This window comes from Cervus elaphus, chromosome 6 (genome assembly GCF_910594005.1).
Source record: "Cervus elaphus chromosome 6, mCerEla1.1, whole genome shotgun sequence".
Lineage (NCBI taxonomy): Eukaryota > Metazoa > Chordata > Mammalia > Artiodactyla > Cervidae > Cervus > Cervus elaphus.
In genome coordinates this window covers 11,655,932-11,726,760 of record NC_057820.1, presented here as the reverse complement: position 1 = coordinate 11,726,760, position 70,829 = coordinate 11,655,932, and the positions used below count along the sequence as shown (strand labels likewise).

Genomic DNA, 70,829 nt, shown 5'->3' with positions numbered 1-70,829 from the left:
ACACCAGGGGCTCAGAGGCCAGAAACAGCAGGGCTCCAGAGAGGTAGAAGGGCTGGAATGTGGTGGGAATGAAACCAGGCTCTGTACACCCAGGATCCCATAAAGCCAGAGGGGTGAGCTAGAATTCCCGCCCACTTCACCCACCCTAGGCTGGATCTTCTGTCCCTTGTTGAGACATTTACAGCACTCTGGGTATCTGAAGGAAAGCTACACAGCTCAAACTAACCTGGAGTTAAAACTCCCCTCCGGGTGTCTCCCACCATTCCATACAGAATGAGGAACTTTCCTTCTTGAAGAAAGAAATGAACATCAAGATTAATTACGTTCAGCTCCCAGTCGTTCCGAATCTCCAGCTGGTCTCAGGAATTTCTTGCCCCAGTTGTTGAAAGCTAACTAATCAAAATAATCCTGAGGAAAAACAGACCCCCTCAAAACAATGTATCTCCGCATATATATGTTTTCTATATATATCTACTCTTTTTTTGACTTAGCGCAGCAGCTCACTGGTCTGACGGCTGCCCCTTCTCACCTCATTAAAGGTGATCTGTTCCTCTAGAGTATGGGTCTCATTCTTTCTCCTAACCTTGCCATCTCTAGCTCCCTTAACTTACACTCTTGGTGCTGAAACCCGGAAGGTTGAGGTTCCTTCTCATTCTCCACAGCCAGCTCTTAGGAGCCTGGAAACCTGCCAAGCTTCCTTTCCCACCCGGGCTTTCAAGGCCTCCCCTAGAGGACGCCCTGTGCCTTTGTGAGTGGTACAAGCCCTGTGTAAGAGCTTTATGGGTTTTCCGTGTATCCCAAGAAATATTGGCCTCTCTCTCTCTCTCTCACTCTCTTTTTCGTGAGACTGACCAACTCCAGGACAGAGGCCTTTTGCCATTCAACCTTGCTCCATCCACCATGAATTCTCGCCTGACCCAGTAGCGCGGGTGAGCTCGGACGGTACTGTAGGATGCCATAGACTATCGTCCTTTCTGGGTTCCCGGGGAACCCTCCAGCCAAAAGGCCCTTTGGGGAGGTACTTGGAGGACACCCCTCCCTCCTTCAGAGTCTCTCTCTGACTTTGCCCAGTTGAAAGATTAGGTGATGACCTTTTCTCTCTACCAGACAGTTGTTAGCCGTTTGCTATGGGATCAAGCCAATCTGTCCCGTGGGACTCTCCCTTGGCCTGCGTAAAACGAAACCTCAAATCTCTACTCTTGACTGATCTCAAGGTTCATAAACTCAAGTCACTTTGTACTCAAATTTGGCCTCAATACAAATTGGACACCCAAAACTTCTGGCCTGAGTTCGGGACTTTCGATTTCAATGTTTTATCAGATCTCACTAACTTCCTCAAACGGAACGGCAAATGGTCGGAAGTCCCCTATATTCAAGCCTTCTGGGACCTTAGAAGCTGTACTTCTCTCTGCAAGGACTGTTCTACCTATCAAATTCTCCTCGGCTCTCTCTCCCCCTCCACTACAAAAGAATCCAAATCTAAAGCCCCTAAAAGGCCCCCTAAGCCTTCAGCTTCCGATTTCGACCCGGCAGACGAGCCTCCTCCCTACCGCCCTGGTGATGAGACATCCGGGGACAAAATCCCTCCCTCTAGTCCCTCCTCCTCCAAATCGGGAAGCGATGACCCTAGGACCCCAAAACCCCGAAAGAGATTTCCACCCCCTCTCCATTGACCAGGACCCAAAGCAAACACATGTTTCCTCACAGAGAGGTAGTGGGACCAGAGGGCCCTACACGGGTTCATGTGCCTTTCTTCATTTCTGATATGAGCCAAATTGAAGAAAAATTGGGATCCTTTTCAGAAAATCCTACTAGATATAGGAAGGAATTCCTCCACCTTACACAAGCATATCATTTAACCTGGAATGATCTTTATTACATCCTAAATGCCACTTTAACTCCCGATGAAAAAGATATGGATATGGCAGGCAGCCCGAGCTCGGGCTGATCAGCTCCATAACCAAGATAGGGCTAATCTGGTGGCTGATGGTGCCGTCCCTTTCACTGAGCCACAGTGGACATATCAAGCTGGCGATGCCGGCATCTGGTACCTACATCTGGTACCTGTTTACTAGAAGGAATGCTAAAAAGCTCTCACATTCATGTTAACTATGATAAGATTAGAGAAGGGACTCAAGAAAAGGATGAAAATCCTGCCCTTTTTCTTTCACGACTTACTGAGGCAGTCCAGAAATACACTAACCTAGATATTTCCACCCCCACTAGACTCGTATACTTACACGTCCAGTTCATAAGTCAGTCAGCCCCCGATACTCGCTGAAAACTACGCCAGTTCGAAAAGGGCCCCGAAACCGCTCAGCGAGATCTCCTAGAAATAGCCTTTAAAGTTTTCAATAATAGGGAGGAAGAGCAAAAAAGGAAAAAGAAAAGGAAAGAAAGGCCAAATATGCTTTATTCGCTGCAGCTATCCAAGGAAAAAATTCAACCCCTCTGGCCTGCCAACCTCGAGCCACCCATATGGGACCTAACCCTCCAGGCCCCTGCTTCAGATGTAACCAAACGGGACACTGGGCCAAATCCTGCCCAAACCCCCAGCCATCCACCAAACCCTGCCCCACCTGCAAACAATGGGAATGCTGGAAAATGGATTGTCTTTGGACACTACCCACCAAATCTCGGGGTCCACCCCAGGCCCAGCAACATTGGGTCGAGGGCCAGACTCTTGGGGGCCCTGGCACCCCAGACCATGGCTCCTCGGATGAGAGAGGAATTGACCCAACTGTACCTGAATTATTCCAGTGACGGAGCCTAAGCTCCAGACCCCAAGTCCATCCCATTCAAATGGACTCGGAGCTTTGGGTAATTAGCATAGTGGCCGGACACAAAGTCTCGTTCCTAATAGACACTGGAGCAGCCTTTTCACTTTTAACCTCCTTCAAAGGCCCTCTACAGTTCAGAAGTGGCCATGTAAGGGGTCTTAGGCGTCCCTTTTTATCCCGAGATAACCCCCACTGCCTTTGTTCTTTTGGCAAAACAACACTAACACAATTCTTTTCTAGTAGTTCCTCAATGCCCAATGGCATTGATGGGATGTGATCTTCTGCTTAAGCTACAAACTTCTATAAACCTCCCATTCTTAGATCCCATATCAATTCTTTGCATCCAAATGGCACCCAAACCCTTGGCCAGCCCTCACTCCCAAAACCTGCCCCCTGATCTTCTCCCGATAGATCCTCGGGTCTGGGACACTGAAGCCCCATCAGTAGCTTGACACCATTCCCCCATACAGATTTTTCTTAAGAATCCCTCTCAGATCATAGCCCAAACTCAATATATCCTGACCACAGAATCCTGACAAGGACTTAAGCCAATAGTCTCCTATTTGCAGCATTTTTTGCAGCCGGCCTTTTGCAGCCTATCTGTTCTCCTCATAATACTCCTATACTGGCAGTCAAAAAGGAACCCCACTCTTGGCGTCTAGTCCAAGATCTTCGCAAGACCAATGAAGCCACAATACCCGTACACCACGTGGTCACTAATCCCGCCCCGCTTCTCTCACATATTCCCCCTGAGACACTCTATTTCACAGTATTGAACCTCAAAGATGCTTTTGAAGGAGGAAACAGACAGAACAGGCTCTGTCTTGAAAGCAGGACTCCATCTTGGGCCAGAGTGTGGACTTTGAGCTATATGCCCAGTATCTATGGAAACAAAAAACTAACTGGAAAATCAGACCCCACCGACCCCTACCCCCCCACCCTCCCCCACCCTCCCCCCACCCCCCCCCTCCCCCACCCTCCCCCACCCTCCCCCAACCCTCCCATGCTCCCCCAACCCTCCCCCCATCCCCCCAACCCCTCACACTCCCCCCACTCCCGCCCCATGGAAGAGCCCCAGGGCTCGTACCTAGACTCTCCAACGCCTAAAAGAATACCCTAATTATCTGTGTAACCGAATAGAATTATAAATTCTGTTATGCTTATTGGGGTATGACCACAGGCCTATTGAGAATTGTTCACTGTTAACTACCTAGGCTTAAGGCATACAAATCACAGGTTTAAGGCATACAAATCACAGGTTAACTTTGATTGTATCTTTCTTTTCCTTTGTTCAGACTAGTTTCAGAGAATTTGGGGACGTGGGTTTGAGGATGTACACTTAGGGTATATAAGGTTTTCACAAAAACTGGTCGGGGCCCTTGGCTAAGAGGAGACTCTACCTTGGGCCCGGCAGTGTAGTAAACTGCACTCCACTATCTGCATTGTCCTTCTGAGTGAGTCTGTTTCCTGGAACGCCTGGCTACAGCACTTTCTTTGCTATACCTCTATAGCACTCTTCACAGCCGCTATTTGCCTTTACCTGGATGGACCCAGACACATATCAATCTCAACAATTAACTTGGACCGTTTTGCCACAAGGGTTTAGAAATAGCCCTCGTTTTTTTGGTCAAGCCCTTCAAAGAGACCGACAAACTTTAGACCTAGGCTCTACGACCTTACTTCAATATGTAGGCAATTTATTGCCGTGTAGTTCCTCTGCCATAACTGCCCAGTCCACACTGTGGCAGTATTAAATGCTCTAGGCAACTGGGGCTACAGAGTCTTGCTATCCAAGGCACAAATTCCTTCCACCACTGTCAATTACATGGGACTGCTTCTCACTCCCACATCCAAAATAATTCCAGCTCAGAGACGCCGAGCCTTGACATAGACCCTCCAGGCCCCAAACCAAGAAGGAACCTCATTCTCTATTAGGTCTATTAAATTTCTTCCGAACATGGATCCCAAATTTTGCCCTCCATGCAAAACCCCTCTACGAAGCTACTTGAGGAAACTTAGATAAACCCTTATTGACCCCCCCCCACCTCTCTCAACACCCCCATACAAACTCTTATCAAACATTTACTACAGACCCCTTCTCTTTACTTGCCTGATTACACCAAGCCTTTTTCCCTTTTTGTACATTCTCGACAAGGACATGCATTAGGAATTCTGTGCCAGAAACGGGGGGACATATGGGGCCCTCTAGCTTACTTATCCAAACAACTCGATCTCATCACGCTTGGATGGCCACCTTGTCTCCAGGCCTTAGCTGCCACTACCCTCTTAATACCTGATGCCCCAAAACTAACCCAAAACGCTCCCTTAAATGTATGTTCACCTCATTCCTTTAAGAATTTGCTCTCTCATGGGGCTCTCCTTTCTCTGCCCCCTGCTCGACTACAGATCTTCCACGCACATCACCTCGACCCATCCCTTTCTTTACACCCTGTAAACCTCTTAATTCTGCTAGTTTACTCCCTACAGCAGATCCAGAAGCAGAGTACCTGTCTCATGACTGTGTTCAGGCCATGGATTGTGTTCACATAATCCCTTCAAACATATAACCGATCAGCCCATGACTGACCCCACAGTCCCATCCTGGTTCATAGATGGCAGTACCCAGAAACATGCCCCATTTGGGGCTGGATACACTATAGTTCAGGGACAGCCCGACAAAGTTATCCCCCCTCGCCTCATCATATCAGCCACAATCCCAGCTCACACACCCTCACAGCACGCTGAACTGATAGCTCTTACACAAGCCTTGACCCTAGTCAAAGACCAAAAGGTAAACATTTACACTGACTCTAAGTATGTCTATAACATATTACATACATATTATAATATGTACATAATATTATAATCTGGAAGGAGAAGGGATTCCTGACTCAGAAGGGCACACAGATTCTCAATGCTTCTTGTATTTCTGAACTCCTCCATGAGGCTCAGTTCCCAAAACAAGCTGCTGTAATACATTGCCGGGGACACCAGCGACATGGCCCTATCTCCTTTTATAACAATACAGCAGATCACGAAGCAAAGTGTCAGGCCACCTCTGTTAGTCCTGTCTTTACTATAGCCCAAATTGATGAGCCTACCATCCGCATATTGCTTTCATATTTACATTCCCTTTTCCACCCCTCTGCAAGAGTACTTATGGCTTTCCTTCAGAACTTTATTGAGTTAACTAAAGACGATGTGACTTATTTAAATAATCTGACCCAAACTTGTACCATTTGTCAGCGGACAAACCCTAATTCTCACATTCGCCGCCCCCTCCTTTCCCCACCCACCAAATTCGCAGGCATCTTCCCGCACAAGACTGGCAGGTAGATTTCACCCACATGCCACCCATAAAGAGGATTAAATTTCTCCTAGTCTTTGTAGATACATTTTCTAGATAGAGTGAAGCTTTCCCAACTACTAACAAACGAGCCCCTACTGTGGCTCGCCTTATTCTCACTGATACCCTCCCCAGGTTTGGCATGCCTTCCTCCCAAAATATTGCTTGAACCCTTCAAATTCCTTGGAAGTTTCACATTCCTTATCACCCCCGGTCCTCCGGTCAGGTTGAGAGAGCCAACCGAGTCCTAAAAGAAACTCTGACCAAATTAACAATCAGACTACATCAAGATTGGACTAAACTCCTCCCTTTAGCCTTCTTAAAGGTCTGGGCCTTACCAAAAAAATCTCTAAATATCAGTCCATTCGAGGCCATGTACTGGAGGCCCATAATACCTTTAGGACTCACCCCCTCCCACGACGGTCCCAAACTGCCATCCCACCTTCCTTTTCCCTCATTTGCCCAGATACGAGATGCCCTTTGGCAACATATGGATAACCTACTCCCTCGACCACATCCCAATCTCCCATACCCATCCCTCCAAATAGGAGACAAAGTCTATATGACAGTTCAGTCCCACTCAGATCTAACCCCCAAATGGCAAGAACCCTACACGGTAATTCTGCTGACCCCTATTGCTGCAAAATTAAAAGAAGTCATCCCTTGGGTGCACATTACTCAACTAAAAAAGGTTATGCAGCCCAATGATGAGAATGTTTACCAGATTAATACTATCAAGTTTCTCACACAGGCCTTACAACTCTAAAGTTCTCACGGCTTCCACCAGCCCCAGCTGACGACTGATGAGCCTATAGGTTTCACGGCCACAATTATTTCTGGAACAACTCCTGGCAGATATCTGGGTCTCGAGTCCTCAAGGATCAATATTAGAACACGTTGAAGATTACATCTTCATCCTGTGGCTGCAGGGACCCTTTTATAACTTTTACCCTTTCGAAATCCAGTTCTTCTCCATAGTAGTCCATCTTATACTCACTTCCCCAAATGTTGCTTAACATCTTCTTATCTTCTCTCTTTCCTGTGACCCAAGAACTCTTTCAAAATCCTAACCTCAATTATCTATTCTGGACCCTTAATTCCACCCACACCTACAATTGGCTAAAGACTGCTGGGTATGTCTATCCATAACTCCTTGAGGAGATTCAGCCCTCCCTCCATCCATCCTTGACTGGACCACTGGTAACATGTCCCTACACCACTTATACCATGGGGAGGTTTTATTCATCTCATATCTTAAATATCTTCACACTAGTGATCAAATCCGGAATTTGGATGAACTCTTAGAATCTTTGCTCACTGACCTTCCCTCCTACAACAGAAAACCTCCAATAGGAGGCCCTATCACCCAGAAAGTAACACTATTACAACCAGCTCCTTTTTGCATATCTGCTGCTGCTGCTAAGTCGCTTCAGTCGTGTCCGACTCTGTGCTACCCCATAGACGGCAGCCCACCAGGCTCTGCCGTCCCTGGGATTCTCCAGGCAAGAACACTGGAGTGGGTTGCCATTTCCTTCTCCAATGCATGAAAGTGAAAAGTGAAAGTGAAGTTGCTCGTTGTGTCCGACTCTTCGCGACTCCATGGACCACAGCCTACCAGGCTCCTCCGTCCATGGAATTTTCCAGGCAAGAGTCCTGGAGTGGGGTGCCATTGCCTTCTCCGTTTGGCATATCTAGGAATTCCTGAAACAGTTCATATGACCAACCCATGGCCATAATCCCTAAACCCATATGTAACCATACCTCCACTTCACTCTTTGCCACCGGAAAGGCTATATATAGTATTTCTGGTCCTACAGGACACTCTTTAACCTTTACAGGATGATTTCCCTCAGCATACTCTTCCACTTCTCCCATTATTGGGGCCACATCAGCAGGGTCCCTGACCGTTCTTGAACGAACGATCAAACTCTGCCCCCACTCCCACCTGCCGACTCCTCTTTGCCATCAACTTAAGCTGTTGTATTGTGACACCTGGACTGTTTTTCCTGTGTGGGGCATCTACATACCTCTGTTTACCTACTAACTGGACTGGAACCTGCACCCTGGTATACTCCAGTCCAAACATTTTTATAGCCCCCAGTGATCAACCCCTACCTTTTCCTCTCATTCACAAGCAAATGAAACAAGTCATTCATTTCATTCCCCACTTAGTGGGACTAAGTGGCTGGAATTGAAACAGGAACTAACCACCTCCGTTCAAAACTACCAGGCACTATCTAAAGACTTACCAGACAGCCTCCAGGAAATAGGCCAAATTCTAATAACTATCCAAAATCAATCTGATTCCTTCGCAGCCTTAGTGTTACAAAATAGAAGGGGATTAGATCTACAAACTGCAGAAAAGGGAGGTTTGTGCCTTTTCCTGGACGAATCCTGCTGCTTCTATGCCAACCAGTCGGATGTCGTCCAGGAAGCTGCAAAAAACTTTATAGATAGAGCCTCTCAAATCCGCCAGAGATGAAGCAACTCCTGGCAGTCATGGTTGACGGATTGGAACTGAATGCCTTGGGTTTTGCCCCTTCTCGGACCATTCATATTCATTATCCTCCTATTCACATTTGGACCTTGTTTGTTTAATCTTTTCCAGGGATTCCTCCAGGACTGAATCTGAGCCATTTCTTGAGATCAAGTCAAGACTGTTCTTCTGCTTGAGACCCTGGCAGCTAGAATAGAAAATCAACCCTACGGGCCTTAGACTTCCTTCGTCCCAGAACACAAACCCCCGACCCTCATTTATCAGCACGAAGAAGCCCTGAACATTGACAAGGCCCATCTCTCTCTTTTTATATATTCTTTAGGGTCTGGAATGAAGGAAAGCTACGCGGCTCAAAATAGCCTGGAGTTAAAACTCCTCTCCGGGTCTCTCCCACCATTTTATACAGAACGACGAACTTTCTCCCCCCAAGAGAGGAATGAACATTAAGACTGATTACGTTCAGTTCCCAATCGGTCCCAATCTCTGGCTGGTCTCAGGCATTCCTTGCCCCAGTTGTTGAAAGCTAACTAATCAAAATAATCTGGAGGAAAAACAGACCCCCTCCCCCTGTGGAGATACATATCTCCACATATATATGTTTTCTATATATACCTACTCTCTTTTTGACTTAGCGCAGCAGCTCACTGGTCTCATGGCTGTCCCTTCTCGCCTCATTAAAGGTGATCTGTTCCTGTAGAGTATTGGTCTCGTTCTTTCTCCAAACCTTGCCTTCTCTAGTTCCCTTACCTTACAGTATCCTCTACCACAGTTCTCCTGCCCTGGACTCACTTGCCTAAACTCTCCCCCACACACTCTGTAAATGCAGAGAAACAAGACAAACGACCTCTGTCTTGTCTCAAGGCTGTTGACTGGTACATAACAGATGATCAATGAATAGTTAGTTACCTAAATAATTGAGTAGCCCCTGAATGAATGAATGAAAAAGACAAATACCTGATTCATGTCATTTTTAAGGGAATTCAGCTATTTGGATCATGGAGTTGTAAGCTCTCCTACATAATAACAAAACCTTAGCTCTTTCAAAATAAAAAGAGACTCTTTGGGGATTGGTTCACAATGGCGGAGTAAAAGGACGTGTTATCATGTCCTCCTGAGAGAACACCAAAATCACAACTAGCTGTTGAACAACCATCAACAGAAGGACTCTGGAACCCACTGAGAAACGATACTCCACATCCAAAGGAAAAGCTACAACGAGATGGTAAGAGGGGCACAGTTACAATAAAAATAAATTCCGTACCCACCGGATGGGCAATCCACAAACTGGAGAACAATAATACCAAAGAAGTTCTCCCACTGTTGTAAAGGTTCTGAGCACCCCCATCAGGCATCCCAGTCTGGGGATCTGGCAAAGGGACTAGGAATCCCCAGGGAATCTGACTTTGAGAGCTAGCAGGATTTGATTACAGGAATTCCACAGGGCTGGGGGAAACAGAGATCCACTCTTGGAGAGAGCACATAAAATCTTGTGTGCACCAGGACCCAGGGGAAAGGAGCAGAGACCCCACAGAAGACTGAACCTGACCTACCTACTAGTATTGGAGGGTCACCTGCAGAGGGGAGGGGCAGCAGCGGCTCATCTCAGGGACTAGGGCATTGGTGGCAGCAGCCCTAGGAAATACCCACTGGCTGTTATGAGCCCTCCTGGAGGTCACCACTCACCCTGTCGCAGAGCCTGTATACTCTAGCACTGGGTTATCTCAGGTCAAACAACTAACAGGGAGGGAGCACAGCCCCATCCATCAACAGATTAGTGGATTGAAGTTTGAATGAGCACAGGCCTGCCCACCCGAGCAAGGTCCACTATTTTCCACCCCAGTCCCTCTCATCAGCTTGCACAAACCTCTTAGATACCCTAGTGGCTCAGATGGTAAAGACTCCACCTGCAATGCAGGAGACCTGGGTTAGATCCCTGGGTTGGGAAAATCCTCTGCAGAAAGGAGTAGCAACCCACTCCAGGATTCTTGCCTGGAGAATTCCATGGATAGAGGACCCTGGTGGGCTACAGTCCATGGGGTTGCAGAGTCGTACACGACTGAACAGCTAACACTGCTCCACTCCAGCAGAGGGCAGACCGAAGGAGCAAGAAGAACTACAATCCTGCAGCCTCCAGAGCAGAAACAACCCCAGAAAGTTAAACAAAATGAAAAGAGGACTTCCTTCTCAAACAAAGGAACAAGAAAAAACCTCAGGAAAACAACTAAACGACTGAAGTATAAATAGGCAATCTTCCAGAAAAAGAACTCAGAATGCTTGAAACAGGAGGGAAGTGGGCAGGGCAGAACTTTTAAAAGAAGGACATAGCCTGAGAACACAACATAAACTAATTAGAACCAAATAGGTTCAAGATGGTGGCTGAGTTGACTTCCGCTAGGCCTTTAAACACTCTCTTGTTTCATCAGCAAGCTAAATGGCACACCCACAGGCGCCAAGACAGTTCCAAGGCTGACCATCAAAGACTGAAACGTGAGTGATGGCTCAACTCCTGGAAATCTTTGCCCTTTCCCCAAAACAGTTGGAATAATCTTCCTACTCATTAGGCTATGAAATTACCTAGTCCATAAAAGCTAACCACACCACATTTCAAGGCCACTCTTGATGGACCACACTCTTTCTGTGGAATGTTTCTCTCTAAATAAATCCACTTCTTACCTACCACTTTTTTCTCTCATCGAATTCTTTCTGTGACAAGACATTGAGAACCTGAGCTTCATTAGTTCCTAAAATCAGGTGTGTGATCTTAGTGGAAGGTCATGAATTTTGGCTGGCTTTGAGTCCTAGTCACATAGGTTAGCATCCCAAACTGGGTTTTGGCTGGGTTCAAGTCCCAGCACAGGGGTTCACGTCCCAATCTAAAGTGAATGCTTGCATAATGATAGTGAAGATGATCCAGAATCTTGGAAAAAGGGTGGAGAAAATGGAAGAAATATTTAACAAATACCTGAAAGAACTAAAGAACAAACAATGATGAATAATACACTAGAAGGAATCAATCACATAAAAGAGGTGGAAGAACAGATAAGTGACCTGGAAGACAGAATGGTGGAAATCACTGTCATGGAACATAATATAGAAAGAACAGTGAAAAGAAATAAAGACAGCCTAAATAGACCTCTGGGACAACATTAAATGCACCAACATTCATATTAAAGGGGTTCCAGAAGGAGAAGAGAGAGAGAAAGGACCAGAGAAAATATTTGAAGAGATAATTGCTGAAAAATTCCCTAATATGGGAAAGGAAATAGTAAACCAAGTTTAGGAAGCACAGAGAGTCCCAGGAAGGATAAATTCAAGGAGGAACACAACGAGACACACAGTAATCAAATTGACAAAAAATCAAAGACAACGGTAAAAGATTAAAAGCAACAAGGGGAAAATGACAAATAATATACAAAGGAACTCACATAAGGCTATCAGCTGATTTCTCAATATAAACTTTGTAAGACAGGAGGGAGTGGCATGATATATTTAAAGTAATGTAGAACTATAGCCAAGAATACTTTTCCTAGCAAGGCTCTCATTCAGATTTGACAGAAAAATCAAAAGCTTTACAGACAAGCAAATGTTAAGAGAATTCACCACCACCAAACCAGCTTTACAACAAAAGTTTAAGGAGCTTCTCTAGGCAGGAAACACAGGAAAAGGAAAAGAACTACAAAAGCAAATACAAAACAATTAAGAAAATGATAATAGAATCATATATATTGATAATTACCTTAAATGTAAATGGATTCAGTGCACCAACCAAAAGACATAGACTGGCTTCTTGTTGTTGTTTAGTCGTTAAGTAGACTGTGTCCAATTCTTTTGCGACCCCATGGACCATGTCAGATTTCTCTGTCCATGGGATTTCCCAGGCAAGAATACTGGAGTGGGTTGCCACTTCCTTCTTCAGGGGATCTTCCCTGTCTCCTGCATTGGCAGGTGGATTCTTTACCACTGAGATACCAGGGAAACAGACTGGCTATGATTATATACAAAAACAAGACCCCCTATATATGCTGTCTAAAAAAGATACCTCAGATCAGGGACTCATATAGACTGAAAGTTAGGGGATGGGAGAATGAATTCCATGCAAATGAAAATTAAAAGAAAAATGGAGTAGTAATACTCATATCAGACAAAATAGACTTTAAAACGAAGACTGTTATAAGAGACAAAGACGGACACTACATAATGATCAAGAGACCAATCCAAGAAGAAGATATAACAATTGGAAATCTATATACACCCAAGATAGGAATACCTCAACGTGTAAGTCAAATACTAACAACCGTAAAGGGAGAAATTAACTATAAGACAATTATAGTGGGGGACGTTGACACTTTCATCAATGGATAGATCATCCAGACAGAAAATAAGAAAGGACAGACCTTAACTGACACAACAGATCAGATGGACTTAATTATTATGTATAGAGCATTCCATCCAAAAGCAATAAATTACACATTCTTCTCAAGTGCACATGGAACATTCTCCAGGACTGACCACATCCTGGGCCACAAGGTGAACCTTGGTAAATTTAAGAAAATTGAAATCATATCATGCATCTTTTCTGATCACAATGCTAAGAGATTAGAAATACACTACAAGAAAAAAAAAAAACAATAAAAATCACAACATGTAGTAGCTAAACAATATGCTACTAAACAATCAGTGGACCACTGAAGAAATCGAAGAGGAAATTTAAAAAAATACCTAGAAACAAATGAAAAAGAAAGCACAATGGTCCAAAACCTATGGGATGCAGCAAAAGCAGTTATATATATTTTTATTTATTTGGCTGGGCTGAGACTTAGTTGTGGCACCTGGGATCTTCAATATTCTTTGTGGTGTGTGAGATCTTTATTTTTTTAGTTGTGGCATGTGGGATTTAGTTTTTTGACCAGGGATTGAACTTGGGCTCCCTGCATTGGGAGTGTGGAGTCTTAGGCATTGAATCACGAGGGAAGTTCCTCAGTCTACTTTTAACTGGAACAAGAGAGCCTCTTGTCTGAATTGGCCATGTATGGAGATATTTTCAGTTGCCACAACTGGGGCAGGGGTGCTCCTGGGGGTGCTACACACTACCGTGGCGGGTAGAGGCAGAGACACTTCCAGGCCAACTGTGATGCACAGAACAGTTCATGGCAGTGAAGACTTTGCCTGTCCCCTGAGGGCTGGTGATGACATCGCTTGCTACAAATTTGTTCCAGTTAAAAGCAGACTGAGGGACTTGCCTGGTGATCCAGGGTGCCACGACTGAGATATGGTGCAGCCAAATAAATAAACATGTGATTTTTAGAAGGGAGATTGAAAAACTGAAATGGACAGGGACCATTTAGAGAAGATTTTACAACTTATGTCCAAAAAGCCAAAGAATTGATAAAGCTGTTTGTCAGAAAGTGAAGAAATGGGTGGTACTTTTCTATGCTGTGTCAACTAAAGTCAGAAATGTGTTTGTGGCTGAGATGGGCATAAAGGTGGTTTTCTCCCAGGCCAAAGAGTGGTTATGGCCATTTAATTTGGCCAAGACTGAGCACTGGCATCATTTTGATGAAGTACTTTGCATCTTTCTAACATTATCAATGTTGTTTCCATAGCCAGTGAACTAGATACTATAACAGAAAGGACAAAAGGGAGAGGGGGAAGGAGGAATTAAAGAAGGCATAATTGTCAAAAAGCTGAGTTATCTGGGGGCACATTTCTTGACCTTACTTCATGAACCACAAATGACATTGGGCTGAGCATCTCAACTCATATCCACTTGCTTCAAGCCTAATTTGTCCAACTGTGGTGTCCTCTGCTCCCCCAAGCTCCATAGGAACTGCAAGGAGCCTGGAAGCATTGGGCCCAACCCATATTTGGTGAAGCACAAACTGGCTCTGCCAATTTTGTTCAAGGTGGCCAAAGGGTCCCACTAAGATACATGTTTCCCAGGGCTTCTTACATGAGCAGTGGCCCAATTCCAGTTAATGAGATCCAATTGGAAGCCAGTAGTAATTTCAGGAAGAAGTCTTTATATAAGGATCCCTTCTTCCTCCTCCATCTTCCTTCTTTAGTCCTTCCTGGAATGCAGATATGATGTTGGTGGGAGAGCCACCAAGAAGAAGATGAGGCAGCAGCATGAGAATGAATGATACCATTTAAAGATGGTGGAGCCAATGGGCAGGAGCCGGGACAGTGATGATTTCATGGAGGCGTACACAGGACTGACTCCCAGTTAGCCCCCCGTTGCTCTGACCTGTCTGAAAGCAGTTGCCAAGGGGGACAGTCAGAGATCTGGTAAGGGGAGCAACCAGGCTCTCTGGCTTCTGTTGAGGTTGGCCTGTGAGAGGCACCAAGTCCTATTATTGACCACCACTCTCCTTGGGTGGTGAAGGCAGGAGGAGAAGGGGACGATAGGGGATGAGATGGCTGGATGGCATCACCGATTTGATGGACATGAGTTTGAGCAAGCCCTGGGAGTTGGTGATGGACAGGGAAGCCTGGCGTGCTGCAGTCCACGGGGTTGCAGAGTCAGACACGACTGAGCGACTGAACTGAACTGAACTGAACTCCTTGGGTGCCCTCAGGCCCAGAGTCCTGCTGAGTTCCCAGGTGCTTCACCATCACTGTCTCCTCCTGGTCTCCTTAACCTCACTCACATTTTTCCAAGTAGCCCTTCATTCAAGCATCTGCAATTAACCCTTCGAGCTGCCATCAACCTCAGGCATACAAATGTGGACGGGCAGCTCACTGCTTCGAAGACAGCACATCCCACTGTGGAACCACAATTTGCCTCTCTGTGTCTTCTACTCTTTGGTCTTTTGTTTTTGGCTGTACTGAGTCTTTGCTGCAGCTCAAGCGCTTCTCATTGTGGAGTATGAGGCTCAGAAGTTGCTACTTGTGAGCTTGGTTGCCTCTCAGCATGTGGGATCTTAGTTTCTCAACCAGGGATTGAACCTCCATCCCCTACAATGGAAGGCAGATACTTAAGCACTAGACCACCAGGGAAGTTCCTACCCTTTGGTGTTGATTCTGCACTCTGACATAACAAAGAACTTCCAGGTATAATCTGACTTCAAGTCTATATTCTCCTCTCTCAAGGAGTTTAAACATTGGCTCCAAATTACCCAGCTGATAATTCTCAGTTGCAACATTTATTATGTGGGGATAAGACCCCATACGCACATAGGACTATTGTGAGAATTATGCGAAACAACAATATATGTAGGATTGCCAGGTTTAGCAAAAAAAAAAAAAGAGAATAAATAATACAGGATGTCCAGGTACATTTAAATTTCAGATTGACAATGAATACTATTTTGTGTATGTTTGCACAATATTTGGGATATTTGTTGTTCAGTTGCTGTCATGTATGAGAGCCCATGGATTGCAGCATGCCAGGCTTCCCTATCCTTTACTATCTCCCAGAGTTTGCTCAAATTTATGTTCGGGTGGCACTAGTGGTAAAGAACCTGTCTGCCACTTGGGTTCGATCCCTGGGTCAGGAAGATCCCTTGGAGAAGGGAATAGCAACCCACTCTAGTATTTCTGCCTGGAGAATCCAGTGGACAGAGGAGCCTGGTGGGCTTTAGTCTATAGGGTCCCAAAGAGTTCGACACAACTGAAATGACTTAGCACACATGTCCATTGAGTCAGTGATGTCATCCAACTGTCCCATCCTCTGTCGACCCCTTCTCCTCCTGCCCTCAGTCTTTCCCAGCATCAGGGTCTTTTCCAATGAGTCAGCTCTTCTCATCAGTTGGACAAAGTATTGGAGTTTCTACTTTTGGATATACTTGTATTAAAAAATGTGTTGCTTATCTGAGGTTCAAATGTAACTGGGGCTTGTTTTATCTGGTGAAGAGCACATTGCCTGCCCTTTATGTGGTCCCCAGTGAAGAGTAGTAGCGGATATTCTTTTTAATCCTTTTTTCTCCCAGCACCTAATGCAGTACTAGACACAATGCTTGGGAAAACAACTGTCTGAATAAAGAAATGAATGAACACATGGAGAAACTGAGAACCAGGGAGGGGATCTGACTGAAGTGAAAGTTACCCAGCTGCTAAGTGACAGAGAAGAGCCTGAAACTTGGGCATCCTTACTTCTGGTCCAACTTTCCTCCCTCCACATCAGATAGTGGGACAAAGTGGAGGAAACTGCCCAACAGGACATGATCCAGGGATGGCACTGAGTGGATCCCCCAGTTCCCTGGAGACAGTCTGTATTTTTCACCTCACACAGTAATTATATTCTCACTTCAAAATGAAGGAATAACTAATATCAACTTTACTAAACTGCTTCTTCAGTGCTGTGTAGCATGTGCTGAAAATATGGATGCCATTTGCCATATTTTAACATTTTATGGTGTTTCCCACCCACCGCCCCCCCAACCCCCTTCAATGCAGTACCAGTATTTTCTCCTTGACCGTTGTCATTCTTAGGAATACTCAGGCTTGTGTGTACCATATGAAATTGCATCTTTCCTTCCAGCACTCTTAAAACTGTTGTTTAAAATTCAAAACTTGGATCTACTTTTAGACCGTGGGTCTCTATCTGGTAACAAGGCAACAAATTCTGCTTTTTCAGGCTGTTAGCCAGTTTTACCCAGTTTACTTAATAGTCACTTCCCCACTGATGTGAAGGTACCTGGCCCCAGTCCAAACTCACACAGGAACAAAGCAGTTCTGTATTTGTGTCCTCTGGTGACCCTCACTTCAGTTATTATAGACTAACATTTCTCTTCCACTTTTAGCTCCTTTTTGTACATGAACTGTAGAAGCAATGAGAACAGAAGGGGAAATTTTTTATTGGGCCTGCAAATTTATAGACGTCTTTACGATGCTGTCTTTCTAGCCAAGAATAAGATAGTCTTTCCATTATTAAACGCTTGGGAATTTAGTTTTTTTTAACATCGGAATGCATACTACTTTTTACTTCTCAAGGCAGTACCAGAAAGGTCATGAACTGCCACAGAACTTGAGCGTCAGGTAGGACTGAGCTCAACCTGTCCGATGCTTTCAGTTCACAGACAAATTCAGGCGCAGAGAAGTGAGGTGGTCCAGGACACACAGTATTGGGGAGTTGGGGCAGGAGGGGATCTTGAGGTTCCATGCCTTCCTGAGTCATCTCCCGAGCCTGCAGGCCATGGGGTCCCCTGTAGCTTTCCAGCCCCCCCTCCATGTGTCCCCACCACACAAAGTCAGCGACCCACAGTGAAGAGAAAAGATATTTAATTATTTCTCTGTCTAATCTCTTAAAGCGCTCACAAGTGCAAGGGGAGGGTCCGCTCTCAGCCAGCATTTTACCAGTGATTCCGACAAACGCAAAGAGACTCCAAATCACCGTGCTTTATATACTTATTTTAATTTCCGCACTGGAAAAGAAAAGGAAGGTGTAAATGAGGACGAGTTAGTTTACAGTGACTCCATCTTTGCCTTTTAAATTAATCTGTTCTCTCGAGGGCAGAGGAGGATCGAAAGACAGGAAAAAACATCAAAGCACAAGAGTGAACTGGTGAGCAGGGAGCCTCCCGTCCCGCTAACAGGGGATCCGAAGGCCTGGAGGCAGCGCAGTAAACACTGACAGGCATGGATTAAGATACACTGGAAAAAAAAAAAAAAGAAAACAAACCCACGATCCATTCTCAAATCAAGCACAAAAACTGACAGTGAAACGCGGAGTTCCGTGTGCGCCCGTCGGCCTGAAAGCAGCGCCACCTGCTCTACAGCATCGGCCCTGCCGGCCCCCCTTCCCGCAGGTACAGAAACCGGGAAGGACGCGCAGGCGGGGAGCGCGAGGGGCGGCAGACCCCCGGGAGCCTCGAGAGGGTCTGTGTGCTTTGGAGGCTTTGCCTCTGGAATGTTCTGGGCAGCAAGCGGTGGGTCTGAGTCAGGCACCACACGTGGTTGAACGTGCCCGCTTGATTTCCCATGTGCAAACGGCCAGGGTCTAAAGCTTTCAGAACTTGGGACAGACAGGATGGCCCAGCGAGCTGGCAGGTGAGCGGCGGGGCCCCCTCCCTCCCGGGGGGCGGGGCCGAGGGCGGGCACGAGGTGAGGCCCCTCCCCCGGGAGGCGGGGCAGGGGCGGGGCAGAGAGAGGAGTGACAGAGGCGGAGCTGCGTTCACCCCGCGTCCCTGATTCGGTCTCAGATCTGTGTGAGGAGGGCTCCTCAGTAGGCGATTGTCCACTCTTTGACAGAGGCGTCGTGTGAGGTCGTGACCAGCGTGTGCTCATCCAGCCAGGCCAGGCTGCTCACGTGGTGGAGCCGGTGCGCATCTGGGGAGAAGGAGGAGGCAGCTTTTGAGCTCTGCGGCCACGGGGACCGGGGACCCAGGATCTCCTGGGCCGAGATCACCCGCAGGGGTCGCAGGAGAAACCCAACACAATCCTCCTGCTCAACCAGACCCCCTTGCCCTCTTCTCGGCGGGGAAGAGTCTGGGTGATGGGAGGGGCAGTGGCCGGGCTCCTCAGCATCCCCACCCACCCCTGGGGGACCCCGACACTTGGTGATTTCCAGCCAGCCACCCCCAGCGGCAGCTTCCTGGTGCCAGCAGAGTCCAGACCACCAAGAACCGCCCATGGTGGGGGGGGGGGGGGGGGGCCGGGGAGGCGGAACTGCCCCTCCCCCCAGGGGTGCCCCTCCCCCCAGGGGTGCAAGTCTGTCTTTCTGTGCCTAAGGCAACAATATGCAGACAACACACAGACACTACAGTGTTAATTCTGGTAAGATCAAGGCCACAGTGAATAAAAAGGCAGAGAATACAAGGCTAGGGAACCCCTGCACACAATAGCCTGACCTCAGGCCAGTGCATATTCAGTGACCTACGACCTGCCCCCCTGCCACAGCCCAGAAAGGACTGGATTTCCCACCCTCTATTCTGAGCGCTCCTTGCTGCACCTTCAACTTGAGTCTTCCTAAAAAACCAGCGCTGCTTCCTGCGGAGACCAGGATGGCCCATCTAAGTCTGCTCTGCTCCCCACTCCCATCCTGAACCAAGGAGCGCGCCTGCCCACCCCCACCAGTGTGGGGGACAGCCCACCACTGTCCCTCCCCCACCACCACCTGAGAAAGAGCTCTAGAGGGGGGGTGGGCGGGGAGGCTGACATAGAACTTTTTTGAATAGTAGAGGATTCCATTTATATCCAACATAAAAGGCTCCCTGTGGGGAAAGGGACCAGAGCCCACAAGAGGTGGCGGGAGGTGGGGAGATGGGGACAGGAGGACTGAGATCCATCCTGGATGGACGCTGGACACACGGGTGTCCTCTGCATGTGCGCCTAGACCAGCAGAGGTGTTTCCTGGACGGCCAGGCCTCCCGAGGGGGCCACCTCCCCAAAAGCACAGAAGGGACCCTCGGGCCCTAGGGACGCTTCTCCAGAGCTGGTTGGGGAGCCGAGGTGGGCAGGAGCATCACCTTGGATCTTAACCCTGGTCTCAGGGTCACTCAGGGTCCACACGTACACCATCATGTCCATGCCGCCTGAGGCAAAGTGCTCGTTGTCTGGAGACCAGGCCAGGCAGACGATCTTTGCATGATGTCCATAGAAAACATTGTTCTCCTGGATGTGAATTGAAAATAGGTGGCAGGTTGGAGTCTGGGCCAGAGTGAGTGATCATCTCATCTAACCATCATGAGGGTCAGGCTTCTCACCAACCCCTCGTAACACCCCCAGGGTGCCCAGTGCTCAAAGGCCCAGAAAGGGGCAGTCCAAGATCAAGCAGCAGCCACCACGCCCCTCCCAAGACCCCAGGACCCTGGGGCTGTCCTCCTAGCATGTATCCATGGGCCACATGTGCCCACTCGCCTGCAGAGCTCTCTGCCCTAGGGAGCAGACAGTCAGAAAAGCAGGAATGGAAAGCGCGAGAAGGTCCTGCTTGGCATGGACCGGGCCCTGTGCATGTATGGACGGAGGAAGTGATTGCCCCCTAGACACGCGCCACTGCCCTGGAGTGTGGTCTGCAGGCAGATGTCTGTCCACAGTGTGTCCCAGCCTCGAGCCACTGTCTTACCAAACGGGTCAACGTGGACAGAAAGTCAACGCTCTCTAACTAAAGGAACGCTTTTACTTCGAGTAGTCCACCTTGTTCTTAATTCCTAGATTGGCTGTGATTTTCAAATGACCTCTTCCATTTTTTGTTGAGTCTACTCTGCTTATTACTCAGCACGCTGTGAACTTGGTATATGCAAACAAAATCACTTAAGACGCGATAAATGCAGGATTTGATAAATGTGCTACTCAGGTGGAAGGAACCTCCTGGGAGGTGAAATGTTCTTTATGTTGACGGAGGTGTGGGCCTCAGGAGTACACAAAGTATGAGTGTATACTTATGTTCTCATTCATCCTTCATTACATGTAAATTTTACAGCCAAAAATAAAACTAAGAAACCACTAAACTCTAGTTAATATGTGGGCTGATATACCTAATAGCAAAATGTACACTTAAATGCACTAAAAAATTAGATTACTAGATGGGTAACGTGACACAGTAAAATGGTAATGGTAGAATCTAGGTGGCAAATTCTTTGGACTCGGCTATAAATTTCAAAGCTATCCTAAGGGTTGGAGGTGGGGTTAGGGAGAGGTTGGCTTGGTGGGGGGGCCTGGAGGGACTCCCCGCCCCCCCATCTGCTCTGCAGTTCAATCACACCAGCTTCCTCACACCCAGAGGGTGACCGGAGCCCTCCGGAGTGCAGTCTCTTGTCAAACAGGTCTGAGGCTGTCTCACGCCTCCCAGGCCAGTGTGCCATCGGCTGTCCTACTCAGGGCCGGATGGGTTTCTGGGGTCCTCTTTCACCCATCTACTGCCCAGGGACCCCCACCCCGAGTGCAAGGCCACGTTGGGACGACCTGCACTCACACTTGGCAAAACTTTAAGCGGCAATGAGATCCAAGAAAAAAAACCTAGCTTAAGCTCTTTGACAGAGAAGGTCCCAGGAATCACTGAGCTATACCTCCGAGGTGAACCTACCAGCCCGATTTCACAGCAGCCTCGCTCCCACTCAGGCCCCTAACTTTTGGGTAACTTTGCTATGATCCCACAAACTGCCGCATGACAGGGGAAGTCTCCTTGGCCCACATCATTCACGCTCCCGGAGCAGCAAAACCGCGTGTCCTGTGCATCCACCCGTCAGTGATGACCAGAGAGAGGCTGTGGACCCTTCCTGCCGTCTGTGCTGCCTGGTGTGGGCCAGGGCGGGGGGGCCCAACCACTCACCGAGTAGCCGTCGGCAACGCTGAAGACCGTGACCACTTTGCTGGCGTCGCACACGGCGAGGAAGGCGCCATCGTGGGAAAACGCCAGGTCGGTCACAGGGCCCTTGGCCTCCAGGAGCTTGCCCTCGTCCTTCAGCGTGGTGCCCAGGATGGAGTACAGGCGGACATTCCCGTCCTGCGGGAGGACAGAGGGGTGGTGGGTCACTCCCCTGACCTGGGTGCACATGCCCACAGACAACACATGCACCCGCCCCGCCCCGCCCATCCCCCCAACACTCTCCCGATGCCCTTCCTCCTGGAGGGAGGGGCCCGAGTGTCCGTGAGAAGCAGTGCTCTTCCTCCCCGCCAACCGCTGCCCGGCTTGGCCACGTGCCAGCTCAGGTGCCAGGAGAGCTACCCCTTCGTCCCCAGGCGCCAGAGGACACGTGCTACAACCCAGCAGCATAGTGGGCAGAATTACATGAAGAGAGGTTAAAGATCTTACAATCACATTAAACTGTGGATCCCAGCCTCGCCCGCCCATTGTGATCTGGGTGTTTGGGCACTCATGAAACTGCCTTTTTTACAAAACTTCTAGTAGGTTCCGGTCAGGTGTCCGCAGGCCGAGCTCTGAGAAGCACCTACACAGGCGTCAGGTCTCCAGCGAAGGCCCCTCGTCCAACCTGACCGTGAGCCCAGCCTCACCATCTGCCCTGTGCCCCGTACCCCATGCCCCTCACCAGCCTGGCAGATCCCCTCGGGCACCAGGCCCCTCTCCTAGCAAACGCCCCATCCTTGCGGGGTCCAGGCACTTCCCTTCAGGGGCCAGGAGGTGAGGGGAAAGAGCGGATGATGACAGGAAGTCAAACTCGTGAAAACTGAAGCCCTCTGGCGGGCGCTGCACTGCACGGTGTGAGGGCTCCCCTGTCCCCTCCCTGCGCCCACAAGGCTCCCCCAACTGCCCCCAGGACCGACGGCCAGGCTGAGGGCTTCCCTGCCCTGTGCCCCCAGCACAGCCCGCTCACTGCTGGGACCCTGGTCTCCTGGGGGAGGCGGGCAGCCCAGGAGACTCTCACTTGGGCGGCAGGAGATAGCCTGGCACCCACACAGCCCTGACCGCCCTTCCCCAGATCACTCAAAGACCCTAAGGCAGAGGGTGTGGGGACAGGGCCTTACCGCGCCCCCGACGGCCACGGTCTCACCGCCCGGGTGCACGGCCACTACTTCGGGCTCGTAGTCGGGGTTGTCGATGCTGAAGCACTTCCTCTGGTCCTTCAGCAGGACGATCTGGGAAACACACAGACAGTGGTTAGAGCAGAGGCCAGGGACAGACGGCCCAGGCCCCGTCTGGGGGTCGGGGGGTGGGACACGCCCCGTGGCCCCCGGTGTTACTCCCTCATCAGAATCAATGGTGCTGTCCCCACCACCCACACGGACATCTGTGTAAGCCGTCCGCTGCTTCTGAACTCGACTTCCTCCAACTACACACCGTCGGGTGTGATGCCCGAGCTCTGCTGAGCAGAGTGGTCCCGGGTTCAAGAAGACACAGCGCGTGGCAGCCGTGAGCCTCTAATCCAACACCAGAATGAACAGGACCAGCCAGACTTCGAAGTTCTGGCCTTTCAGGTCTGTGCAAAGAAACATCCTTTGCAACCTCGACCATGGTGTGTAAAACAGCTAGCAACGTCACAGTGAGTCCCCAGAGCCCGGGGACAGTGCTGGAGGCCCCCCCACCCCCGACAGAAAGGAAACCCAGCCCTGACTCCAGTGGGTAGGCAGCAGCGCTGGGAATCTGGGTCCATGGAGGCTCTCTGTCTGTCCCCAGGCCCAGCAGCAAGGGGAGGACAGGACAGACGGCTCACGGCTAAGCAGCCTGGAGGCACCCACGACATACCCCACTCCCTCGTCCCGCCCCAGCCAGCTCCTGCCTCAGTTCCCTCCTGTTTGCCAGGGCAGGACAGAGTCAGCAGGCGGGGCTGAGCGCCCAGGGGTCCAGGCCCTACAGAAGGGCTCTGCCGACACAGACGGGACTTGATCCTGGCTCAGTCACCTGCTGCCCGGGATGGGGGTTGGCAGGGGTGGACGGGCAGGGGATGGACACACGTGGCTCATGAACCGTCCTGAGCCTTGGGTTCCCAGGGTTAAAAACCCAGCGGTGCCTAGACAGCCTGAGGATGGAATTCAGGGCTCAGAGTAAACGAAGTGCCTCATAAAAAGCAAACAAAACCAGCCGCTGGAGCCCGCCTAGTGTAAGCCACGCGCCCTGCAGGGTCACCTCCCGTCAATATAGGAGCAAACGAGGTGCAAGCCCTGTGGCTCTCAGAGCCGAGCGGGGACCCACACATGGGCCGCGAGACCTCAAAGCCTTGCCTTGGCCACCATGCTGCGTCTCCCACCCTCTGCACAGGGCCCAGGGCCCCCCGATACGGTAACCCTCCTCTGTCCCCACCCCCACCCACCCCTTGCTGCCTGTCCTGGTTCTAATTCACTGGACTGTCCCAACAGTGTGGCCTCCATCTGTGACAGCTCTGGCTTGACCCCGTCTGATCCCAGCTCAAGCCCACCAGCGGTCCCGGGGGCAGGCAGCCCCCCACTGTCACCCTCGGGGTGTGTTGTGGACTCTGCTGTGGGGTGGAGTAGGTGAAGAAGCCCAGTCAATGGGTGGCAGCACCCTCCCTAAAATCTGCTACTGAAAACGCACCTGGACAAACATTCACCCGCGCCATCAGCCCGACTCAGGAAGCGCCCTCACTGCCCTGCGCCTGACAGAGAGACGGAGGGCCTTTGTCCAGACTCTGGTTCTAGTCTCAGAGGCGAGCCCTGAATGTGACTGCTCCCTGACCGAGAACCGTGGGCCCCTCCAGCACAGTCTGCAGACCCTATGACCGGCCGCGGGGAGTTCTGGTCAGGATGCCCGAGAGAAGCAGGGGAACAACAGAATGCAACAGGGCAGTCATCACACCTGATCCCATGGGCCATGGACTCCTGGGAAACTGGGGACCCAGGACTAGACCCTGTACCCACAAGTCCCTTCTAAGCAGAGCCTCAGGCAGCTCTTCCCCGAACCCATGAGCTCTTCGCGGTGTGACCTTCTAGAAAGGCCACGTCCAGTCTTTCCCACACTTGCTACGGCGCTCCCAGCTCTCGATTCCTCATGCACCCCCACTGGCCACCCCGCTGTCTGCCGTAATTGCTTGGCAGGAGGGCTGTGTTATCTAGGACACACAGGAATCCACGTTCCCTGAAGCAATTAAGCTCCCAGGACGGAGGAGGGGTGGTGGATCCGAAAGACAGCTCTCTGGAGCGGGTTGGTCACTCGTGCCAACAGGGGCTCCGTTGCACCTGCCTCCTCCAACCTGCACGCTGGGACGCTCAGCCCTGCCGACAGACGGCGTCTGCTGCAGAGCGGCGTCCTGGATAAAGTGGGTCAGGCCTGGGTCTCAGTCAAGGGCGGTGTGTTCCGGAAATTTCAAGAAATGGCATGAAGAGACAGACCTACACCACCCTGAATGAGAACCCAGGCTGCCAGGGCTGGAAGAGCAGACCCCGCGAAGGTCCAGGTGCCAATCTCCACCATCACAGGGCCTCGGGGCGGGAGGCACAGTCACTCTCAGCCTCCTCACTCGCGGAGGTGGTACCAATAGCCTGCTGTGTACTTCCTTGCAACCCTCCCTGTGAGCCGCAAGGGACGAGAAAACTAAAGCTCAGAGGGTGAGGGAAACGCCCCAAGCCACACAGCGCCAAGTGCTGCAGGGCCGGGGTCTGCAATGCGTGGATACAGCCACAATGGCTGTGCCCCTTGGGGGCCGCAGGGCTGAGGGACCACCCCTGCAGGGCATCCGACCCTCGAGTGTGGGCTCTGACCAGGCTGCCCGGGTTCAAATCCCAGCTTTGCCCTTTGCCGGACGCAGCCCTGGGGCAGCTTAGCCTCTGTGCCTCGGTTTCCCCGCCTGTGAGGTGGGGATGACGCCGGCCTAACTGATGGCGCTGCTGAGGACTCAGTGAACACATGGGAGGCCCTCAGCACGTGCAGGATGTGAGGAGCAGGTACTGCGCAATGTCAGCCCGGACCTTCTGGTGAGACCCGGGTGGGAGCCGTACCTGGCCAATGCACACGACCACGGTGTAGCCCCCGGGGCCGACCGCCAAGCACTTCGGCTGGACGTCCAGTTTCACGACTCCCTGTCCGCTGTGGAGAGAAGGACGCGTTAAGTCTCCAGGGGTGCAGGGCAGGCACAGACACACACTCAGGAGACGCTTGGTGATGGGTGGGAATTCCGCCCGATCGCGGCCAAAGGAGCCTTTGCAGAACAGACACTGGAGGGAAGGAGGAAAGACTCCCCGACTCTAGGAGAGAGACAGAGTCGAGATGGGGGGCTGGGACGAGGGGTGCGGGTGGTGAGAGGAGGTGAAGGGAGCACTTCCCGCATCTGCACTGAGGGCCGCCCCCACTGATGCCCTGCCCTGGGTCAGGCCCCACGTGCACCGGCCAGACACCCTGGCTGGCACTCCCTGGGTTCAGACAGAATTCAGTTCTGGTCCTAACCTCCCAAAGAATCTGGCTCAGATGGTGAAGGATCCGCCTGCAATGCATGAGACCCAGGTTCAATCCCTGGGTCGGGAAGATTCCCCTGGAAGAGGACACGGCAACCCACTCCAGTATTCTTGCCTGCAGAACCCCCATGGACGGAGGAGCCTGGCGGGCTACAGTCTATAGCGTCTCAAAGAGTTGGATACAACTGAGTGACTAGCACTTTCACTTTCCCATTCTTCCACGGCCACAATCCGTCTCCTCCACAATGTACAGTCTCCTCCACAATGTAATTTAAAAAAGAAAAAAAAAATATATATGTATAAAACTGGTACTTTTAATGGGATGGGTGAAAATTGTCACCTTTACTTTTGGTTAATGGAGAAGGACATGGCAACCCACTCCAGTATTCTTGCCTGGAGAATTCCACAGACAGAGGAGCCTGGCAGGCTACTCCATGGGGTTGCAAAGAGTTGGACATGACTGAGGGACTTAGCACTTTTGGTTAAAACTACAAAGACACATCCCAGAAAAATCTGCACACACAAACCACTTCTTAACGAACGGTCAACGGAGGAAAACGCCACAGAACTGAGCCGAGCGTGGTGCCTCCCAGGCGGGGTGAAGGGGACCCTGCGGCACGGTCAGCAGCCCGTGGCTCTGCCCTGGGTGCGCTGGTCAGCCGGGCCTCGGGGCGGCGGCAGCAGCACGGGCCCCCTGAGGGCGACCCCACCACCAACGGGCTGGCGGCGGGGGTCGCATCCGGCCCCGGCAGCTCTCACCTGTAGTCCCGCAGGGTGAGGCTGGTGTACCGCACCGTGTCATCCATGCTGCAGCTCACCAGCTGCCCGTGCTCGTCCACGGTCATCCGGGACACCTGGTTCGTGTGGCCCTTCCCGGCAAACGAGTCATTCTCCCCCGTCTCGGAATCCCAGTAATGTGGGGCAGGGGGTTAAGGAAGAGCCTGGCTACAGGATGTGGTGTGTGCCCACCCTGGGGAGGCCACGGCCCGTGCCCCGTCCCGGGCAGCACGTTAGGGATGGGACGGTGGGCACCGGGCCGAGTGAACCTCTTCATGCACATTCAGCTCCCAATTTCAGGGAGCGGACGTTGTGATCAACCAGCAAGAGGGCGCCCAGTGGGAGAGTCCACCCGTCTCGAGAACGAGAACCGGGCAGGTGGCAGGATGGCACTGCCCTGCCACAATGCAGCGGTGCCTCTGTCCGAGGGGGCCCAGAAGGAAGCCCTGCAGGGACCCCGTGTACCTGGGCCGATGCCCTCCGACCCCCTCGCTCTCTCTTGCCTGCTGTCCAGTCCAGCACCTTCAGTGGGAGGCGGGCTGTGCCATGAGGACTGGCTGATGGGCGCCCAGGTGCCACCCGGCAACCGGTGCCAGGCTAACCCAGCTGGGCGCCAGGGTGTGGACCATCTGCTCGGGGTGCCCGGGCCGGGGACGAGCAGGGAGGAGGGCATGGTGCCTGGAGTTGGGGGACACGGGGCAGGACCCCAATCGTATCCTCTTCTGTTTTGATGGAGTGGAGGGGGACCTCTGCCCTCCTCCCTCGGGGACTGTTCCCAGGAGGGAACCCTGCAGACAAGGCAGGCCCACAGGGGTGGGGGGAAGCGCAGGGCCTGGGAAGCCCCTCCAGGGGCAAGGCAGCCACAGGCCAGGGGCCGGGCGGCCCAAGGGCAGGCCTCTCACGCGGCCACGATGCCTCGCCGAGCCAGGCCCTGCAGACCACCCCTCCAACACTGGCCATCCTAGAAGGAGGGGCTGGAAGGGCTGCCGGGAACGTCTCGGGGGCACCCCAAAACCCCACGCTGGGAGACAGGGCGTGGGCTCTGCCCAGCTCTGCTGTCGCCAAGTGGAAGCCACTCAAAGGTGTCTGAGCTTCACTTTTCCCGTTTTTAAGACAAGGGAACTACCCCCTAAAAGGCTCTAAGTCCTTCCAGATCGTAACGCACATGGATTCTGCTGCTCGTGAGGCGTGAGGCTGAGACCAGGTCACAAACAGGGAAGTTCAGCAACCAACCCCTTGAGGCCGCACAGCGGGTGAGCCATCGGGTCAAGGCCGTGACCCGGAGCTGGAGGGCCCGAGTGTGGACTGGGTCACCTCTCGGCGGCCAGGACTGGGCAGAGGAGCCCCGTGGCCGCCACCTGGCCCATGGCCCCGTGAGAACAGGAAGCTCCCATCTCTCCTGCCAGGGCCCGAGGAGCCAGCGCTGTGAGTCAAAGGATATTAATGTGTCCGTCGTGGCTCCCGGAGTAGATGTAAGACTTGCCGCCGTTTTTATGCACCGTCAGGCACTGGATGGATTTGCTGTGACCCTGTGGAGGAGACAGATGGGCGGGGTGAGCTGAGGACACGCCGGCGTCCAGCCGGTAACTGTCAAATGCTTGCTGCCGCCGGCTAAGCCCTAGGGAGAGGCCACTGCCCTTGTGGGCCTGAAACACCACCCCCGGCTGACCCATCCCCTTGACATCTGGGTCCCTCCCCACCCAGGCACTTAACCCTGACCTGTGTGGAGGACAGGGGTCTAGCAGGAGCCCCAGCAGAGCGCCCAGGTCTGTGCAGACTGACCCAGGCAGCCGCCCTCACCTCCCCAGCCACGGAGGACAAGCCCCCACCTGGGGCTGGGTCTCCAGGAAGGTGAAGGAACAGTACTGGGGGCCCAACCCTCGCAGAAGCAGAACCCCAAGGCCACTGGATGGCCCAGAGTCTCCACCCAGAGACACAGCTTATGGCTCCAGCTGCCGCCCCAGGCTCGGGAGGATTCTTCTCTCCTGAGCCCCCTCCCCCAATCAGGGCTGTGACCCCCACAACCAGGGCAGTCCCAGGGCAATGATCCCTCCCTGATCGGCAACTCATCTACAACCAGACGCCTGCTTTGAAAGGGGGCATTTAACCTCCCTTTCTAACTGCTTCTGGGATGGAAAGAACCTAAGAGGTGGGGTTTAATCACAGCTCTTTCCCTTCCTCAGATGTAGCTGGGGCCCTCTGAGCATCACTGTTGCCACACATCACATGTGTGTACTAAAAAGCAGAGACATTACTTTGCCAACAAAGGTCCATTTAGTCAAAACTTTGGTTTTTCCAGTAGTCATGAATGTGAGAGTCGGACTATAAAGAAAGCTGAGCACCAAAGAATTGATGCTTTTTAACTGTGGTGTTGGAGAAGACTCTTGAGAGTCCCTTGGACTGCAAGGAGATCCAACCAGTCAATCTTAAAGGAAATAAGTCCTGACTATTCATTGGAAGGACTGATGCTGAAACTGAAACTCCAATATTTGGCTACCTGATGTGAAGAACTGACTCATCTGAAAAGACCCTGATGCTGGGAAAGATTGAAGGTGGGAGGAGAAGGGGACAACAGAGGATGAGATGCCTGGATGGCATCACCGACTCAATGGACATGAGTTTGAGTAGACTCCGGGAGTTGGTGATGGACAGGGAGGCCTGGCATGCTGCAGTCCATGGGGTCACAAAGAGTTGGACACGACTAGTGATTGAACTGAACTGAACTAACTGCTCCTGGGATGGAAAGAACCTAAGAGATGGGGTTTAATCACAGCCCTTTTCCTCCTCAGATGCAGCCGGAGCCCTCTGAGCACTGCTGACTGTTGCCACGATGTGACGTGTATCATCAGAGATAAGGTACACGTAGTTCTCATGGACCCTGAATCCTTCCCACAGGGCAGCGACCCACCAGGCCTTCTACTTAAACGCATGGCCCTCAGACCACCCTTGACCTCACCGGGAGTCTCGCCCCACGCAGCCTGGGGACCCAGAGAGAACCTGTGAGCAGCAGGATGCCTGGGGACTTGGCCCGCCCCCTCTGGGGCAGCACGCAGCCTTGCCAGGAGCCTGTGAGCACTGGGGCTCTCCCGCGCCCCACAGATGAATGCTGTGAGCACTGGGAGCCGCCCAGCTGCCGTGTTCTAACAAGCGGGCCCGCTCAGGTGATTCGATTCTGATGTAGCTTCCAGCTCGAGCCACAGGATCACCTGGGTGCATCTTAAAAGTACCAGCCCCTAAGAGCCTCCTACGGTCTCTGACTACATCCCGATGGGGCTGGCCAGGCATCAAGCCCTTTATGGAAACTTCCAGATGACCTGAACGTGCTGAGAGGAGCTGATTTAACTCCAGCCTGTTCCTGGGCTCACCCGCAGCCCGACGTTGGCACCAAACAGCCCTCGGGATTCACGAACTAGCCACACGAGGCCTAAGGAGGCCGACGGCCTGGCCTGGCACCGCCTTGTGGGCATGGTCCTCAGGAGCCCAAGCCCAAGCCCACCTCACGGACTGTGGGGTGCACACACGCTGCAGGGCCAGGCAACCCACTGACTGCGGGAGGAACTGGGCCCCCGGGGAATAATCCCAGCCGGGCCTACACCCAGGCCGTGGGGCCCAGGCACCTCCTGGAGCCTGTCTGCACGGCCCTAAAGCAGCTGAGTGAGCAGGGTGTGAGGAGGTGCTGGGGTTAAGCCCCAGGATGGGGAGCCGCTTGAAGCCGCGCTATGGAGACCCCTCCCTTGAGAACACGGCTCACCCAAGGCCGCCAGGGCAGGTGAGGCCAACCCTGAGCACCCAGCCCGCAGCAGAAGCAAGCCCGCGGTGGGCAGGGGGCGGGGGGTGGGTCAGAGTGGGGCCCCAGGACACGGGAGTTCCCAGTCTGGCTGCGATTTCCTGAGACGCCACTATCCCCAGGGCTGAGAGAGGGAGAAGGCATGGCCCCACCCAGACGGGACACTTGGGGCAGATGCTGGTGGCCAGCTGGCCTGGGTGAGTGGTCCCGATGAGATGAAGACGGGAGGCAGGGAAGGGGGGGTCCTCCCCACTGCCCCGCACTAGCGCTCCCTGCTGCCCGCACCTCGGGCCTCTGCCCCTCAGGGTTCCACGGGCTTCTCCAAGTCCACATCCGCCTCCACGTCCCCACTCCCCACCACTCCCTGCCCTAACCACACGGGACAAGTGCCTCCCCACTCATTCTCACGTTCACACCCTGCACATCGTCCCGGTCAAGCTCCAAGGCCAGCTGGGCACCCCCAACTGCGGCCACACCCCGCCACATGCCTCGTCTCGGGGCTCAGCATCTTCCTGGTCCTGCCTGATGCAGGGGACACAGCCGGTGGGCTCCTAACCGAGGAAAGCTGAGCCCCTCGGGACAAACGAGTCACAAGAGCAGGCGCGAGGGCCACGGCCCTGAACGCCCAGCTTTCACAGCAGCTCAGGGGGGAACTTGGCACCTGGCCTCTCTTCTCTGCTAAACTCACATCCCCAAAGCAACCCAGGTCCTGCCGTTCCACTGGGCCTCCACCTCGCCTCAGCTGCCCCTTCTCTGGTCGGACGCCCACCTCCCCTCCAGCCAGCCCTTGCAGGCTGAGCTGCTCTGCGGCCCGGCCTTACCTTGATGACCCGCAAGGGTTTGCTGGGGTTGTTTTTGTCCAGGTAGTTGATGTAGCCGGACAGGGAGATGCTGAGGAGGTGGTCCTTCTGCCACAAGCAGCCTAGTTGCTGGTCCAGGACGTTGGAGCCCATGGTAAACGTGTTGACGACCGAGTTCACGTTGACGTCCCAGATTTTCGAGGTTTTGTCTCCGGAAGCAGAGAGCAAGTGGGTGCTATCAGGACTCCAGCTGATCTACTCAAACGAATGGTGGTCACGGGTCAGAGCATTCCACAGGGGGGAGGAGATTCAGACACCGGGGCTGTGTCCAAAACCCTGGTGTCTGAGCAGGGACGACAGCCCAGGAGGTGGTGGGACACGCAGGGTAAGGATGGGATGAGCATCCCGGCCACGTGCTTCTGCAGGCCACGGCACCCTGTCCCGCGTTGACCTTGAAGGTCTTTGCCAGCAACCCCACTTCTGACCCCTCATCTCAGGCCTCCAACATGCATACGGATGATGACAAAAGCAGACAGGCCTGACAACCACAGAGCAAGCCGTGAACACGGGCCCATACTCACAGCGTAAATGCCGCCGTCATGAGCCTTGCTTCCTCCCAGCGCACACACTTTCTCTCCCGTCTTCCCATCATAGATGAATATCTTTCAGGAAATACAAACATGTGGGTCATGTATATGTGTGTGCACACCCAGCTGTCAGCACACTGACTGAGCTCCTCCCACTCATCGCCGCTTCACCATGAAGAGGGTTGGCAACTGTGACTTTACAGGAATTCATCAAAACTGGAGGAATTTCGAGCTCCTTTAAAAGGAGACCGACAGAGAGATGGGGTTATCACACTTTGAGGACACAGCATCAGATGGAGTCACATCCTGGGAGGAGGGAGGGAGGGAGCTGCCCACTGAGACCAGCTTTACTGAGTCTGTCTGTTCCCAACAACCAGAGGCCCAAGAGATGATCGAACCACCCCCCCGCCATCCCACCTCACAGGTCCTAGACCTCACCTGGCCATCGGCACTGGCTGTGGCAAATCTGTTCCCGTCGGGAGAGAATCGCACGCAGTTGACGAAGCGGCCGTGGTCCTGCAGGAAACGGGATGGTTATCCAGGGACAGGTAGCTCGGGAAAGCTCTCCACGAGCTCTGAGGCCCACGACCACCATGCATGCGAATGCCAGTCCACGGGAGCCCTCCAAGCTCGGCAGGAGCCCTGAGCAGACACGCCGGGAGGTCTGGCTCAGCCCCCTGCCTCAGCCGGGCCCGTCTCTGCCTGCCAGGCCTCCCTCCTTTATGAGTACATGCTCCCTGACCTCTGCAGACAGAAATGCTACCCTCCCTCCGACTCTGAAGTCCACTCAAGCTCAGAACCCCTATGCTGAGTGAGGCTAAACTGTGAGGCCTTGTTTCTGAGTTCCCAGAGCCTGGCCTGGAGCCCAGCACACAGCAGGCGCTCATCTGAGCATTTGCTGAACGAACTGAGGTTTCAAAGAAATTAAACAGTGGTGATGACCTTCCCGGCGATAAGAGTCTGAGGAGATGTGACCTCCAGGGGTAATTCCATTACCTGACAGAGTAAATGAAGTCGTTCTTTCTTGGGTCAAGAAGGGCCTGCGTCAGACAGTGATCCTCTGAAAACCCCACAAGCCACCAATCCACAGCCCACGCCCTGCCCCCTGCAAGCACGCACGAAGCGACAGGTGTTGTCAGTTCTCCTAAAGGTGCACGGGGTCACCTGCACCCTTGGCCACAGATGCCCCACCTGCAGAAAAAGCCATTCGACTCAACGCAAATCACCGGCCCCTGCCGAGGGAAACCACCGACAGTTTTAAAGCCTGAGCTGCTGGGCTGGAAGGAGTTGCACGTTCTTGTGTATCAAGTTTATGGGTGGTTTGAAATCCCAGGACCTGTGAACGTGACCTCACTGGAAACAGGGTCTTTATGCGTGTAGTCAAGGTGAGATGACGCCCCGGAGGGTGGGCAGGCCCTGACCCAACACTACAGGGGTCCTCGTGGGGAGAGGGAAATCTGGACTCAGCGCAGACACTGGGACACCACGTTGAAAGGTTGTTGCTGAACCACAGAAGATGCCGGGATTCTTGGCCTCTGGAGGAGAAGAATTGAATCCAGGGCCAGAGACGAGGCTTGATTGCTCAAAAGCTTTTGTGTAATAGAGTTTTATCAAAATATAAAAGAGATAGAGAAAGCTTCTGACATAGACATCAAAAGGGGCAGAAAGAGTGCCCCCTCGCTAGTGTCAGCAACGGAGTTATATACTTTTAACCAGTCACTGCTGCTGCTGCTGCTAAGTCGCTTCAGCCGTGTCCGACTCTGTGTGACCCCACAGACGGCAGCCCACCAGGCTCCACCATCCCTGGGATTCTCCAGGCAAGAACACTGGAGTGGGTTGCCATTTCCTTCTCCAACTACAGTGAATCAAAACAATGTCTGGAGGCTATAAAGACCTTACTAGACCCACTCCCGTGATTTACATTTTAAGATAACAGGATTAGCCAGAAGGTTTTTTCCAGAAATGGTTCTCAAGCAGGATACATTATTGTTACATAATCCTAAGGAATGTAGAGGGAAAGAAGTTTGTCCTTTCCTCCTTGAGAATTCCAGACCCCTCTCTCCTTGGGGACCCCCGGACTTATCAACCTGCCTAGGAACTGGCTCTCTCAACGTGAAGATGGGGGCAGAGACTAGGTTACACCCACCCCCCCCCCCCGTCCCAGGGTAGCCTATGTTGCCTTTTTCCTTTATCATGTCCACTTATCCTGCTTCTCAGGCCAACTTTTCCAGCTCTCAGGCTCGTGTTCTGAGTTAGGTGTAGGACAGCTATCTCCCTGCAGGCTTGCGATCCATCAAGATGAATGAACTTTCCCAACTGGGCCCTCTGACTGCCCTTCCCCACGACCGTGGCTCACAGTCACCCTACCACCTTGAGACCCCCTGGGGAGCCTCAGGTACCCTTCTTTCCCTAGGGGACAACCAGGCCCCAAGCGGCCCAGGGTTCTGGGAACCCAGGTCTCCAGTTTCCCGTGTAAGCTCTGGCTCTCGGCCCTGGACAGGAGGCAGGCAGGCAGGCCAGCCGGGCAGGGAGCCCGGGGGTCAGATCCTTAACTCCTCAGGCCCACAGCCAGCGGCCTGCCATCCCCAGAGCTGCGAGGGAGCCTGCTGGGCCTCGACTGGCCTGTGTTCCTGGGGTGGTTCAGGACGAGTGGTGGGAGGGCGTCTCTCAGTCCTCCCAGAATCACCCAGTGGGGATGGGAGGACAGACAGGCAGACGCGGCTCCTCCTGCATGAGGTCAAAGGAAAAGCGACTCAACCACTGCTCTGCACGCCTGCCCACACGTCTGGTCCTCTTATCCACACCTCTACTGGCTGACCCCACCCTGCTGTTCTGGGTTCCTGGGTGGTGAGGTGGGTGAGGGAGGGGGCTGGGCCGGCCCCCCTGGGTCCCTGTGACTGATCCGGCATGCCAAGAGCGCCCCGCGGTGGAGCAGACCACGGGGCCAACGGGGGGGCTATACTGGGGGGCGTGAGGAACACGCTATGAACCAGGGGGACCCTGGGTCACCCTGCAATGCCGGCTTGTCCAACCCTGGGTACCGTGGTTCCTTGAAAAACAGGACTAGCCTCCCTACACACCCAGCTCAGAGGTCAGCACAGACACCGGGGCTTCCCCTGCCCACCTCCCGCTCTCAACACCCCCAACCCTACAGGGATGTCACACGTGTGGACCTGTCTGTTATCTGTCGTCCCATCCCTGAACCAAGCAGGCTACCGGGCAAGGGTCAGACGTCCCCCCACCCCCACCCCCGGGGACCAGGCGCTGTGGCTGTAGAAAGTCTCCCCGTCAGCTTTTCCTGCCACTGGAGCCAAGAGTCCAGATGAGCGGGAGACTGATGTCTGCTCCTGAAAATAGCCAATTTAAAGGGAGGAACAGTGAGCAGCGCATTAACCAAAAAAAAAAAAAAAAAAAAGGGGCTAAAAATAGCTGGTTCCACAGGGAGGGGAGGCCAGAGGACAAAGAAGGACCAGGCTGGGGGAAACATCACGGAGGGTTCAGAAGACAGAGCTGGGCTCTGAAGCCCCGGACCCCCTACAGTCCTGGAGGGGCGGCACCATCCCGCAGGCCCCTGGGGAGGGGGCTGTCCTGCCTGGCCCACGCCCACCCAGCCTCAGGCACAGCCAAGCCAGAGCTCTGCTTGGGGCAGTGTCAATGGACACTCCCAAGAACCTCCCCACTCTAATCACCCCCCACCCACCCTGTTATTACCTGTGCCCCATCATTACCTCCCCCACTGTCATTACACCCATCATTATCCCCCCCATCATTACTGCTCCTCCATCACCCCTCCCCCCACGACTGAGAAACCCGAGATGGGAGCCACCAGCAGTAATTAGGTAATGCACCGCGTCCAGTCACTGACGGGGTCACAGAGCCACCGGGCTCCACGGCTGACCAGCCTGTCAGCTCGGGTGTCCCAGAGCCCGCCCTGGCTTCCCCAGCCTCGGCGGGGTGCTGCAGCGGGACTCCTACCTGCACGCTGAAACCCTGGGTCACTTGCCCCTGCTCCCGCACCACAGACTTGCAGAGGGACCAAACAGCTTGGATGCCCAGGCCCACCGCCCCCACACTCCCCGAGGGCAGCAGGTGCCTCTGTGGTCAGCACCCCAGGAGTGGGTGTCCATCCTGACCTGGAAGGCTGCCTTGCCCCCTTCAGCCCACACCCCCTCCCAAACCCAGCTCCCTCTCCCTCTGCGAGGTCGGGTCCCTCTGCCAAGTGCCTGGGGGGCAGCACCACGTTCCTCCCCCGCCTCTCCTGTCGCCCTGCACAGACCTGCCAGAGTGACCACTGGACCTGATGGAGAATGAAAAGGCTTCTTCGAACCCTCCTTGGGCCACTGACCATCCACAGAGCTTGGCTGAGTCATCCCCTGCCCCACTGACCTTCCGGCATGATCCCCATGGACACGCACACAGCTTTCTGAAAAGCTGGCACGAGGCTGTGCTGGCTAAGGACCGCTCAGGTCAGCTGTGTGCCCAGGCCAGGGCCAGTGCAGGGCGGGCACCTGAGATGCACTTGAACGCAAAGCTGTTTCCTGCCCTGCCGTAAGGACACGGGAAACCACAACAGCCCGGAAACCTCACACATTCAAGCTCAAAGTTTATGTGTCTAGGAAGGTGATGCTCGCAATTACAGTGAAGACCAAGGTTCTAGAAGGAAGTGCAGCTCCTCCCATGGCGTGATGTGTGAAACACCCAGGGGCCAGACTGATTGTGCAGCCCACTTGGGTGACAGGGAGGCCAGGCATCCACCAGGGTGCGCTCTGCTCTCAGAGGCCTGGGGAGACGCAGCGGGCAGTTTCCAGTCCCAGACCACAGGGCCACAGTCTGACGAGCGGGCCTGGGGCAAAGAAGGCCCCAACGCTTCCTGCTCTGAGCCATCATTTCATCAGGCACACATACTATGGAACGGACTGTGGACACAGTCACAGAGGTGTCTGCTCCAGGAGTGCCAACCTGCCCACCTGCCCGAAGAGGAGGTAGAGGCTGGAGAAGCGTGGAAACTCACCAAGGCCACAGGTGGCCAGGTGCAGACAGGCGGGTGAGCTAGCGATGCCTAGCGGGCCTGTGACCACACATCCAGACGCACCTAGCCCAGGGATGCCCTCAGCAGGAAGAAGGCCCCATGGGAGAGGCAGGGATGGGCAAGGTCCACCTGCCCTCTTTTCAGGCCGCCCTGAGGGCCTTGAAGAGGAACCTAAAGCCCTGGGCACGGGGTACTGCTGCCCACGGCCTCTGTCTCACAGCTGGTCCCCGGACCCTGGCATCGCTTCCCGGGAGGGCTGGGGTCAATTCCAGGGGGAACTGGGAGTCTCAGCACCTCCACCGCGTGCTCCTGCAGCCTCTCAGCCCATTTCAGGTTCAGACAAACAAGGACGGACGCCGGGCCGGAACCTGGACCGTCTGGCTACAGGTGCGCACGACTCAGCTCTGTCTCCTCTCTCGCTCTGCCAACAGGAGAAGGTGTTTTAAACAAACTCTGAACAAGAAGGAGAAACAACAGGACCCCTGCGCTCAGGTCGGCAGGTGGGCGGGTGGCCAGCCCACGTGTTCCGTAACACTGCTTTCCTTCCACCCGGGGCCGAGCCTCCTGGGAGTTGATCCGGAACACCAGCTACTCCTTTTTGAGGCAGCAACTTGACCCCGCTGGGCTCCTCATGCCCACCCCTTACCCCACGGCCCTAAACGTGGTCAGGAGGAAGATGGTAGGAGCTGGAACGTGGACCAATGGGCGGCCCTCACGTTACAGATTTACTTTGGGGCCATGAGGGCTGAGGCCAGGTACACACAGAGCAGTCACAGGCTGATCTTGCCGTCAGCCCCTTAGGAGGCATTTAGGAGGGTGTTGGGGACCCCAAGCGTCCTCCTGTCCTTTCTGTTCGAGGCCAACTGGGCCTGTTAGAATCTTTTCCAGCAGAAGCCCAACAGCTCCTTATGGACATTCACACGTCCACCAGCACCTCTCCTTTCATCCCTACAGCTCTGGGGGCCGTGGAGGAGGGCTGTCCTCACCCTGTTTCCAGGGGGGCTCAGAGGCAGGGCCAGCCCGACAGCCGCAGAACTGGCCAGCTGCAGTGCTGGGCTGCCACCCAGGGACCCCATTCTTGGTCCGCAGCCCCTTCTGATCTCTGCTAGGTCCTACACAGGAAGACCCGGGGACAAGCTGCATGCCCACCCTGGAGACAGATGTCGGCCAGGGCCGCGGGGCGAGGGCAGTGCTCCTAGATGAGAAAGGAGTGTGGAAAGGGGAAGAACCTTCGGCCAGGTCCCCAGGTGAGCCATCATTTCATCAGGCACACGTACGATGGCATGGACACATACTACGGAGAGAAGACTGGCAGAGGCGAGGAGCACAGGCTCGGGTCAAGTCTGGAAAGAATCCTGGCTCCACTTACCCCCCCACTGAGCTGCTGGGTCTAACCCACATCTGCAAAGAGCAACTAAATCTTTGGGTGAGTTGAGGGGGGCGGCAGGGGGTGGATAGAAAGGAGCCGTGCCCACCCATAGCTCAGCTAAGTAAAAACAAACAGCGTGTGTACAGGGTGTGGGGAGCTGGGCGGGCTAGCTCCACTGGAATGAGCTGGGAAAGTCTCTGGTTGCCACGGAAACCTCCCCTCCTTCCTCCGCTGGGCACTGCACAGGGAGCCCAGCTACTTGACTCAGCATGACTCATCTGTGCTCCAGAGCACCTTATCCCGCTCAGGAAACATGACCTTGAACACTACCCCACCCTGACCAGCAGCCCCGGGGGCCAGCCTCTGGGAGGTGCTGGGGGGGGGGGGGTGTCGGGGGGACTCCAGGTTGTCCACCTTGAAAGGCAGAGGAGGCACGCCCACTGTGCCTCCCAGGCAGCCAGCCAGAGACCCTGCTCGGGGGGCCCTGGGATAAAACTGACCCCGCTTCACCACCAACAGGGAACCTGTAGAAGCCCCTCTGCAGCCGGGCTGAGACCCGTGTCCAGAAATGCTGCCCACGGCCCGGGTCCTGTCCCCGGGACACCCCAGGGGCCCGCCAAGAACCCTCACCACCGTCCAGCCACGCCCTGCCCGCTGTTCATGACTCACTACATCATCATCATAATTCATAGGACTCCTCAGCAAGCCACTAACATTCTGGACACGTCCCCGGACCTTGGCCAAGCCCAGCTCAGCCACCTCCATGGGACACAGCCGGCCGTAAAGGGCCGAGTGTCCTCCACTCTGCAGCTCAGCAAGGTCACGTCCACCTCCAGCACCAGGGCTGAGGGCCTTGCACTGTTTTCACAAGAGACACTGGGAGGGCAGGTTCGGAATCATGACCGCCCCGAGACTCACCGGTGGGCCGTCCCCAGGTGGTGCCCTTCCTTCCATATTCCAGCCTCAGACCCCCAGGCGGGAAATGAGCCTCGTGAGCTGCTCCGGACCCGGGGAGGGTGCTGTGCACAGCTCAACTCCATGGCTAAAATGCTCTCACGCCCATGTCCCACGTCCATCTTGCAGAAGGATAAAGTGAGGCTGAGAGGGTCGGGCCCACGTGCAAAGCTGTGGGGACCGAAGCCCTGCAGTCATTCATGCCAGCAGGCTGTGTGGTTCCACTCGACATCTAGAGCACGCCCCACAGGAGAGCACCCAACTCTGCTCCCCACGTGTCACCTTACTGGTGTGACCCTGCCCTCATCCATCTCCCAGGAGGCGCCGGAGGGAACAGACCCAGACATGCCTGGAGCTCAGCTCCTCTGCCATGCTGGTGGCTCAGTGGGCCTCACACTGGCACAACCAGAGGGCAGGCTGCCTTGGGCCTGGACTCCCCTAACAGGGTACCTCCAGGCCGGGACACTCGCCTGGTCAGAGATGTGCCCCCCGACCAGTACGCACACGGTCCCAGGGTGAACCCGCTCCCTGCCCACCCCCAAGTGCTGGAACCCATCACCCAGCCAACCTGGCACAAACGCTGTGCACGCGTGACCTTCTGCCACCAGCACCTAACAGGTCCAGGTTCCGCTGGCTTCACGCACAAGCCACAAAGCTCCCATAAAACCACCCTCCGGAGAAGCCCACTTACGCCGATGGTGAACTTGAACTTGAACGGCGGCCCCTCAAAGAAGGCGGCGCAGTTGTCGTCGCTGCCGGTCGCCAGGCGGTATGGCCGGCTCTGCTTGATGTCCACGCTGTTGATGACCTTGTTGTGGCCCGTGATCTCGCCCACGGAGGAGCCGCTGTCCCACAGGAAGACGGCGCCGAACCTTCAGCCAACGAGAGGAGGCACGGGAGGAGAAAGGTCAGGCCTGGCAGGTCCCTGGGACGGGCAGCTGTGTCGCTGGCGAACAGGGGCAGGGATGCTGGCTGGGGCAGCCCCGCTCACGGCCGTGTTTCACACGCGCTCCCGAAAGAACCAACACACCGGCACCCCGGGTCCGTCTGAAACGCAGGAGAGCTAGCAGGAGGGGCCCCGAGGGCCCTCGGGAAGGGACCGGGTGACCGTGTCTTACAGCCCCAGACCCAAGGAGCCTCCCATGTGAAGATGCCCCAGAAGCACCAGCCAGGCCAACGGCTCAGGGGTCATTGGTTTCACGGCCGTTTTAATGAGGGGGTGGGGGGAATGACGGGGGTGTGGTTGGAGACAGAGACCAGGAAACACACCAGCTACCAGCCCCTGCTAGAAACGAGACGCCGCCCTGCAGTCAGCGAGTCGTCGGCAGTCAATGAAAATGTGCTGTCTGCACTGCGAGCTGTGACTCAGTGACGAAGGAATTAAGACCAACAGGGATGATGTGAGAGACAATGGAAGGATGGACACCCATCAGGACACCCGGTAAGAGAAAGCCTGAGTGACGGAAACGGAGACAAGTTCAGAGTGCTGGACTGCAGCAGAGGGGCTGAGGACGGAACCCGGCCTGCGCCGGGAGCCAGACGCCTGGAGCGAGGTCCTGACCCTGCTGGTCACCGGCCCTGTGAGGGCAGGCAGCCGCCCAGGGCCACCTGCCCAGCGTCCCTCCCCGCTAGTGAGTCCGTGTGGGGTGTGCCCTCCTGGCGATCACATCCAGCCTCCCCGCGTGGCAGGTGTGGCGGTGGGGAAGCTTCGGGAGGAACCCCAGTGAACACTCTGAGGAGCCCCACGGTTTGACCTCCGTCTTCCTGTATCTAGAACATGTGCAGGACCGCACGGGTTCCAGGAGGCAAAGGGCCGAGGATGTCGGATCAGAGGAGGTGCCCGGGCCAAAGACAAACCCGGGGGTGGGGGTGCTCCCCGTGGTGACACGTGGTTTTCGGATGTGCACTGCTAAAGCCAGTGCTGTGTTGAAGGCCCAGCACCCACAGGACTCAACACACACCCCCATCTGAGCTGCACGGATGTCACCCCAGCCCTCCCACCGGGGCGCCCAGGAGAGAAAGCCAAGCAAGGGACACGGACGGGGGGAGCGGGGAGCGGCGCGGAGGCCAGACTCACTTCTCCCTGCCTTCCCCGACCACGGCGATCCTCTTACTGTCTTCCGTCCAAGCAATGTCCTTGATCTTCCCAGCGAACGGCTGGTACTCATACTTCAGCAGGTGCTCCTTCTGCGTGGTGTCCCAGATCCTCAGCTTCCCAGACACGTCTGCGGGAGCAACGGGCAGTGAGGGCCATGCTCACCTCGGGGCCAGGGTCGCGTGGGCTCCAGGCACGCCATGTGGCGCTGCCCGCGGCCCACAGGCTGGTGGGCTGGCTGGGGCGGGGCTGGCTGGAGGCGCAGGCATCCAGCAGGTAAGCAGCACTCAGACACCATCACTCAGAGCCCGCTGCCTCCGTAAGGACCAGCATGGGATCCCCGTGTTTCCCTGGGGATCATGGGCCCTGCACGAGCCATCAGGAAGCCCAGGGACGCATGGTGGCACCCCAGAACCCCGGAAGCAGTCTGATTTATGACTATATTCCTTTCCTTGAAGGGGGTCTAACTGGCACGCAGGCTTGGGGCAACTTCCTTTAACATTTAGGAGCTAAAGATCTTCATCTGCAAAACGGGACAATCCTAGTGATGCCGGCTCTCCTGTGTGGGCACTGGGGTGACCAGTGGAAACGAGGGGTGCCCCTGTGCCCTGCAGCCCCGCTCGTAGAGCCAGGCACCCCGCCAGCACCGGTGGCTGACAGCCTCCCAGGAGACACACAGGTCGGGGCTGGGAGGGATGACACTCCAGGCAGAACCTGACGCCAGGCCAGCTTCTCACTGCAGCACTTGCGGCCCCTCAGTGATAAAGCATCACCCCCTCCCTGCCCGCCACCACACTGACGCCAGGTTCCCAGCACCAACCCCGACACGCCCCTTCCCAAAAGAGCAGGAAAGGCGGAGTGTTTTACAGGAACTCTCGAGGCTGGGAGCTCAGCCGCACGTGGGTCAGAGGTGGGGGTGGGGGTGGGGAGGTGAGGGAAGTCCTGTTCCCCTAGCAGTTCTGTTTGCCCTGCTTCCAGCATCCCTGGCTGCTTCACTGAACATGAGGTCTGGGGGAACAGCTAGGGTTTCCTGTTAGCATCCACTGGAGGGCAGGTGTTGGCTGCAGACACGACCCCTGCCCCTTGCGGCTCTGGGGGGTCTAAAACACCCCCTACGACTGCACCCGAGGGGGGATAACCAGCCACCAGAGGGCTGTTGCGCCGACAAAGTGAGTCAACACGTGCGAAGTCTCAGACCAGCCCCCAGTCCACTGCAGTCTAGTTAGTCTTTAAATGGTCAGTGGCTTGCCTAGGACTCTGCAGAAGCCACTGAGGACCCCGCCTCTGTGGGCGCACACCAGGGGCTCCCGTCCGGCCGTGGGACAGCTGGAAGGGGACACGGGCCGCCCTGTGAATGGCACTGATGAGGGGCCCTGGTCTCTGGACCAGGTCCAGCCAGACGGCCTGGCACACTGCCCGAGGCGAACTTAGAAGCTGGCCTGAGCGAGTTTAGCCCCTCGGCTGAACCAGTGGGCCAGCAGGGAAAGGCAAGAAAGGGGCAGAGGCCAGAGACGGGAAACGTGTACTGCGTGTGCTGGAAGGACATGTGCACTAATGCCCGTGCTCACGTGCACGTGTGTGCTCATGTTCACGCGCACCAGGCCGTGCAGTCCCCGCGCTCAGGCCAGCCCAGGGCGCTGCAGTTATGGAAAACACAGCAGCGTCTGCAGCACGGGTCAGAACACAGCCCCACCCCCGGCCCCCGGGACAGCAGAGCCGCTCTCCCCCTCCCCGGGCGCGGGGGTGGGGGTGGGGGCGCCTGCCCTGCCCTCAGCTCACTCCCCCCTTAACAGGCCTGGCATCCCAGTTCTCCACCACCCGCCCCCCAATCCCAACCTGGACCATCAGCCTCCTCTGATGGGCCCTGCTGGTGCATTTAATTCTTTTCAGGAGCACTTGGGCTGGAAACAGACGGAGGGGTTAGAGAGCAGGCGTGGCCCCATCGGCCGAGGGCAGCCCTAACCGGGTACCCCTGGGGACCAGGCCCCTGTACTAGGCCACGGGGGTGCAGCACAGACCAGGCACCTGCTTGCAAACACACACACGTCACGTGCTGCACTCACAGGGCCACAGGGCAGAGCACCACAGTGCACGGTGGCAGACAGGGCCAGGGGAAGGGCCCCCTCCCTCCACAAGGCTTCCTTCCACCATCCGGAGAGGCGCTCTCCCCAGACAGTACGCTGCATCCAGGAACAAAACAGGATCTGTTCGTGGTGAGCCTATGTCCCCACTTTCGTGAGGGGTTCACACCAGCATCACTGGGGTGTCAGGGTGGAGACTCCTATCCAGGAAACCACCACCCTCCCCCAGCAGCCTGGGAAGATACCCTAGAAAGGTAAATCAGGCCCCGGAATGGCTCCACCCTGAGGCCCACCAGCCAGGAGCGAGGTTCCCCAAAGGCATACACTGCTGTCTGGTTTAGTTAGGGCTGGAGGCCTGGCCTCTGGCCTGGCCTCCTCACCCAGGCCTTCCGTAAGGTTGGATCCTTTATCTGAATGTGGACCAGCCAAACTTAGGGGATCTAAAGACTCGCAGATCTGAGGCTGGAACCCTGTCTGGGAGAGACTACAGGCTTCCTGAGGTCCCGGGACCCCCAACCCCACCCTGGACATGGCAGGTGCCGGGTAAGCCTCTTTAGCCAGAGAGTACAGCACCTTTCCAGCTCCATACTCTACACACAACACTATCTTTAGCCCAGAGCACTAATCTCTGCAGTAAATGTTTCCTGGTCTTTGCTCCATTCAAAGGACCAACTTGCTAGAATCATAAAACACACTGCCCACGCCGGCTCGCAGCCCCACCCCGCTCACTTCCCCACCAAACCCGGGAGCTTGCACAAGAAGGAAAACGTGAGACGGAGCCTTTACTTCTGTGGACCGTCCTTTGCAAAGGTTTCTGCGCCAGCAGGCGAGGCCCGTGCTTCCTGCTGGTTCAATGACCTGCCTGGGGACCAGAGAGCAGGCCTGGGCTTGCGAGTGATTCAGCAGCTGGGCCGTGGCTCCCAGCACCAGGCCGCTGAGCTGCGCCAACCATACTCCTCTCCCAAGAAGACACATTTTAAAAGGCACCAGGGCCAAATCCCGGGCTTTAAATGAAGAGGCATTTTGCTGGCAAGCAAAGCAGGGCCGGTGGGGGCAGGGCTGGGGAATCACAGGGCTAGAGTAAATCATAGGATATAAATTAGAGCAAGTTTTACAGATGGAATCCAGAGTAGGTCTAAACATAAAAATCATTAAGGGCCCATTTCATGCCAGCCCCTGGCCGAGCCCCATACACACAACCCTGGGCGGCTGGCATCAGCCATCAGCGGGCACGCCTCTCGCCCCGGAGTGTCTGGGGGTTTCAGGGACAGACACCTGGTCCCCTGTGGTGCCTGCCAGGGCAAGGCCACCCCAGGCATCGCACAGGCATTGCTGCACGGGGTCCTCCCCACACCAACCTGGTAGGAACTAAAGCTCCCGTTTACAGACAAGGCAGTTACATTAAGGCCCAGGAAGCGGAGTTATTTTAAGGAAGGCTTGCACAGGTAGGAGGACTTCCCTGGCGGCTCAGCGGTAAAGGAGACTCGGGTTTGATCCCTGGGTTGGGAAGATTCCCTGCAGAGGAAAATGACAACCCACTCCAGTATTCTTGCCTGGGAAACCCCATGGACAGAGAAGCCTGGCGGGTCCATGGGGTTGCAGAGATAAGACATAACAGAGCGACTAAACAACAAAACAACAACACAGCTATGAAGGGGCAACCCCTGCAGGGACAACTCTACGCTGCCTCCCAGGCATGGGCGGAGCGGTGTAGACGAACGGCCACTGGTATGTATGATCCCTGCCCCTCTCCACTGGCTACCAGTCCATTCAGCAATTTGCTCATTTCCATCCCTCTCCGGGGGGGGAGCTGACAAGGCCCACATCAGCTCAACCATTCAGCCCTTCCTGGGGCCTGGACGCAGGCAAGGCTGCCCGTCAACACCTGCTGAGTGTACGAACGGATGAATGAATGGGGCGGGGGGGGGGCGGGCAGTCTAACTTGTGTGCCCCCGCCTTTCTCAGCTGTAGACAAGAGAGCATCGGGGTGAACAGAGCCTCCTACAACATGGGCATCTCATGTCCCACCTCTTGCCCAGCCTCCCACCGAGCCACACAAAGTCCGGCTGCAGGGAGCCGAGACCCCAACTGCCAAACAGAATGAGTGCCTGCCAGAGGCCAGAGTTGTGCCCGATACAGGGAAAAGGGCGGCAGAGAAAGGCGACGCGAGGCAAAGATACAAGTCAGAAACACACACACACTCAATGGGCTTTGATACATCACAGCACAGTTGGCCTAACAGCACGTGAGCTTCCCCGCCGACCTCCGAGCTGGAACCAGCTGGAACACTGCCAGCTACAGTTCTGGAAAGGGGCTTCTTGGTGGCTTACACTTCCCATGTCAGCCCCACCTACCATCCCCACCCTCTTGGACCTTCTTCCTCCCTGCCTCCTTCACCCACCCCCCCAACCTTCCCAAGCCAGGTGCCCAGGACTCAGGGGAGCGGGGGGAGGTCGGGCCAAACCACATGCACCCAGAAGCCACGCGCGGATGGACAGGTACCTCCGGAGGCGATGTAGAAGCCGCTGGGAGCATACTTGGCCACTACCACCTGGTGGGCATGCTCCGTGTAGATGTCCGCGATGGCCGGGTTCTGCAGGGAGAAGACCAGAATGAACACAGGCAACCCAGCAGCAGGCAAACTCGCTTTCCACTCTCTGGATTAACGGAGTTGGGTGGGAAAATGACATGTGGACACACACACACAAATACGGATGTCAAAACCTCCGTAAGGAAAATCCCAGAAATACACATACCTGCCTGGGTGACAAGAATTCTAGGTAATTTAACTCTTTTATAAGAGGCGAGGTGATTTGTTTTCTTTCGGTACTTGTCAAACAAATATGTATTTTTGAAATACACATGGGACATAAAAGTCTCCTTAGGGGAAAAAAAAAAAATTCTATGACTCTGATTTTCTCCCACTTGTAGGGGGCTGCTGCCTTCCCTGAGTCCAGCTCCCCAGAGCGGGTCTTCCCCATTCAGAACCAGCTCTCCCCAGGCTGCCAGGCGGCGTCTGACCTAAACCAGAGCCTCTGGCCTGGAGGAGCAGGAACAGACAGCTGGGGGCCCCCTCCTCGTCCAAATCCCTCGATTTGGGAAACTCCCTTTCGTGGCTCAAATTCAAGACTGGCTGGACTCTGCATCGAGAACTGGGCCAGCGTTGGAGACCAGGAGCAGCTCTGGACTCAGTAACCAGGCTTAAATGTACAATTTATCAAAGTCGATCACGGCACTCCCCGACTCCCCGACACACACGGCCCAGAGGCCTCAGCAAACCTGCGGCCCTGTGCTGAGATGCTCTGTCATCAGAGCCCAGCGTCCTCCCAGGAGGGCAGAGAGAGCCAGGCATCTAATCCCCGACACCCGCCGACACATGCTCCAGAGCCAAGTGCCTTGTGAAAGGAGCAGCTACGGGCTGCGGACGCATCAGGTCCCAGGGCGGCTGCTGCGGGTGCATCTGACCTGCCCCCCAACAACCCCCACCTCTTCCAGCCACCTCGCAGTCTCCCCCTCCCCTGTCTCCTTAACGCCCATCAACAAGGACAGAGGCCGGGACTCTTCTCAGCTTCCTAGCCACAGGATCACCCGCCCCCTCACCCGACAGAGTCCAGAGAAGCGCCCCCCTAAGTCCCAGCTCTGACAACCACCCTCCTACCATTCCTGCAAGCCCCCCGGTCTCTGTAAATGCCGTGCCCTGGCCAGCAACACCTCTCCCTGCCTGCTAACACCCACTTATCAGGCCTGAAGAGCCATCTGCGTGAAGCCTGCCGTGACAGCCCCTCTCTCTCCTGTGCTTGCAAAGCATTTAACATGACACACACCATGGTCCCTGGCCCCTTTATCCCTCTCCTCCAACGACTCTTTGACCTGCTCCATGTGTAGTTATCTCCTTTAGCCACCACAGCAGTTAGCAAACAACAGGTGCTCAATTACTTTTTTTTGGGGGGGGGGGAACTTTACACAGTCCTTTTACCCCAAGGACTTAGCATCACATGATAGAGTAGGTACTTTAAACATAGATAGTTCATACATTAACCTGATGCAGAATAAACATTTGCAAAAAGTGCAATCAGAGACATTAAGCATTAGAAGATATTCTGAATAGCAAATAGCCCATGCAAAGGCACTCATGTCATTAGCCTTTTGGGAACTGCAAATCAGAACTACAGTGGGGAGAATTAAGACTGACGTCACCAAATGTTGGCAAGGATGGGTGGGGTACAGTCCGGAATGTTTATATACTGCCGGGGGGAATGTAAAATAACACAGCTGGAAGAGTTGGGCTGGTTATTTATAAAGCTAAACATAACATTTATGCAAAAACCCCACTCCCAGGTATTTATCCAAGAGAAATAAAAGTGCGGGCCCACAAAAAGACACATGTGAAAGTTCATGACAGCCCCTAAGTGGAAAACAACCAACCCAAAGGTCCATCCCCAGGTGCCTGGAGAAGCAAAGTGCGCTGTCCACCCAAGGGACATGACTCAGCACACACACTGCTGTGGACCCTCAACCACAGGAGCCTCGAAAGCCTGACGCTCAATGACAAAGCCCGACGCAAAGGAGAACGCGCTGCAGGGGTCCGTTCTGATCAAAGTCCAGGAAAGGCCAGCCCACGGGCCACAGAAAGCCGGGTGTCTGCTGGGGCTGCCAGGGCCTGGGGGGGAGGGTGGAGGCCCATGGATTGACTGGAATGCTGGTGGCGGGGGTGACGGGATGGTATTTAATTTGTCAAAACTCTAGTTATGTGTTTGAAATGGATGGGTTTTATTGTCCCTAAATTACCCTGCCATAAAAGGATGATGTGTGGGATCCAGTAAACGTCCGTTCCCAGCCCAACCTGCTCCTGCGCAGGTTACTCCTCTGGACTGGAACGTTCTAACGAGGACAACTTCCCTCATAGAGAAGCTGGCGAAAGCGGTCTGTGGCCGGGCGCCACTGAGGCCCTTGTTCCGAGGTTGACTGAGGGCTCTCAGCCCCGCACGTGGGCACGACAGGTGGGCGACCACCCCCCGGGGGACTCATGCCCAAGGCGATGCCCAGCCCAGCCCTGCCCTTAAAGAGGAGCGGGGCTGGGGTACGTGGAGAAGTGGAAAGTGAGTTAAGCAGCGGCCCTGGGAGGCAGTCCTGCCCCTACAGACCTTTCCCCTAAAGCGGCTGGGGCGAGTGAAACCTTGGGTCAGTCCGAGCGGGCTCTCCCGGCGCCCCCGTCCACATTCCCAACACAACTGGGGGCGAGCTCCCCCGGCTGAACACAACAAACAGAACACTCCCGAGTCAGCAGCAAAACCCCGCCCTCGGCTCCCCAGCCAAAGGGGACGCCTCCCTGTCCCCAGGCCTCCAGGACCGCCCAGGCTCTCGGCAGACCCGGCCCTGCAGGGCTGGGGCATCCCTCCCCGAGGACTTCCTTCCTGCCCTCCCCCCGCCCCCCCATCAGGGGACAGGGGCTTCAGGCAGAAACCAGAAGGAAGCCTTGGCATTTGAGGCCCGTGGGTGCCTAGCGGATGTGGGCAGAGCCTGCGAAAACCTCCTGTCGTCTCGCTGGGTCCCCAAGCGCATCCCAGCCCTGCCCCCCCCACCCTCCACCCTGGGCGTGTCCCTCCGCAACCCCCCACCTCTGACCCCAGGCCTGTCCTGGCCCTGGCCCTAGCCCTAGCCCGCTGTTCAGCCCTGCCCTGCCCTGCGATCCCAGGCCTGTCCCAAGTCCATCCACCTCATCTCCCCACCCCGGCCAGATTCCAGTTTTTCCTGCTCCTCCTGGGACCAGGACAACACCGTGACAACATGTGAAATGAACCCTCTGCCTTCCATCAACCCACACCAGGCTCTATGTCCCAATTCTGATTACACATTCAGAGGACCCTGGACCGTTCCCACCTCCCTCCTGTGCGTGGAGGCCCCTCTCCAGCCCAGCAAATGAAGCATTCTCCCCCAACACCTTTCCACAAGTGGAAGGAAAAATCCCTAAAGCACTCCCCCATCCCCCAAGCTTTCACATTCCTGTGTCCTCTGAGGCCAGAGGTCACCACGGCACTTTACAGGTAAGGTTAAGGGGTGGCCCCAGCTACAGGGCATGGCAGCTTTGCCATGACACGCCTGGCCCCCTGGGGAACCCCGTGGACGTGTCGCCACATCAGTGAAGCTATGGGACACAGCCCTGCCCCTCTGGAGTGGCTGATGGTCTCCGGCGGCCTCCTACAAACTCGACCAGGCAAAGTGACCTTTGGGAGGATTAAGTTTCCAGAGTGCTGGCTTTCTAGACACACCCAGTTCCTAAAAGCAGGCCCTGGAAGCCGACCTGTGCAGTGAATGTGACCTGCAGGGCCTTCTGCTTGCAGAGGACCCAACTCAATGACCGCCAAGCGGCTCCACAAACCTCTCCGCTTCCAGACCTGCAGAACTGAACCCAGAGGCTCAGCCCAGGGTCTGGCCAGCCCACTCTGCTCGACCTTGGAGGCTCCCTCTCTCACCCAGAGGAAGCAGCCCTAAGCCACAGTCCAAAGTCCATTTCCCATTACGCCCCTGCCCTCCTCCAGCAGGTCACTCGCTCTGATATTCTTCCCTTTATTCGATGCAGGCTGGAATACCTTCCCTACTTCCCAGATAACCTTCTCTGAATTATCTTCTAAGGCTCAGGCAAAGGCTCCCCGCCTCCTCCAGGAAGCCTTCCCTGATGCTCCAAGGTAGAAATGATCTCTCCCAGCCCAGAAAGCCCACACTACTCTCCCTACCCTCCCGCCCTTATTATTTGCTACCTTGGGCACATGTCATTCTTACACCTGCAAAGCTTCTAAGTGGACCCCCACAGAGGGCAGAGCCCAGGTCTGATTCACCACTGCAACTTCTGACCAACTCCCCCCAACCCCGGCCCTGAAAAGACTGGGGCATGCCAGTCCCCAGAAGCCATTTATGAAAACACAGCCATCATATGCTGATGACCACTCTGACAGCCGGGGTGACCCTTCAGTTGATTCTCTTTGAAACCTCACAGTACCCCTACGGGTAACCTCAGGACCCCATTTTACAGGCAAAGAGGTGGGGCAGAGAGACTTGGAGGGATGCACCCAAGTAAGTGGGGGGCTGGGACCTGAACTCAGCTGAGCACCCTTGCTCCTCTTGGTTCTACTCCATGACCTACACGTGGAGTCACTGTTAGCCTGACTCCTAACTCAGGGAACAGAGGTTTGCACCGATGGTGACAGCTACCCAGCTACCCGCCTGGAAGTGTAGAGCCTGGAGGCGGGCGAGAGTGGCCACGCCCGGAACCTTCCTTCTGGCTCCCTGCCCAGCCCCCACCCTGAAGCAAACCAAACCCTAGAACAGGGGCCCGAGGGGGTCCCCCCATGTGAGAGTGGGCACTCCACTCCCCGCTGGACCCAGCACGATGCCACCTCCCTTCCTGTCCCCCCTTTTCCTCTGCCTGCCCAGGGCCTTCGGAGGAGTCAGGAGGGGAGACTTTGGGGGTTAGGGTCAGCCCCCCCAGTGTAACAAGGGACAGGGCCGCCGCTCTGCTGCAGCCTTTTCTTTGCCTCCCCGCCAAGGGTAAGAAATGGTAGCTCAGATGGTGAAGAACCTGCCTGCCAATGCAGGAGACGCGGGTTTGATCCCAGGGTCGGGAAGATCCCCTGGAGGAGGAAATGGCAGCCCACTGCGGTATTCTTGCCTGGGAAATTCCATGGAGAGAGGAGCTTGGTGGGCTAGAGTCCATGAGGTTGCAAAGAGCCAGAGACGACTGAGCAAGTAAATGACAACAATAAAGGATAAGAAAGATACCCAAAGGCCCGAGTGTGTGAGTCCATAACAACGCTGACAGGACACAAGCTCAACTTCTTCCAACCTCCATGCACTTGTATTCACAGTCCAGACTCCCTCCATCTCTGCTGTCTCAAACCCCCTTCCTGGAAAACTCTTACTCACCCTCCAAAACCCAACTCAAAATTGCCCTTGCTCCAGAAACCTCCCCAGAGGCTCTGTGACACAGCTGGCCCTTCGCTCGTGTTCCCAAAGCACCGAGGACACACTTCTTTCAAAGCACTAACCTGGTGAGTTGGAATGTTACCTACTGGGGTTCTTTGCTCGCCCCTGCTGACATTTTGGGCTGGGCAACTCTTTGTTGCAAGACAGTCCTGCGCATTGTGGGATGTTTGGCAACACCCCTGGCCTCTGCCCACTAGACACCAGTAGCACAAAAATGTCTTCAGATATTGCCAAACACCCAACAGGGTGCGGGTGGGGGCAAAACTGCCTCTCACTGAGAACCACTGATTTAACCTTGGGCACCATGGCTACGGGCCTGGCTTGGCAAGATGGGGAATGTGTGTGGGAAACGTCCGGACTGAGGACTGGATGCAGCAGCTGACGATGCCTTCATCTTCGAGCAGCTTCCTAATTGGCCTCCCTCCTGCCTCACATGGATTTCCCAGGTGGCGAAGTGGTAAAGAATCTGCCTGCCAATGCAGGAGACAAGGGAGACATGGGTTCAATCCTTGGGTGGGGAAGATCCCACCGGGAAAGCAGAATGGCAACCTGCTCCAGTATTCTTGCCTGGAAAATTCCATGCACAGGGGAGCCTGGGGAGCTACAGTCGGTGGGGTCACAAACAGTCAGACACGACTGAGCTGCCGCACATGCATGCACCTGCCTCACACCTTAGCTACAGAACCGTCTCTCCACGGACTTGACCACACTGCTCATCTACTGAAACTTTTCGTGGTTCTGGTGGCCTCAGGCCAGGGCTGGGCTGTGGTGGGGCGGCCTGACCCCCAGCACCAGAGTCCAGCACCCTCTCCTGCCTGCCTGTAACTCCCCCTGCACCAGGGCTCTGGCCAAGGGTCCACAACCTGTGCGGGACTCTCTTCCCAGCCCTGCTCCACCTGACTGGTCCCTTCCTGGGCCCCCAGCTGCTCAAGATCCCCTGGGATGACACCTCCTGGCACCTCTCTTCCTCTCGGCATCAGTCCTGAGTGTCGGTTTCCCCTGGAGACGGTGAGCTCCGTGAGGACAGGCCTTTGCTGGGGAGTGTCCAGAGCCAGGCCTGGGCTCCGCTACAAAGCAGGTGCTTACATACACTTGTAACAGGATCAAGTCAGGCTCAAGTTCAGGAAGTGGAGAGGGCAAGGAGGGTGGGAGAGAAGTGGAAGTGACCCCGAGCCAGCTGACCCTGGGGTGGGGGAGGGGTTCCCAAGATGACTGGCAATGGGTGGACACTGACATCACAGCCCAAGCACCTGAAGGTCACTAGCCCAGAAGCCAGTGGGGCACGGCCCCACCCCTCGGGGGCTCCCCCAACAGCTCTGGAGCCTTCTCTGAGCCCAGCATCCTTGCTCGTTAAAAGGTCAGACCACAGGACCCCAGTGCTCTCCTGGCCCGACCCCAAGCCTGTGCTGCCCGCCGGCCTTCTGTCCAGGTGGCGATCAAACACGCCACCTCCTTTTGTCGCCGGGAGGCCAGTTTCAGTCCCACCCGAGGCAGTGGGCTCCACGCGGGCAGGGGCACTGTCCCCGCACTGCCCATAGAGCACGCAGCCGTCCTGGGCAGGGGCAGGGACTCGGGGCACGTGTCATGGGACAGAAGGGACGCGGTCTGTCCTCCTCTGGCCATCTGTCCCTTCACGTACACACCCCACCCCACCTGAAGGGGACGCCCAAGGTGGTCCTTCTGCACGCTGAATGGCAGCAGGTCACCCCGTGGGAAGCTCAGCGCTCGAGTTCAACATCCCCTAAGCTGGCCTCCAGGGCTTCTCAGGTGGCCCAGTGGTGAAGAAGCCACCTGTTGATGCAGGAGGCAAGGAGACGTGGGTTCGATCCCTGGGTCGGGAAGATCCCCTGGAGGAGGGCACGGCAACCCACGTATTCTTGCCTGGGAAATCCCATGGACAGAGGAGCCTGGCGGGCTGCAGTCCATGGGGTCACAAAGGACTTGGACACGACTGAGCACACAGCACGCACGCAAGCTGGCCCCTGCCCTGCTCAGGATGAGTCCACAGATCCTGTGCTTGGAAGCACAGCAACAAACTGATATAAACCACAACCCCTGGAATTTAATTTCACATACATCACTTTTTCCCATATTCGTGCGTGTGTGTGTCTATATAGTAGGAAGATTCCCTGGAGAAGGAAATGGCAACCTGCTCCAGTATTCTTGTCTGGAGAATCCCCATGGACAGAGGAGCCTGGCGGGCTGCAGTCCACGGGGTCACAGAGTCAGACGCGACTGAGTGACTACCACACACGCATATAGTTCATTCTAGATCTGGAATGTAGGGATTGCAGAGCTTCAAAAGCAAGCCCCAAGCCTGCCCGTGTAGCAGATCTGCTGGCTGCTACTGGCAGCGGGCACTCACTTGCCAGAGCCAGTTTACAGGGAAGTGATCCCAGGCGGTTTAGAACGTGAAGAAGCTCCTTCACAGCCACTGGGTGCAGGGGGGAACCTTCCGACTACACTGTGGGCAGGGGGCGATGGGGCCTCCAGGTACAAGTGTATCAGGTTCCCTCCTGGAATGTTCCTTTCTGGATGGCCACCTCACCGCCTGCTTTGAACCCAGCAGAGAATTTCTTTTGCTAGGTGTGGCAATCAAACGTGTTGAGAGAAAACAGGTGAGAAACACTCTTTGCCACCAGCTTGAGAAGTGCCGTGATGCTGGGTTCACCAAGCAACTCTGAAAAGGCAGCAAAGTGAATGATGGCTGTGGATCCAAGGGGAAGGTGAGCAAGGGGCCTGATGCCTGCTCAGTGGGAACAAAGGCGGGATCCGCCACTCAGTCGTGTCCAACTCTTTGTAGCCCTCGGGGCTCCTCTGTCCATGGGGTTCTCCTGGCAAGAGTCCTGGAGTGGGTTGCCATTTCCTTCTCCAGGGGATCTTCCTGACCCAGGGATCGAACCTGTTTCTCCTGCATGGCAGGCAGATTCTTCACCATCTGAGCCACCAGGGGGGCCTTTCTTACTTCCATACAGTAAAACCTTCTGTGTCTGCCTATCATCTCCGCCACACAGCCCGCCTTTCAATCAAGAGGAGACTTACTGAGCACCGACTACGTGCCGGGCACTGTGCTAGGCTGGGACACGGCAGGTGAGAGTGGCTGCCCGCTGTCTGGCTCCTGGAAGGCCAGGATGGGAGGGCCGCTTGGGAGGCGAAGCTGCCACAGCAAATGGGCAGCGAGTCATGCTGCTATTTGAGGAAAGAATGCGCAGACAAGGGACACAGCAAGGCCCAAGTCCGGAGACCCACACGCAGCCAGCTTAAGGGAGGGCGCGGAAGCCGGGGGCCTGGAGCCCCAGGGGCAGGTGGTGGTGGTGAGGAGAGGTCGGGGGTGAAAGGCTGGATGATGGGGCACCATCAGTCCTGGATGGGAGAGCAAAGAACAGTTCGACCCCGTATTTTAATAACTGGTCCAGCAGCAGTGCTGAGGGCAGGCTGGAGGAGGGCCAGGGAGGAAGGCCAATTTGGCCTTTTGTTTTTGCAGTCCAGGCAAGATAGCATGATAAGGGTGGAAGCAGTGAAAAATCCATCAGATTCGGAAGTCTTTGAATGCAGAGGCAATAGGACTCACTGCAGAACTAAATATGGTGTGGAAAGGGGAAGTCCAAGGCTGGGGCCAGAACAACTTGGCGGAGTGGCGGTCGCCATTCTGGGGATGGACGCGTGGGAAACCCAACTGTGGGGAGGGCGTGTTCAGTATGAGCCGCCCATCAGACGTTCTGTCGGACATTCCCCGATCTGGTCCCCTCCTCCCTTTCATGTCTCTTCTAGACTCTGAGCCTGTATTCCAACCAGACCGCATTCCTCTCTTATTTCCTCAACATTCATGAGAGTTGTGTCTATTTTTTCCCCAGGAATACTCTGCCCTAACAAAAACTATTCCCACCTTGACTTGAGCACCAGTGGTCCACTCCCATCAAACAAAAGCCTAAACGCCTCATAGGACTTCCAGAACAGGGTGGAAGAACACATCTGCACCCCGGGGCTGTCCTGGCCCTGCAGACACTTACAAACAGATGGGTAAGCAGACGCGCCCTCCAAAGAGAATGGTAAACTCAAGGGGGTAAGGATGAAAAGCTCAGAAGAGGGACTTCCCTGGTGGTCAAGTGGTTGGGAATCCACCTTGAAAAGCGGGGGATGTGGGTTCTATCCCTGGTTGGGGAGCTGGGATTCCCACCAGCCACAGGGCAACTAAGCCCTCATGTTGCAACGACTGAGCCAGGCTTCTCTCAACTAGAGAGAAGCTCGTGTGCTGCAACTAAGACCTGTCGCAGCCAAAAATAAATATTATTAAAAAAAAAAAAAAGAACTCAGAACAAGCAAGCAGAAAATAGAATAGGTTCCTTAAGTTAGGGAATGCCTCCTGCAAAGAGGGTGCTTGTCCGTGACTGTAAACAGCATCTCCATTGGAAGGGGCTCCACTTACTGGCTGCCTTCCTTTCGTTGAGCTGGACCCCTGTTCTGAGCAGTGGGTCCCCTTGGCGGGTGGAGCAGGGAGGTGAGGAAGATGTGGTTTAAAGGAGAAGCTGCAGGTTAAGAACCTTTCATGGCACCAGACACACAGTAGGTCTTCATGGGCGGGCTCCCATCTGGAAGTGATTATAGCCCGCTGTGACGTGTGTGTTCCTTGTTAGGGGCAAACACAAGCATTCATTCCGCTGCCCTGTATCCCCGAGAATGCCTTCACTCATTTTATTTGACAAACTATGGTATCTACCTACTTAGGGCCATCTCAACTTTTTTTCCCTCAATATCTCAGAAGCTCTCTGGAGACCTCCAGATCGTTATGATCTAAGTCCCTGGCCATGTTTTCCCCAGTTCTGAGTGAGTCGGGATCAGCTTTCGAGGAATCTGTGTCTAGCAGAGGAGCTGTTAGCACCTTCAAAGCACATTCACACCCACCCACCCCTTCAAGTGAGGGGCCAAGCCATCCTGGGCAGGGCAGAAACTGCCAAATGCTTTGTCTCCCAGCAGACTGCTTTGGGGAGCAGGGGGAGCGGGGTGGGGAGGCAGAGCCAGCAGCATCTCAGACCTCACAGACAAGGAAATCAAGACCACAGAGCCCCTGCACTGCTTCAGCCAGCTCTGAGGTTCAGAGAGCAACCCTGTCTTCAAAGGGACGGTTCCAGTGCCCCAAGGGCACGTACCCTGAATTTAAGCTGACACCCCTTGGGGGGCATCGCCAATCAAAAGCCATCCACCTACAGACTGGGTACAAGGCCCACCCAGGAAGCTCAGGAGAACCCTGCCCCGACACACAGACACTAGGGAATGGTCATGTTGGTACCTCCAGCTTCCACCCCCACCCCCCACTCAGGCCAGGCAGGCAGAAAAGATTTCACTATGTAATCTCAGCAGTGGGGAGACTGACAAGCACACTGGGTCATTTCGATAATTACAGAGAAGTAACGGAGTATTTTCGAGGACTTCCCAAGGAATGGGTTCTAAAAGCCTTCTCAGCCTGGGTACAGGAGGCCTCTGCAGATGATTCACGGGGATAAACTGGTTCCTTATTTTGCAGTGGGGCTCAGACGGCGCGAGGGGGAAGACCAGGCTGGAAGGGTAGAGACCTGGGTGTGAGCCCCATCTCTGCCACACTGGGGGACCCTGGGTGTGCCATGAGTACTGGGTGTCCGCCGGGCATGCAGGGTCTCCCTCAGGGGGACCCAGGCCAGCAGGACAAGTCGGGGAGCCTCAAGTCATCTCCATTTTACAGATGAGTAAACCAGGGCTCAGAGAGGCCGAGTCACCAAGCACCCCAAGGGTCAACGTCCGATCCCTCAAACCCAGAGCCCTTCACTTGAAGGGAACTAAATCTGAGCCTCGGCTTCCCCCACGGAGAAAGAGAATTGGGCCTGGATACATCTGCAGCTGTCTCCCTTGGCTTCCGAGGTGTGGTCCCCGAGGCTGAAGGGGGCGTGGCGTCCTCGCCCCAGGCCGCTGGGCCGGAGGGGAGGGGGGTGCAAGGGGAAGGCTTCACCCCAGAGCTGGGCGGGTGGTCAGGGAAAGAACCGGCATCCGGGCGGCGGCCGGTGGAGGCGGGGAGGCGAGGTACTCACGTCTATGTTCCTTAGGATGACGCACTTGCCATTGGTGTAAAGAAAATTGTTGCCCTTGGGGTCGCCGCCGACGATTTTGGAGACACCCCTCTCCACCTGGGGGAGGCTGGCGAACACCTTCTCTGCAGAGACACAAACGCAGCCAGGCACCTAAGGGCCAGCCCCGCGCCGGGATGAGGGCGGAGGGGAGGGAAAAGGGGAGAGAAAAAAGAAGGGGGGGGGGGCGGCCCTGGACCGGTCTCGGCCGGTCACCTGTTGCCTCCAACCCGGAGGGGCGGCCGCCACTTTGAAGGAGCGCAGGGGACCGGCGCGACTTCCTGGTCGGCGCGCTCCCTTAACCAGGCCCTGCAGGGAGATGCGGGGACTTCCACGGGGCCCCGACCGCATCGCCAACTTTGGGGCGCCCTCCTCTCCTTCCCCCGCCCGGCGAGGGATCGCTGCCCGGCGCCCCCGGAGGGCGGCGGGGCGCTCACCAGCCGGCTCCCGCACCCCTCCCCCGCGCCCCGCGGACCTCGCCGGACCACCCACGCCCGGCCGATGGCCGAGGGGCCTGGCAGGCAGGCAGGGCGGGCGCCCACCCCCGGGGGCGAGGGGCTCGCACCGGGCCGCGGCACTTACTGATCTCGTACGGCATCCTTGCCCACTTGTTACCGCGCCGCGCTCGCCAGAGAGCCTCTAGGGGCCGCGCGCGCCGCGAATCAGACCTGGCCGAGGCCGAGCCCAGGGACAGGGGCCGAAAGGCGGCGCCGGGCGTGCAGGGCGCGGAGTGGGGCGGGGGGGGCGGTCCGAGGCCGGGTCTCCGAGGCCGGCTCGCGCCCTGCCCTGCGCGCTGCCGCTGCGGACGCGCCGAACCCGGAAGCGCGGCCCCGCGCGCGCGGCTCGCCCCCCAGCTTTGACCATATATAGTCAAGCGCTCGGCTCGGCGGCTGCGGCTCTGGCGAGCCTGCGCGGACCTGGCCGCCGCCGCGCCCCTCCCCCTCCCCGCGCGGGCCCCGCCCAACGCGCCCCGCCTCCGGAAGTGACGTAGACCGCGACCGAGTGAAAAGGCCGCATGGTCAGCGCGGGGCCTCAGAACGCTGCTGGGAGCCGGCGGAGAAGGTTGCGCGGCTCCGGCAGTTGGGGGAAGGGTAGGCTAAGGAAGTTGGGGTTTTTTGTTTTTTTTGTTTTTTTTAACCTGAAGTTTTGCAGACGCTGAAATCACTGGAGCGTCAGGATAAGGCTTGTGTTTGCGTAGCGGGCGTTTACCTAGCTACCAGCCTTCCGGCCCAGTGGGCGTCCTCCTTGGGTTTTGTAAACACAGAGGAGTGCTTTTTCTTGCTTTCTTCTATAAAGCATGACTAACTGGCAGACGGCATTCCTCGCAAAAAGCAGCTGCAGGAGGAGTTTTACGGATGTGCTTTGCGGGGCCCGAGATCTCTTAAAAACTTTAGAAAACTAGGATCTCAAGAGCAGAGAGGGGAGGGATGTAGGTTCTAAAAAAAAAAAAAAAAACTAGTACTTATTTCCTAATGAAAGCAGAAGAAAGGGGGAACTTCCACTTGTAAGGCTGAAGCAGCGGCTCGTTGCTAGGGGAAAAGCAAGTTGAGATGTTATTTGGAAACTCATCTTTGAGTGTCGGGTACTGTCTCTCGGGATTTGCAGGGACGGGGGGAGGAGGAGGGTAACGTAAAGTCAGAAACCTCAGGGTGATCCTTGATTTTTCTTGAACCTACTGGGAATATTTTTAATGCTTAACTTTTATTCATTTGAAGCTTTAAAAGTTTTCAACATATAAAAATTGAAAAAACATTAGAACAAAGATCTTGGCGTCAGACATAGGAAGCGATGTACTGATCATAAGGAATTGCTCGCGGTGGAAGCTTCCAGAGTGAGGGTGGTCAGTGTGTCTTTCTCTGCCAGGCCAAGCCTGGGCGACCTCCTGGGGGCCATGCTATCCTGGCCTCTGGCGCTCTTGGGGAAATCTTCCGGAGTTGTAGGGGACATGGTACCTGGGTTGGCTCTATTTTTGAATTGCATCCAGGTTCATTCAATAGCACTGCAGAGCTCTGAAGGCGCACCTGCGTGAAACTAGGTGTGTCTTATCTGGTCTCTAGGCATTTGCTGCTCCTATCCTGCCCCACCTTCACCTGCACCTTCAGGCTGCAGCCTATTTTAAAATTGAAAATGTCTGTTCCTCACTGTCAAACCTGTAGGTGCTCGGTCTCAAAGTTGAAGCAAAAGTCGTGAAATGGCCTAACTGAGCTCTATGTGCTAGATCTCAGGTTTCCATGAGACTATCTTCCTCTCTGCTTTCTGCTCTGCTCCCCATTTTCTGCAGCACCCCAGCTTCCTGGGTGTTCCACGAATGCCCCTGCCTTGCTCTTGCCTCCAGGGCTTCTATAACCTCTGTCCACTACCTGGAATTACTCAAAACTACTTAAATGCGAGTGTCCTTTATTCAGGGAACCCCACCCCCGACCCTGACCACCTAACTGGCTCTAAACCTTCCAACCCCTACAAATACCTTCTTGATACTCTGGTCCCTGTTATCTGGAGTGTGTCCCTGACAGGGTAGATACTCAAATGGCTGACCCCAGACCCCATGTGCGGTCCTCAATTGAGAAACAGTGGCTGTGAAAGGTAGTTTTGTGAACTGAACCACCCTAGAGATGTTGCCAGAACAAAGGGAAAACAAGTGATCTACAGGTGGGGGCTGTAATCATCTGAGAATTGGGACTGGGATTAAGATCAGCTGTGCTAACTTTTTGCCCCTCAGGCATCTTTGTAACTGAAGGACTGACTCTAAAACTACTAAAGCATTAACCTCAAGCCCTTGAAAGCAGATAACCCTTGTGCATGGGGGTAAAACCTTGTTGGACTCACAAATGAGACTATGCAGCAAACTTAGAGCTAAATTCCGAGCCCCTGGCAGGAGGCTAGGCTCTATAGCTTAGAAGGAAGTTAAGTTGTTCAGGGGACTTGAGTTTGGATGCGTGTTACGGATGCTGGCCTTTGCTGTAAAAATCATGTCACAGAAAACATTAGTTGGCAGGGAGTTGCAGGGGTTGGAAGGAAGAGGGAGGGACATGGGGTGCTCTTTGCCTAGGGTGATCCCAGCTTGGTCCTTCTCCACTGTAAGGGCGCAGCAGTCCTTGAGTTGGTGTCAGCTGTGACTAGCTGTTACTAATCCCCCTTTTAATACAAGTGTTAATGCACACTCGGTCTCCGATGGGGACCCTGAAATGACTGTACCCCAATCTGTGATGGCTGTGTCGCCTGGCCACTCCTGAGACCCTCATTTCTGAAACTGCCTTCCTAGCACCTTGGGGGAGTGTCCTGGAGACACCTACTAGGACTAGACCTAATGCCAACTGAGACCAGACCACCTCGCCTTCTCCCACTGCACGAGACGGCTCCTCCGGGCTATCCCTTCCTGCAGAGATCAGCGGCCCCATCTCTGGCTATACTGGCCAGAAAACGCATCTACCCACCCACAACCACCACATTCAGTCCTTCACCTGGACTCTTTGGATGCCCGAATCTCTGGTTAATATCCTGCCACCTCCCACTCTGGTCTTTCTTCTCTCCATAGAGAGCAACAGCCTCTCTAGGCCCGAGGGCGCCCAGACCCAGCCTGGCTCCCAAACTGCTCTCATCCCAGTTCTCCCAGCTCTGGCCGCTGGCTCAGAGCTCTGCCTTGGGGTTTCTGTACCTGTTTCCAGGATTTTCCTGATACCTCAATTCTAAGGCCAGAGTTCATGCAACTTTTTTTTAACCACTTGGGAGCAAAGCCCTGTGATGTGGGAACAGTAGTTGGAAATGCTTTCTTAGGAACGCCCACACCTCTGCCTGGGGAGACTTCCAACTACAGATAATGGGTGAGATAACCCCTTCCTTAGCAAGTGGCAGTCAGCTCCGAAGAAGAGCCTTGCTCAGACTGGGCAACCCACCAGACCACGGCCCCTCACTCACTCTCGCCAGCCCAGCTCCTCTGTCTATGGGATTCTCCAGCAAGAGTACTAGAGTGGGTTGCCATTTCCCCCTCCAGGGGATCTTCCCGACCCAGGAATTGAACCTCCGTCTCCTGCATTAGCAGGCTGACTCTTAACCCCACTGAACCACCTGGGAAGCCCAAACTGTAGGTAAATAGCATTTAACATACGATGCTGTGCCTGCTGGGTTAATCCAATTTGCCTGCCCTGCCGACATTGTAAACATCACAACAGGGACCATGTTTTTGCAATACTTAGAGCCCACCAGATGAGCTAAGGGAAGCTGCTGATCTGCACTCTGGAGAGAATGAGTCATGAGAGCCTTCCCTGAATCCACAGCGAATTCCTAAGTGTGTAAAATGGCATCTCTTAAAGACACACCCTTTGGGGCAACTCCTTCAAACTTCCTCCAGGAAAAACCCCTAGGCTGGCTTTGGGGGAGACTGGTTGCAGTTACCTGAGTTGGGTAACTTGGAGGGAAACCGTTCATTTGGCTCCACGTGTGTGTATGAGGAGGCCTTACCTCTCTCCAATTCTGCCAGCTGCTTTGTTTTTTTTTAAAAAAAAAAGGGGGGGGGCGGGGGCTCAGAACGTGTGGCCCTGTTGTGGAATCCAGAGTCGTCAAACACACCTCGGAGGACACTCAAAACATGGGAGTAAGTTCATTATGCCAGCAGGTCCAGGGGGATTTGGTTCCCAACAAGGACCTGTATGTTTCTGAGACTTAGTCTGTGTGACTGGTTACATGTTAGCAACCTCTTCATTGTATATGACTGAGTTCTACAACAAGCAGGTGCTAGCAGAACAAACAATTAAGGTAAAAGGGAGGAACATTGATTATACATCACGGGGATGTCTCCATGGTTAAATCTCACAGGGGCAGCCTGACCTCAACTGCAGTCTCCACTTGCCATCTGTAGGGAGGGAAGTCTCCAGGAGACCTGGTTTCTTTAGCAACACTTTTCCTCATTGTTGGGCAGAGTTCGGTCCAGTTCACATCCAGTCCTTGTTGGGCAGAGTTCGGTCCAGTTCACATCCTGTCCTTAAGACGGATGATAGGCTTCAAGATGGAGTCGCTCCTGCTTTTCATAGTGGCCCCAACAGCCCTACAAGGTTCCACCTCACCCTGGACATGCTTGGCCTCAAACCTTATTGCACATGAGCGTGCAAGTGGTAGTCGGGTCTAGAAGAGCCCAGATTAAAAAAAAAAGGCAACCTGAAAGGCTGTGGCCACTTCCCTCCCTCTCGCTAGCCCAACTCCACAGCATCTTGACAAGGCAGAGTTAGGGTAGCACACACACTCAATTGAACTCTTAAATTCTATGTGCATGTGTGCTGAGTCGTGTCAGTCTTTGCGTCCCCATGGACCATAGCCCACCAGGCTCCTCTGTGAGGTTTCCCAGGCAAGAATACTGGAGTGGGTTACCGTTTCCTCTTCGAGGTGGTCTTCCCGACCTCCAGGGATCAAACCTGCGTCTTCTGCATTGGCAGGCAGATTCCTTATCACTGAGCCACCTGGGAAGCCCCCAGCCCTTGTTGCCTCCTCCCTAAATCAGATGTGTACAGGAGATGGAAGGCTGTCGTCAGCTTTGGGGAGAGACAGGAGCAATTGGACGGGTGTTCCAAACTGCTTGCCCACTTTCAACTCTAGTGTTCTCACGTCCAGGCTCCCAAGGAAGGGATCTGCTTCCTGTTCTGTCCTGGGCGCCCCCCTGCAAGAGGGCTCCGTGCCAGGTGAAGGAATGAACAGGGGGGAGGAGGGTGGGCACTTTACCCCTTCCAGGAGCTCAGGGTTGGACTAGGTCATCTCTTGGAAGGAAAGGTCGGAATGTCCCATGCAGTAGAGTAACTGCCCGCTGCCCCATGACTAGCCCTGCCCCCCTCTCTAGGAGTCTTACTTTCCTGGGTCGTTTGCAGCCTGTAAACAAGCTCAGGTAAGCCACACTCAAGAAGCACCTGTCTCTTAAGCCAGTTTTACTGCCATCACCTGTTAATCTGCTCCACGAGCAGGCCCTCACTTCCAAATCGCCAGAAAATTGAGTTCAGGCTGGGTCAAGCCTGCCTCTGTTGTCCAGTGAGTTTCATCCTCCTGATGAACGCAGCAAGCCAGATGCTTGAGATGCTGAGCTTTGCAGAAGAGACAAGTCTTTTTCAGGAGGCCCCCAAGTGAGAGGTGAACAAACTTCGAGTCTGGCTCCCTGCCCGAAGGTTGAGGGGCTTGGGATACTTGGGGTGAAGAGTAGATGGTGGTACGGAGGGTACAGGAGAAAGGTAATCGGAGGTAGAAAAGAAAATGTGTGTATCCGAGTTGACACGGTTCATGAGACACATGTCCAGAAAATAGCAACATTCACGTGATCTGAGAGTGTTCTTGTGATGCCACAAGTTCACACACTCAGGCAGGTCCAGTTGAATAGTCAGTGGTCTCAAGTGGTCTAGGCAAGTTCCTGAAAAAAAACAACTTGGGCAACTCTTCACTGACCCATATCGGGTGTTATCTATAGGGGGTGGTTAAAGGAATCTTGTGATAAGTCTAGGCTCCAGTGACTCCTGGAGTAGATGCAATTTGCAAGAAAAATTACAGGAGGCTTAATAAAGGCAAGTTACAACTTGGACAAGCAAGTTGGCATTTAATGGATCTTATTCTGTTTCCCATCCATCTATAGTCCAATTACGTTGCCAGAGGATTTTTGTAGAAACCAATGCCTGTGACCAACAATTTATGTCAGTGAATGTTGAAACAAGTTTGCGTAAATATCAGCAACTTTTTTTTTGCCCTTTATGTATTTGAAACTTTGCACATCTTACTAAAACATTCTAATACTTCATTAGTGTAGTAGGGCAGAGTCACAGGCACCTCTGTGCAGAGGAACAGACTATTACAAATACACCACGGGGGTCACTGCTTTCCCTTGAAAGAGGAGACTTTTCTGGCGGTATTTTTAGTCCTGTGGGTTATTTCCTCTGAGTTCTTTTTACTGGATTTCCCATGAGGTGGATTTTTGTGGGGGTGGGGTTAACCCTACACTCACCAGAATGGTCAGTTACCCATTCTCTATAGCTTCTGATAACAGGAGTTGCTTGAAGTCATTATATCCTGTGCATTAAGGCTACAATAAATTTTAACTATGAATGGGGGATGGGGATGATGGTAAAGTTAGCTACAGGTTATCCCCTCCTGTCCTGGAAACCTGGGGGGCTGTACCCTTGGGCTGCTCTCCTAGTAGGGAGAACTGTTGAGGGCAGGGCCATCACAGCAAGATCTCTGCTTTTTGTCCCCCAGGACTTTGTCAAAGAGGTTTAATAACTCAAAACCCTGACCTACCTATATGAACCTTATATGAATGTTAATCTCTGGAATATAAATTCTTCCAAGGCAAGAAGTGAGTCCTTAACCTCTGACTCTGAGTGCGAGCTTGTTACTGGGTCCCTCCCCGAGCTGCTCAGATGAAAACACGTTTCATAGGCTGTGTCAGAGCGCTGAGCTTTGCAGCCAGGTGATTAATTCGTAACTAGTGCTGTGTGTGTGTGCTCAGTTGGCTTCAGCTGTGTCCAATTCTTTGCAACGATATGGACTGTAGCTTGCCAGGCTCCTCTGTCCATGGAATTCTCCAGGGAAGAATACTGGAGTAGGTTCCCATACCCTCCTCCAGGGGATCTTCCCAACCCAGTTATGGAACGCAAGTTTCCTGAGTTTCCTGCGTTACAGGCAGACTCTTTACCGCTGAGTCACCGGGGAAGCTCCACTGGTGCTGTAGGGGTTGGCAGTTCCCTGCAAACTGTGCAACTTTTGCATACAGAAGACTTCCCCTTTGAGGTTATGCCCGATGGATATACCTCTAAGAACTTTATCACTGCATAGGTTTCTAGATCTAATAAACATACCTCAGGGAGGCTATGTCCTCTTCACTCCTTACTGACCCATCTTCATATTTTTCTGTCATCACTTCATACACAACAGCTTGCATTGTCTGATCCTTCTAATGTCTAGGTGTGAGGAGCCTGCCTGACTTCAGAGACTTGGGCCTTGCAAGATATCTCAAGATAAGTGGCTTAAACATTGTCCAATCTTGAGGCTGGATGTCTGAGATCAAGGCATTGACAGAGTTGGTTCCTCCTGAAGGGCATGAGGAAGAATCTTGTGTGCCTGTCTCCCTGCTGGGGTCTGCTGGCAATTAATTGCTGCTTTCTTCCTCTGTCTCTACTGTTATGCCCGATGTCCGAATCCCTGAGCGGGAAGAGAGAAGGCTTCCAAGACAATGCAACTTGCAAAAAGGGGAGTTTATTGCTGACTCGAGTCAGGGCTCCTGCCGCATCCAACGCAGTGGTGTGGGGTCAGAGAGCCCTGAGCCCAAGCTGTTACACAAATTTATAGGGTGAGCATAAGCAGTTGGTAGCTGGCTTAAGCAGATTGGTTACATGTTTGCAAAGCAATTTTATTGGTCCAAACTTTCGTGGGCCTTTTTTAAACTTGGGTGTTTGCGGGCTTTTCAGCTTTCCCCTGATAGATTCCCTTTTTCTTACTGGGCCCATATTGATTGGCTGGCTCCAGGTGGCCTGATGGGGGTAGGGAATCTTACCATTTCGGGGGAAACCGAAACTTAGGTCCGGGCTGCCTGTCATGGTGTTAGCCCTGGCAGCCTCACATGTACATTCACATGGCAATATCCCTGAGTGTCCATACCTCCTTCACCCTCCTAAAGATACTAGTCACTAGATCAAGGCCCACTCAATTCCAGTATGAAGTTGTCTTGACAACCCCTGCAGTGGTGCTGTTTTCAAATAAGGTCTTATCCTGAGGTACTGGGATTTAGGACCTGGATGTGTGACTGGGGCATGGAGAAGACAATTCAACCCTTCATAATATGGAAGACTGGACCTGCCCGTCTCACCTGTCATTAGCATCCTTTCCCAAGCCCAGAGTCCCAACCCCTAGCCTCTGAGCCCCTTGGAGAGGGGAAGGAGGCAAGATGTTTGCTGACTTTCACTGACAATAGCATTTACACCATAGGTTTACCACCTGTTCCGGAGTACTTGACCTTGGAGAAAACCCCCAACCAGGCCAGGTGTCCTACCAAAGTATCAATGATTATAAATGTTGCTCTCCAGCCCATCCCTGAGTCTGACTCCCATTTGAAAATGCTCAACTGCAGCTTAAAATGGCACCCCTTAAAATAGCCACCAGGACATTTGTCATATTAGGGGGCTACTCAGCATCTTCTGCTGCCCAGAGATCTGTGGCCCAATTCCTCAGCCTGGCTGTTGTGGCCATGAAGTACTTTTGTGTCCAAGGGCAGCCGGAGAGTGGTGGTGGCCGCAGGTGGCTCTTGATGCCCCTTCAGTGTGGAACTGGAGGAGCCCCAGGCTCCTTGCTCCTGGTCAGGTGAGCTCCAGTCCCTTAATGATGGCTTTGGGATTGGATAATAAGAGCCTCTGTATGCAGACATGAACCCTGAAGGGTTTAAGTCAATAGATCAAAAAGGAGATCGCAGAGGGTGAGGCTGGTGTCAGAGTCTGAGCTTATTTCTCTCCAGAGTTAATGGCATCAGGCAGCACCAGTAACATCTGGGAGCTGTTGGCATCTAGATATAACTTCAAGGCTTTCAGTCTCCTGTGTATGCCCATCCCTTTGAAGCCCTGTGTATCTTCAGCCTGTAGTTTCTCAGGAGGCTGGTACATCTATGTCCCTTTGAGATTCCCAAGACTGGAGGATGCTGTGTTGGCCACCGTGGAGACGATGACATGCAGGGGAGAGAACGTGGGCCCTTGAGAAACTTTCTCCTGTAGGATGGAGACCGTGTAGGTCAGGAAGCATGATTTCTGCACGTCAACCACTCACCTGGTGTCTGCCTGGTATGCTGTGGGTGTTGAAGTGATCCTCAGTTACAGAACCACTAGAAACCAGAGGGAAGAGGTCATTTAATTCTAAGAGTGCTAAGACTGAGCGAAATGTTCAGTGGTGGTCTTGGTAACGTCTAGAACTTGGAAGTTGTAACTGCTTAATCCCAGGCAGAGTGAATGTGGAGCCAGCCATTGGGTGGGTGTCAGTTTGTGTCACAATAGTTCAGGACTGGTTCACAAAACTTACCTCCCCTCCCTTGGGTTGCCCACCCCCAGCCATTCCACTATCCAGTGCCGAAATACTGATACTTGAGTATAACCCTTGACTGGGGGGAGAGGGAGTGGAATCAAGCCAAACCTATCTGAATATTGCAAAACAAAATCTTGGCCTTTGGCAACTCATGGGCTCATGCTTGTTGAAAGACCCATTGTGTTAATGATGGGCACTGAAAAGTTAGACACAAATGGGAAAGTACTCCGGGGACTGGAGGAAAGGCATGTTGGGTGCCAGGGAGCTGGAGGAGCTACAGAGACATGGGGGCATATAAGGTTCCTTATTTTCCTAAGGCATGAGAATGTCTCCTTGGAGGAAAGGCCTTAACACATTATTGACCAGGGGAGTTTTCTAGGTACTGATGCCTGTGGTGGCCAGTTTGTTTACATAAGTGAATGTTGAAACACCTACATTTTTGGATTAATATCAATGACTACTTTTGCACTTCATTTGAAATTCTTGTACGTGTCTTACCAAAGCTTCTAAAACTTCCATTAAAGTGTGACAGGCAGTATAGCAGACACCTCTGTGCAGGAGAACATACATCTGTTACAAATACACCGTGTTTCACTTCCCCCGGAGGAGCAGACTCTACACGTTCTGGTGGCATTTTTGAGTTCTCTAGATATTTCCCCATAACACATTTTTTATTTCACCTGGGAGTTGACAAGGTGGGTCTTTGGGAAGGGCTGTTTTAGAAATGCCACAAAAAGTCCTCCTGATGGGGGACTATCACTACATTCACCAGATTGGTCCATTGTCTATTCTGTAACTACTGCTAACAAATTGCTCACTCATTGTCCTCTGCCTTAAGGCTGCAGTAAAATTTGAATTTAGCTTACAGTGTGTGGGAACAGGAAGTAGATAAACTTGATGTGCAGGCAGTGGAAATTAAGGGCAAAGAAAGCCCGGTGATGCTTGGTTTTTAGCTTGGACAACTGGGTGGTGGGTGATCTGGTCACTTAAGCTAGTTCATCAAGATGGATGATCTGACTACATGCTTTGCTGTGGTAAACTTGGGGGCTCCCAGGGGAGGAGTAGAACAGCTTGGTGGGGGTGGTTTTTTCAGCCGTGTCTGACACTTTGTGACCCCATGGACTGCAGCATGATCTTTTCCAGCATCAAGGTCTTTTCCAGCGAGTTGGCTCTTCACATCAGGTGGCCAAAGTATTGGAGTTTCAGCTTCAGCATCAGTCATTCCAATGAATATTCAGGGTAGATTTCCTTTAGGATTGACTGGTGTGATCTCCTTGCTGTCCAAGGGACTTTCAAGTATCTTCAACACCACGATGTGGAAGCATCAATTTTTCGGCACTTGGTGGCCTTTTATGGTCCAGCTCTCACATCCGTACATGACTGTTGGAGAAATTGTAGCTTTAATAGATGGACCTTTGTCAGCAGAGCGTCTCTGCTTAATACTCTGTCCTAGGTTTGTTATAGCCTTCCTTCCAAGTAGCAAGCATCTTTTAATGTCATGGCTGCATTTGGAGCCCAAGAAAATAAAATCTGTCACCATTTTCACTTCTCCCCCTATTTGCATGAAGCAATGAGACTAGATGCCATCTTAGTTTTTTGAACGTTGAGTTTTGAGCCAGCTTTTCTCAGCTAAAACGGCAATTCTGCTAGGCTTTGTAGGACTGCTAGGGCTTGGTGTTGGAAACAGACTCTCCCCTGGCAAGGGTTTTTAATCAAACTGAAAATGAATGGATTACTGGTGGAGGAAGTGAGAGGAAGTCTGTGTAACCACTTGAAGGGTCTGAATTCAGATGAGGGAGGTGATTCTATACCTCTTACACCTGTAAAGACTTGGAAGTGGCTTGGGAGCGTCACTTTAGGGATTACAGAATGCAAATCGAGGCAAACGTTTTGAGTTTTTTTGCCTGGGAATCCTCAGACTCCTGCTTGAGGACCTGGCTGCTGGCTCCAGCTCTTGTGGTGGTGAATCCATGACTGTGCTGAGTACTGCAGCACGCTTCTGCTGTAAGCTCACCCAACCTGGGCTTCTCCTACGTGCTCCAACCCGATATTGATTCACTTGCCCTTGAGGTTTCTAGAAGGCGGTGCCCTGAAGGAACTAATAGCACATAGATGAGCCCCTTTTGCAGTGGCTGGAGCTTGGTGGGGAGAATTTGGCTCAGACTCTGCACTGGTATGCAATTAACTTCTCACCAAGTGCATCATTTTAATAATCCCACCTGGAAGAGAGGGGGTTTCCTGGTGTGTCTGGAGAAAGACTGGTGCTCGCTGTTCTGCATGCTCCTGGGTGTAGATGGGCTGCTTGTGCAGAAGGGATGGCTCTGTGCCCGTGTTGGCCAAAGTTTAGTCTCAATGGCGACAATTGGCCTAAACCTGTGTGGCTGTGTGGACTTGGAACAGCTGGAGCATCAAACGTGGCCTTGACTGGAGTCCTGAAGTGTTGGGCAGCTTTAGCTGCATTTAAAACAGAAAAGGGGTTCATCTGACTCACTAAGGCACATATCTGCAACCTCAGTCTAAGTAGAGGTCAGGACTTGAGTAGACTTTACTTCCTTTTCGGTCTAAAGAGGCTTGAAAGCAGGCAGTGGCAGAAGAACAAGGCATCAGAGCTTGTGGCCCAGGAGGAGCCGAGCTGGCTGCCGTGTACTGGATGGATTTCCGTGATGCCTTGGGCCCCTCTTGCTGGAGCCGTGCTCAGAGGGAATACTCACTCTTATTAACAGTGTGGGATGGAAGGAGTGTGGCATAGTGGGCCCTAACAGAGCCCTCCAGGGTTCGAGCTACCATTCACCCAGAGGAGAGTGCTTGGGGATGTGTTGCAGACTTTCACAGACTGCTCTCTGCTAGAGCAGGTGAACAGATCTAGCAGCTTCAAGGCCCCACCCTT

The 70,829-nt window shown here is 54.1% G+C and overlaps 1 protein-coding gene and 1 long non-coding RNA gene across 2 annotated transcripts in view; one reads left to right on the top strand and one right to left on the bottom strand.

Annotated features, from left to right (window-relative positions):
* Positions 1–17,950: 17,950 nt before the first annotated feature.
* Positions 17,951–58,810, bottom strand: WDR1 (WD repeat domain 1). Its single transcript, XM_043906185.1, has 15 exons — positions 58,499–58,810; positions 57,881–58,002; positions 46,344–46,434; positions 41,743–41,890; positions 40,357–40,537; positions 32,752–32,829; positions 32,308–32,388; positions 31,748–31,981; positions 28,581–28,668; positions 27,122–27,278; positions 25,910–25,997; positions 22,985–23,095; positions 21,831–22,004; positions 20,029–20,173; positions 17,951–18,889 (listed from the first exon to the last, which is right to left on the bottom strand). Exons 1-15 carry the CDS (start codon positions 58,512–58,514, stop codon positions 18,783–18,785), a joined length of 1,821 nt encoding a protein of 606 aa, XP_043762120.1. The 5' UTR covers positions 58,515–58,810; the 3' UTR covers positions 17,951–18,782.
* A 7,554-nt stretch (positions 58,811–66,364) lies between these two features.
* The window catches only part of LOC122696149, a 13,617-nt gene continuing 9,152 nt past the window's right edge, over positions 66,365–70,829 (top strand). The window contains exons 1-2 of the long non-coding RNA XR_006341699.1: positions 66,365–66,499; positions 70,464–70,468. This is a non-coding gene — a long non-coding RNA (uncharacterized LOC122696149). The remainder of the gene's footprint in view (positions 66,500–70,463; positions 70,469–70,829) is intronic.

Bases quoted from the DNA above. Each gene is read 5' to 3' on its own strand.
- WDR1 (XM_043906185.1), bottom strand. The intron at 23,096-25,909 runs GTACGGCTCCCA...TGTGTTTCCCAG, and splicing joins TGGTCGTGTGCATTGGCCAG to ATCGTCCTGCTGAAGGACCA. The intron at 18,890-20,028 runs GTGATGCTCCTG...CCTTCTCCCCAG, and splicing joins GACCAGGGTTAAGATCCAAG to ATGCGCACCGGCTCCACCAC.